General features: G+C 45.8%; 1 protein-coding gene across 1 annotated transcript; it reads left to right on the forward strand.

Moving 5' to 3' along the window:
- The first annotated feature begins 737 nt into the window (after window positions 1-737).
- Window positions 738-48131, forward strand: LOC130367325 (NXPE family member 3-like). The gene is made up of 6 exons (XM_056569734.1): window positions 738-830; window positions 1877-2392; window positions 12363-12583; window positions 17858-17928; window positions 41855-42070; window positions 47559-48131. Exons 1-6 carry the CDS (start codon window positions 738-740, stop codon window positions 48089-48091), a joined length of 1650 nt encoding a protein of 549 aa, XP_056425709.1. The 3' UTR covers window positions 48092-48131.
- The last annotated feature ends 23958 nt before the right edge of the window (window positions 48132-72089 follow it).

Genomic DNA, 72089 nt, shown 5'->3' on the forward strand with positions numbered 1-72089 from the left:
ACCAGGTCGTATCCACTAGCAACGGCTCAACCTTGCTGACTGCTGAGAAGGCGTGGGACAGAAGGACTAGGCAGAGTCAAGGTCAGACGTAGCAGAAGGTCGGGGCAGGCAGCAAGGTTCGTAGTCAAGATGGATAGCAGGAGATCAGGTAACACAGGCTTTGGACAACACTAAACGCTTTCACTGGCACAAGGCAACAAGATCCGGCAAGGAAGTGCAGGAGAAGTGATGTGATATAGCCAGGGAACAGGTGGAAGCTAATTAAGCTAATTGGGCCAGGCACCAATCATTGGTGCACTGGCCCTTTAAGTCTCAGAGAGTTGGCGCGCGCGTGCCCTAGAGAGCGGAGCCGCGCGCGCCAGCAGATGACAGCCGGGGACCGGGACGGGTAAGTGACTTGGGATGCGATTCGCGAGCGGGCGCGTCCCGCTATGCGAATCGCATCCCCGCCGGCAATGTCAGTGCAGCGCTCCCGGTCAGCGGGTCTGACCGGGGCGCTGCAGGGAGAGAGACGCCGTGAGCGCTCCGGGGAGGAGCAGGGACCCGGAGCGCTCGGCGTAACAGTAGCCTGGGGAATAAACGTATCCTTACTGTCTGTATCCCAATCTATCATCTCAGCAGTGCCTCCATCTGCAACAGATTTTTGGAGGTGTTCACCTGTATTTTTGGTGTCCCCTACATTTGGCAGGCTGGTCCTGAGCTCCCGCTTTTTAGGAGCTGGAGTATATTCTGCGGCAATGCGTCCACCCTGTGGAGCATCCGGGGTACAGATGCAGGGTCCTGCTAGGAACATCTTGGATATAATGAAACTGACACAACCTAACTTACATGTAAAAGAGACACAACCAGGCAAAAAATAACACAGAATCAAACAAGGCAATGTGGATATAGGTTTTCCTGAACCACCTACAAGCACGACTGCAGTCAGGGCTGGTGCAAGGATTTTTTGCCACCCTAGGCAAAAACTAATTTAGCCTCCCCTTGACCCTGCCCATTGGCTTTGCCCTTTGACATGCCCCACTTTACTACTGGGGTGACACACAAACCTCCTCCTCATGGGGTGGATGTATGGAGGCACGCACAATGTCAGGACCTGCCTTTCTGGTCTCTGAGGTAGCACTGCGCTCCTCCAGCAGGCTGAAGAATGCAGATTATTATGGTAATGGGGGGAAGGGGATTGTGCTGGCTAGGCGGGTGCTTCAGATGAGTTGCGCGTGCTTTGGATGCTGGCTGGCTACTAACTTTCTTGCAGCGGGCGGAGCAGTACCCCCATCAAGAGGGCGATCAAGAGGCAGAACTGGCCCTGCCTGCAGTCCACCGTAAACTTCACTGTAACAGCTGTTGGTTCACATAGAAGAGATGGGGCCCGTACAAATTCCTTCTCCGTAGTGTCACCTGGAGTAGGATGAACTCTTAGCCTGTCTGTCAGGGAAGAAGGGCTTAAGGCTTACCCTTACACCGACAGTTATCAGGTCAGTCCAGCTGCAGTTTCTCTTACTGCTCACACAAGCTGTAGTGGAATCAGTTCTGATATCATAAACTCGCCAGCAGATCTCTCAGCTGCTGCAGCACTCTTGAGGCAGATTCTGATAAACTGCTTCCTCTTAGGTTGCTGGATCTCTAATAAACTGTATAATCTCTGAAAATGGCTGCCATCATGTGATTACAAAAAGTCCACCTCCTTTTATTGTTACTGCTCAGTTTATCTGTTGGCGTAGTCCACCATCTACTGGGCACTTATTAAATAATAACAATCATAATAATAATCCCAGGCAAAAAAGTATTTCTTGTGCCTTATGTTCCAGTAAGATGTTGTTAATTATTTCTTTAGCTTGTTTGACATATTTTATTCATTTTTTAATTTTATTGTTTTCAGTTTATTTTAGGGTTCCTATATATAGATCCTTTTGAAAAATATAAACCACTGGTCCCTAAGAAGCAAACTCCTCCTGTGAGAAGCCCTCAAAATACAGCTGCCTCTTCAAGGACCATTAACCCCAATTTCAAAGACCTTTTAAAACTGCTTGACTGGCCTGGACCCCCAACTCCTATCAGACACTATAGATTTTCCACTAGTCCCACAAAATGTAACTACTATCTGCTGAATCCACGGAAAGTATATAGAATCGGGGAGAAGCTGGAAGTGATCATCATAGCTCGGGACCACAATGGTCAACCAAAGCAATATGGCGGAGATTTCTTCCAGGCCAAGCTTCACTCACCAGCAATTAAAGCTGGAGTGACCGGACAAGTGAAGGACTATAGAAATGGCAGCTACCTGGTCACGTTCCTTCTTCCATGGGAGGGGAAAGCCCAAGTACAGATCCGGCTCATTCATTCCAGTGAAGCTGTTGATGTTCTGAAGAGGAAAAGAGAAGATTATCCAGAAAAGGTAAAAGAGAGAAAACTGCAGCAGATACATAATCATAGGCAGTAAGATAGAAGTTGTGGGAGTCATTTAAATGGGTACTGTTACTTTAAAAAGTTTTAGCATCTTGTAGATACATGGCAAAAGTTTAGATCTGTCAAAGTCTGGGTGTTCAGACCCTAATTGATCGCTAGAATGAACAAGAAGAAGAGCGCACTAACCATGTCCTCTCCTGACTCTGCAACACGAGAATGTTCTACCAGTGGGCAGTGGCGTTGCGACCCGGGTGCGGGGGGTGCGGCCCGCACCGGGTGACACCAACCTAATGGGGTGACACCAAGACGCTCCGCAGCACCCACACCCCCTCCCCAGCTACACTGACACCCCCCTACTGTGCCCAACCGGCCTCCCATCCGTCGGCACCCCCCCCCCCCCCGTGCTGTGTGTGCGGTGCGCCCGTCCGTTAGCAACCCCCCCCCCTTTCAGTGCGCCCGTCCGTCGTCACGCCCCCCCCTACTGTACTGTGCCCGGCCTCCGCTCCCACGTCTGCGCCGGCCTGACGTCACACCGCATGGCCGCGCAGGGGGACGTCAGTTACGTCACTCGCATTGCGCCCGGTGAGAAGGATCGCTGCGCTGGATGGGTGAGTGTGTGTGTCTGTCTCTCTGTCTGTCGCTATCTATGTTTGTGTGTGTGACTCTGTGTGTGTGTGTGTGTGTGTGACTGTGTGTGTGTTTGTGGGACTCTCTGAGTGTGTGTGTGACTCTGTGTATTTGTGTGACTCTGTGTGTGACTGTGTGTGTGTGTGACTCTGTGTGTGACTCTGTGTGTGTGTGACTCTGACTGTGTGTGTGTGTTTGTGTGTGTGTCTCTCTGTGTTGTATGTGTTGTTTTTTTTTGTGTGTGTGTGTGTGTGTGTGTGGGGGGGGGGGGGGGGGAGACTTTGAAGCATTGTGGGGAACCTGCGGCCTAATGTGGGGAGTCTATGCTACCTAATGTGGGGAGTCTATGCTACCTAATGTGCGGAGTATATGCTACCTAATGTGCGGAGTCTATGATACCTAATGTGCGGAGTCTATGCTACCTAATGTGGGGAGTCTATGCTAGCTAATGTGGGGAATCTGTGCTACCGAATGTTGGGAAACTGCTACCTAATGTGGGGAATCTGTGCTACCTAATATGGGGAAATTGATACCTAATATGGGGTAACTGGTACCTACCTAATGTGGGGAAACTGGTACCAAATGTGGGGAATCTATGCTGCCTAATGTGGGGAAAAGATGCTACCTAATGTGGGGAAACTGCTACCTACCTAATGTGGGGGAACTGCTGCCTACCTAATGCTCCCCCCCCTGGCAGTAGCACCCTCATCATCCGCCAGCAACTACCCCCCCCCCCCCAGCAGCACCTCCATCAGCAGATCCTGATGGTGGATGATGGCGGTGCTCCTGCCAGGAGGATGATCCTGCCGATGGATGATGGGGGTGATACTGCCAGGGGGGATGGCCAGTAGCACCCTCATCATCCTTTAGCAACACCCCCCCCCCAGTAGTAGCACCCCGATCATCCACTAGCAACACCACCAATACCCCCCTCCCGTGGTAATAGCATCAGCTAACGGATGTTGAGGGGTGTTACTGCGGTTGTGGTATTATATTCAGAGGGTGCACTGTATGGCAACGTTATATTCAGAGGGCGCAGTTTGTGGTAGTGTTATATTCATAGGGCACAGTGGGTGGTAGTATTATATTCAGAGGGCGCAGTTTGTGGTAGTATTATATTCAGAGGGCGCAGTTTGTGGTAGTATTATATTCAGAGGGTGCAGTGGGTGGTAGTATTATATTCAGAGGGCGCAGTTTGTGGTAGTATTATTAGAGATGAGCGAACTTACAGTAAATTTGATTCGTCACGAACTTGTCGGCTCAGCAGTTGATGACTTATCCTGCGTAAATTAGTTCAGCCTTCAGGTGCTCCGGTGGGCTGGAAAAGGTGGATACATTCCTAGGAAAGAGTCTCCTAGGACAATATCCACCTTTTCCAGCCCACCGGAGCACCTGAAAGCTGAACTAATTTATGCAGGAAAAGCCATCAACTGCCGAGCCGAGAAGTTTGTGACGAGTTGAATTTACTGTAGTTTGCTCATCTCTAAGTATTATATTCAGAGGGCGCAGTGGGTGGTAGTAATATATTCAGAGTGTACAGTATGTGTTGGTATTATATTCAGAAGGTACAGTATGTGATAGTATTATATTCAGGGGTACAGTATGTGGCAGATTAATATTCAGAGGGTACAGTATATGGTAGTATTATATTCAGAGGGTACAGTATATGGTAGTATTATATTCAGAGGGTACAGTATGTGATAGTATTATATTCAGGGGTACAGTATGTGGCAGATTTATATTCAGAGTGTACAGTGTGTGGTATTATTATATTCAGTGGGTATGGTGTATGGAAGGTTTATAATCAAAGAGTATAGTGTATAGTAGTATTATATTTAGAGGATACAATGTCTGGCAGGTTTATAATAATAATTGTTTTCATATAGAGGATGAGAATGCGCTGACATAGTGAGGAGACGTCTGGGCGTCACATTCTACAGACAGAAGTTTTAGCTGGACCAGGCGGTATGTACCATCTGAATTAGATAAGGGAAGACTATAGAGAAGACGTCACTGATACCATTGTACATTCTCCTCTCTGTGTCCTATCAGAGCTGTAGTCGCTTGTCAGTTCTACAGTTATGGTAAGTGAAACTACAACTCCCAGCATAACCTCACCACTGCATAAAGGGGTACTCTACTGGAAAAAAAAAATTTTTAATCAACTGGTGCTACAAAGTTAAACAGATTTGTAAATTACTTCTATTTAAAAATCTTAATCCTTCCAGTACTTTTTAGCTGCTGTATAAGCGATTCACAGGAAGTTATTTTCTTTTTTAATTTCTTTTCTGTCTGACCACAGTGCTCTGTGCTGACACCTCTGTCCATGCCAAGAACTGTCCATAGTAGGAGCAAATCCCCATAGCAAACCTATCCTGCTCTGGACAGTTCCTGACATGGACAGAGGTGTCAGCAAATAGCAATGTGGTCAGATTGGAAAGAACTACGCAACTTCCTGTGGAGCATACACCAGCTTATAAGTACTGTAAGTATTAAGATTTTAAATAGAAGTAATTTAAAAATCTGTTTAACTTTCTGGCACCAGTTGATATAAAAGTAAATGTTTTCCAGTGGAGTACCCCTTTAAGTAATTCTGGGAGCTGTATATTTCAATGGTGAAAACTTCTTTAACACTTTCCTATTCTGTGGCAACTGGTATATCTGATTATTATACTGGAATTTCTCACAATGCGCTACAACAGTGGTGTCTGTCACAACAGGCTAAAAACTTACTGGGGGGAGGGGGGAGGTATGGGGGGTGACACCATTTTCTACCACACCGGGTGACACCAACCCTAGCAACGCCACTGGCAGTGGGTCAGGGTCTAAACACTCAGACCCCAATAAATAAAAACCATTGACAGTCTCTAGGACATGTCAGAAGTTTTTGTTTTCTTTTAAAGCGACAGGTACACATTAACCCCTTAAGGACCGGGGTTTTTTCCGTTTTTGCATTTTCGTTTTTTTCTCCTTGCCTTTAAAAAATCATAACTCTTTCAAATTTGCACCTAAAAATCCATATGATGGCTTATTTTGTGCGCCACCAATTCTATTTTGTAATGACATCAGTCATTTTACCCAAAAATCTATGGTGAAGCGGGAAAAAAAATCATTGTGCAACAAAATTGAAAAAAAAAACGCTGTTTTGTAACTTTTGGGGGCTTCCGTTTCTACGTAGTACCTTTTTCGGTAAAAATGACACCTGATATTTATTCTGTAGGTCCATACGATTAAAATGATACCCTACTTATATAGGTTTGATTTTGTCGGACTTCTGGAAAAAATCATAACTACATGCAGGAAAATTAATACGTTTAAAATTGTCATCTTCTGACCCCTATAACTTTTTATTTTTCCGTGTATGGGGCGGTATGAGGGCTCATTTTTTGCGCCGTGATCTGAAGTTTTTAACGGTACCATTTTTGCATTGATATGACTTATTGATCGCTTTTTATTCATTTTTAAATGATATAAAAAGTGACCAAAAATGCACTATTTTGGACTTTGGAATTTTTTTGCGCGCACGCCATTGACCGAGCAGTTTAATTAATGATATATTTTTATAATTCGGACATTTACGCACGCGGTGATACCATATATGTTTATTTTTATTTTTATTTACACTGTGTTTTTTTTATTATTGGAAAAGGGGGGTGATTCAAACTTTTAATAGGGGAGGAGTTAAATGATATTTATTCACTTTTTTTTTCCACTTTTTTTTTGCAGTGTTATAGCTCCCATAGGGACCTATAACACTGCACACACTGATCATTGTTATCCCATAGGGACCTATAACACTGCACACACTGATCATTGTTATCCCATAGGGACCTATAACACTGCACACACTGATCTTCTATGTTGATCACTGGTTTCTCATAAGAAACCAGTAAACCAGTGATCAACGATTCTGCCGCATGACTGCTCATGCCTGGATCTCAGGCACTGAGCAGTCATTCAGCGATCGGACAGCGAGGAGGCAGGAAGGGGCCCTCCCGCTGTCCTGTCAGCTGTTCGGGATGCCGCGATTAGCCGCGGCTATCCCGAACAGCCCGACTGAGCTAGCCGGGAACTTTCACTTTCACTTTTAGCTAAAGGGTTAATAGCGCGCGGCGCCGCGATCGGCGCTGCACGCTATTAGAGGCGGGTCCCGGCTTCACTATGACGCCGGGCCCGCCGTGATATGACGCGGGGTTACTGTGTAACCCCGCGTTATATCAGAAGAGCAGGACCAAGGACGTACCGGTACGTCCTTGGTCCTTAAGGGGTTAACCCCTTAAGGACCGGAGGTTTTTCCGTTTTTGCATTTTCGTTTTTTGCTCCTTGCCTTTAAAAAATCATAACTCTTTCAAATTTACACCTAAAAATCCATATGATGGCTTATTTTTTGCGCCACCAATTCTACTTTGTAATGACGTCAGTCATTTTGCCCAAAAATCTATGGTGAAGCGGGAAAAAAAATCATTGTGCGACAAAATTTTAAAAAAAACGCTGTTTTGTAACTTTTGGGGGCTTCCGTTTCTACGTAGTACATTTTTCGGTAAAAATGACACCTGATATGTATTCTGTAGGTCCATACGATTAAAATGATACCCTACTTATATAGGTTTGATTTTGTCGGACTTCTGGAAAAAATCATAACTACATGCAGGAAAATTAATACGTTTAAAATTGTCATCTTCTGACCCCTATAACTTTTTTATTTTTCCGTGTATGGGGCGGTATGAGGGCTCATTTTTTGCGCCGTGATCTGAAGTTTTTAACGGTACCATTTTTGCATTGATAGGACTTATTGATCGCTTTTTATTCATTTTTTCATGATATAAAAAGTGACCAAAAATGCACTATTTTGGACTTTGGAATTTTTTTGCGCGCACGCCATTGACCGTGCGGTTTAATTAACGATATATTTTTATAATTCGGACATTTCCGCACGCGACGATACCATTTATGTTTATTTTTATTTTTATTTACACTGTGTTTTTTCTTTTATGGGAAAAGGGGGGTGATTCAAACTTTTAATAGGGAAGGGGTTAAATGATGTTTATTCACTTTTTTTTTGCACTTTTTTTTTGCAGTGTTATAGGGACCTATAACACTGCACACTCTGATCTCTTATACTGATCATTGTTATCCCATAGGGACCTATAACACTGCACACACTGATCTTTTACATTGATCACTGGTTTCTCATAAGAAACCAGTGATCGATGATTCTGCCGCATGACTGCTCATGCCTGGATCTCAGGCACTGAGCAGTCATTCGGCGATCGGACAGCGAGGAGGCAGGTAGGGGCCCTCCCGCTGTCCTGTCAGCTGTTCGGGATGCCGCGATTTCACCGCGGCTATCCCGAACAGCCCACTGAGCTAGCCGGCATGCTTTCGGTTTCACTTTAGACGCGCCGTTCAACTTTGAACGCCGCGTCTAAAGGGTTAATAGCGCGCGGCACAGCGATCAATGCCGCGCGCTATTAGCCACGGGTCCCGGCCGTTGTTAGAGGCCGGGCCCGACCCGCTATGACGCGGGGCCACGCCGTGGCCCCGCGTTATAGATCGGGAGTGGACACATGACGTTCCAGTACGTCATGTGTCCTTAAGGGGTTAAAGGGGTATTCCAGGCAAAAACTTTTTTTTTTACATATCAACTGGCTCCGGAAAGTTAAACAGATTTGTAAATTACTTCTATTAAAAAATCTTAATCCTTCCAATAGTTATTAGCTTCTGAAGCTTTCTGTTTAACTGCTCAATGATGATGTCACGTCCCGGGAGCTGTGCATGATGGGAGAATATCCCCATAGGAACTGCACAGCTCCCGGGACGTGAGTCATCAGTAAGCAGTTAGACAGAAAAAAACAACTCAACTTCAGAAGCTAATAACTATTGCAAGGATTAAGATTTTTTTTATAAAAGTAATTTACAAATCTGTTTAACTTTCCGGAGCCAGTTGATATATATATATATATATATAAAAAAAAAAGTTTTGACCTGGAATACCCCTTTAAACTGCAATTCTTGATACAATTAAAAACTTAGAAAAACGTGGCAAAAATAGCGGCACTCACCAGCTCCTCCTAAAATGTTCCAGTCTTTATTTAGCCTTCATTAAAAGCACTTCACAGGTTAGTCCACACACTTCAAATGTCCCATTTACGGCCGCAAACCTCAGTACTCCAACTCCCATCAGAGGAACAGGTTCCTTACAGCCTTTCCCTGCAGACGGAGTCAGCTGTCTTCAGCACCTGTGTTGATTTGGGCCATACTGAAAACCTGGACATGCCTAGAAGGGAATGAAAGGACCCACTACCAACCAGACTTTACCAAAGGTTTCTTAGACTCTGTGGTCTACTAGGAATTTCACACTATCCAGAATTTTCCATATCTCAGCACGCTTTCCCTGGATGAAACCTGATTGCTACATATGACATGTACCATGGGAAATGGGGGGAACTATCAAAGGACTAAAAGCCAGTTCTATGAGATTGTGAACTAGCCTTACTGTAAGATTTGGTTTATTATGAAATGTACTGGAAAATTTTGCACTTTTTTGTTGAAAATAACTTGGTACATACCTTGTCTACATTATACCAGTTATTACCATAAACATGCAAAAAAAGAAGGCCATTTACAAAATTTGGTGGCCTGAGGTCTCTTTCCTTCCTGCCGCAGGTCTTCTTGAGTGGTCTGCGACAGGCAGGCTGTACAAGCAGAGCACCGATAGTACTGAACAGTACATGCAATTGAAAGATTGCTTATAAAACTAGACTTGATTTTAAAATTGTAAAATTAATCATAAAAAAGTTTGGAAAAAAAAATAAGCCCCTCTCCTTAAAAAAATATCACTCCCTATTTCCATAAAATAATAATAAAAAATAAAAAAATATATATATATGTGTGTGTGTGTGTATATATGTATTTTGTATATATAAAACAAACACAAAAAGAACATATTTGGTACCACTTCATGCAGAAATCTTCGAACTATTAGAAAAGATTTTTGGTCACATCATATAGGCCTGGTAAAAATGCAAAATTTCAGATCATGGCGCAAAAAGCGAGCCCTTATACATCCCAGTGTATGGAAAAATAAAAGTTTATAGGGGTCAGAATAGGACAAATTTAATGGGTACCTTTCATCAAAAAAACTTTTGATATATTATAGATTAATGTATGCAGAATAACTTTCCAATTGCATGTTATTAAAAAAATATGCTTCTTTCTTTCTATTTAATTTTCCACTATGACCACTAGGGGTCTCCCTACCAGTCCTTTTTTTTTTTATAGATTTCAGACTTACCGTATTTTTCGCCCTATAGGACGCACCGGCGTATAAGACGCACCGGCGTATAAGACGCACCCTATTTTTAGGTGCAAAATCTAAAAAATTTAAGCCGTTGGCTGTCCGGGCATGCTGGGAGTTGTAGTTTTGTAACATCTGGAGGTCCGCAGATTGAAGACCACTGCATAGGAGGTAATACTCACGTGTCCCCGCCACTCCAGACCCGTCACCGCTGCCTTGGATGTCGCTCCATCGCTGTCGCCGTGTCCCTGTCGCTCTGCTGCCGGCCTGCTGCTGAACGTCTCTGCTGCCGGCCGGGTATCCTCGCTATCCGTCGCCGTCATCACGTCGTTACGCAGACCGACGCACGTACGCGACGACGTAATGACGAGGAAGGAGAGCGCCGGCCATACAGGGGATCCCTGAACAGAGAAGACACAGAGGAGGCAGGTAAGGTACCTCCCGGTGTCCTGTAAGCACTAACCCGGCTATTCAGTCGGGCTGTTCGGGACCGGCGCGGTGAAATCGCGGCGGTCCCGGACAGCCCGACTGAACAGCTGGGTTAGTGTCACTTTCCCTTCAGACGCGGCGGTCAGCTTTGATCGCCGCGTCTGAAGGGTTAATACAGGGCATCATCGCGATCGGTGATGTCCTGTATTACCCGTGGGTCCCGGCCGTTGATGGCCGCAGGGACCGCCGCGATAGGGGTGTATTTGCCGTATAAGACGCACCGACTTTTTCCCCCCAGTTTTGGGGAAGAAAAAGTACGTCTTATACGGTGAAAAATACGGTATGCTGGAGTCCTAAATCTCAGACTGCAGCCGGGACACAGACAAGCTCTACACTGCTCCCTGGCAGTGAGCAGTGCTGAGTTTGTCTGTGTTCCGGCTGCAGTTTGAAATTTAGGACTCCTGCATGAGTCTGAAATCTATAAAAAAGGACTGGTAGGGAGAAATGAAAAGAGAGAGTTCTATATGACATGGGACATATTAGGGAAAGAGATAAGAGGTTAATTTTCTCCTTTACATTCAATCCTTTTGCTGATAACATGTGAACCATCATAAACAAATAGACATTCACACGTCAGAGAAGCCAATACTGATTTCCATGGGCTCGGCTACAGAAAAAAAAAAAAAAAAAAAAAAAAAAAAAGGAGAAATAAATCACTGAGTAATATCATGGTCCGCAGTGCGTTACCTACAGTACAGATTAGATATAAATACTGTCTGACTGGTTAATCTGTTCTTTTAGTAATAATCCGTAACAAGCAGGGGTGTAACAATTGTGTATGCAGGGGGTTGTGACTACGACTGGCCGACAGATTTAGGCTACATTCACACATTTTTTATCTGCTACATATAAAAGCTGATGCTGATTAATGAATATAAATAGTTAAAAGGGTTGTCCAGCGAATGAAACAACCTGAGTATGATAAAAACCACTTACTTATATAATGCTATTAGCCATACAGCACATATGAACTGAGCTGTCTGACTTATAGCTGTGATGTCCCGTCACACTTTCTGTCCCTTATCCTCCCTCCTGTCTGCTCAGGACCAGACCAATGATGTGAAGAAGGGGGGGGGGGGAGCTCATATTACTGTTCGTTAGATTTTAAGGCAGCAGGAAACTTTTCTCAGATAAGACAGCCTGTTCTGATGGAAACAACTGTGACTGAAAAAAGGCTTCCTGCTGCCTTATCTAATGAACAGTAATATGATCTTCCCTCTTCACATCACTGGTCTCGGCCTGAGCAGACAGAAGGGAAGGGGAGGGGGCAGATTGCTTTCAAAGAGTGTGAAGTAATGTCACATCTACAAGCCAGACAGCTCACATGATAATGGAAGATCTCGGCACTATGGCTAAAAACAATATATTAGTAAGTTTCATTAATATACTTTTTGGCGCCATACACAGGTTGTTTCTTTCGCTGGACAACTCCCTTAAACACAGGTTCAAATACGTAGCAGATACAGATGTGTTACTGTACCCATAGCAACAAATATTCTACTTTATTCTTCCTTGGTAAATCTTATCCCATGTTTCTGATTCACAGGTCTATTTTAAAGGGTATTTCCAGTTTAATGGCACCATTGAGGTGATGGAGTGTAACTTTGAGGTGTCAGGAAATAACAAGTGTACTTATAAGGACCCTGTCAGCGGAGACACCTGGCAGTGTTTGCGACCACAAAATCTGCCGTGCGACTCCCTGGTCTATCATTCCATGGGTGGATTCCGCAATGTAACAAACCAATTCGAGGACATTCTACTGAGGGGGTAAGTTTAGGATACAGTGGCCCAAAGTCAAAGTGCCTACAGATGTATTATATTCCTACTAATGTGTTATAGAATGTCCTTTTATGTTTTTTTTTTGGACAAAACAATGAAATTTTCACCTGAGAACAAATGGGGCTGCTGTATTAGTAGCTGGTCCAACGTAACTTTTAATATATATCCATGAAAGGTGTAAGAAAAACGTGTCAAGTGATATAAAACCGCCAAGGGTTCCCGACGCATTACTGTCCAAGAATATTGGAAAATACACAAGATTCATAAAGCTCATGATGTTGAGTTTTCAAATAATTTGCCCCAGGCTTTAAAGGGGTACTCCGGCCCCAAGACATCTTATCCCCTATCCAAAGGATAGGGGATAAGATGTCTAATCGCGGGGGTCCTGCCGCTGGGGACCCCCGCAATCTAGCATGCAGCACCCACCTGTAAGTACTGCCGGAAGCTCTGGAGGTTCTCAGTCTTTTGCCTCCCGACCCTGTGTGACGTCAAGCCCGGCCCCCTCAATGCAAGCCTATGGGAGGGGGCGTGACGGTCGTCACGCCCCCTCCCATAGGCTTGCATTGAGGGGGCGTGGCGTGACAAGGGATATACAGAACCTTTAGGAGTTGTTCCTGTATAAAAAAGATAAATAATGTCCCTCATCGCCTCTACTCAAGTCACAACCAATACAAAGAATGTTGTTGCTTGGTACCTGTGGAAAAAACACAAACTAAGACCCCAGTCACGTTTCCATCCCGTAAGAAAAAAGAGGAGGCAGACTAGGTGCCACTATTCAGAGTACTCACAGTCTCGTAGTCTGGCTTAAGATAGAGCGCAGGTGGAAAAAGTTTACTTGCAGGTTTCAGAGAAGTGACTTTAGATATTCACACAAGAGTTCATGTACTGCTCAGTAGTCCATGTACAACAGGAGTTCATGGTTCAGCCAACTCAGGGTCCACATCCTGAGAAGACTGGTATGCAGCTTAATGGGGTAGTCCAGTGGTGAAAAACGTATCCACGATCCTAAGGATAGGGGATAAGTTTCAGATTGTGGGGGGTTTGACTGCCGGGGCCCCCCGCGATCTCTCTGTACGGGGGCAAGGCTCTCCGGACAGATAGCGGGTGTCAACCACTGCACGAAGCGGCGGCCGACACGCCCCCTCAATAGATCGCCATTGCAGAGAGGGAGATTGCCGAAGGCAGCGCTCCGGCTCTGCCATAGAGTTGTATTGAGGGTGTGTGTCAGCCGCCGCTTCGTGCGGTGGTCAACATGCCCCCTTCCCGCGGGCTCCATACAGGAGATCGCGGGGGGCCCCAACGGTTGGACCCCCCGATCTGCAACTTATCCCCTATCCTTAGGATAGGGGATAAGTTGTTCACCACTGGATATCTCCTTTAATAGAATCTCCTACCTCAAGCAATCTCTTGGCTAATGCCGGGCACATGACTTACGAGATTGGTTGCAATTAGAAGAACTTTTCTTGACAAAGTCTTGTCAGGCACATATCTTGAACTGTTACTGGAAACCTGAAACAACAAAGTGTGCTACTGCCCAACAGTCAGTCTTAATGACCAAGTCTGGTATTTTGTTTTACTGTAAGTTAAACAGCTTTCTTTCTTTCTGGCAATCTTCTTTCCCAGTCTCGCCTACCAGGTGAGGTCCTAGGCAGCCTGGAATTGGAGATGGTGGGATTAACAGTGACCACCACCTGCACTGTAGCAGCTTGCGCCACAGAGGGATCAGTAGTTGGTGCCTGCTCTTTAGGCCACACCTCTGCCACTGCAGGAGTAGGCCTAGGCACTTTCGTGGGTACCCATTGGTTAGGCCAAACCTCCTTGACAGCTGGAGTAGGCCTGGGTACATGAGATGGTGCCCGGTGGTCAAGGCAAACCTCCTCGCTCCTAGGAGTAGGCCTGGGCACATCTGTACAGGAACCTTGACTTGAGTGACTTTGGTACTTGAGATCCATCGCTGGGAGATCACTTTGGTACTGGAGATCCATCACTGAGGGATCAGGTTGCTCCTCCTCGGTTACGGCTCCTTTAACACATGGAGGGAGGAGACCAACGGGTCCTGTTGACTAGGACAAGCAGGGAGGGGCCATAGTTGGCCCCTTGGATACGCCTCTGGAGGCCTGTAGACCCGGCCTCAGCTCTGTGGCTGCTAGAGTAGGCCGGGTCAGGTCCCCAGGCAATAAGTTCATCAGTTTGGATTTTGGTACATCAACATCATGGAGAGGATAGATACTCTGGCAGGCACTTTTAACAGTAGAGCCTATGATGCCTGGGATCAGTTTATTGACAACTTCCTTTAAGTCTTTTGTTTGCACCTCTTGGGTTAGAGCCTCTATCATCTTTGTGTGAATCTAACAGACATGTTGATGGGGGGCAGGAACAGTCTTTTTGCCCTGATTGTTGCAGGCTTTGAGGGATGCAGTACAACTGAGACAGAGGACATAGCCATCCGCCATCGGCACGGCAACATGTGTTTTCATTTTGGCCCACTGTTTTCTTCTGTGAGCTGTCACTTTTGTGGCTCGATAGGCTTCTAGCCTTTTTCGGGGACTGATGCATGGTTGCTGTGGCTGGAATTGCGGGAGCCTCTGCGGCCTGGGCAATACCTGTTGTGATCCCCTTTATAGTGTCTCCCCTTTGGTTGGAATTCTCTGGGGGTATCATTGGACACTACCAGACGGGCATAGGGGTCCCCCACTATCAGCGACTTACTTGACAGAAGTATCGGCAGAGTCTGCGCAGCAGTGAGTACTTGTCTGGAACCTCCGGAGCCGGGCGCCGTCACCAGTACTTGAGGCACAGTTTCTCCCGGGGATCTTCCTGCTTTAGACTCCTCGAGGGGGCAGGCTCTGGTTCCATCTTCGGACTCCCGTCGCTCGTCGACTGCTGGGCCTCCGCCATCTTTCTGCTCTCTGCCAGCACTTCCTGTAGACTGAAGAGGTCGGACTCCGCTTTGCCCTGTATATCCAAGAAGATGGCTGCCAGCTGGAAGGACATCATCAGCAGGGCCTGGGACCGGAAGCGGCTCAGCAGTGCATCCTCTTCATCCGCTGCCTGGCAATAAGGAGCAGACCTTTCAAGTTCCACTTCGCACTGGATACCACAACATTGTTTCCACGTCCGGGGGCAGGACGCTGGCTCTGGTGGGAATGTTTGGCGCACTTTTCCAGCAGATCTTTAACCCTTGCAGCTATAACAGACATTTTGGCGCGCAACATGACTTCTGTTCTAATCTTGCACATTGTAAATCCAACTTTTTCAGACTTTTTCACCACCGACAACACTGTAACAACACCGACAACACCCCCACTACTTCTTCAGCGCCAGCACATAAACTTATTTCAATGACAGAGTCCTATACACTTTGCTGGCACTCACTTTTTTTGCAAAGACATGCGACTTGGTATTAGACACAGTTCAGACTTGGGGGGTAGAACGTGGGGCAACTTGCCTTCGGCACACACCCGCATACTGTTGATGGGTGGCCTGACTTGATTGGGTAACTGAGTAGCTAAGGCACACACCTGTATCCTGTTGCGGGACACCAAAATCAAATGTGGTGACCCACCGGGTGTAATGGTGGGACCATGGGTGTGGCGGTGTGAATGGTGGGCTCTGATGTTATTAACCCCAGCGGTCGGATGGAATTAACCCTTATGTGTTCGTGACGCCAGTGGGGTTTTCGGGCTCCGGAACACCACACGCCCGGATTCTCCGCTATCCCAAGGGCTAGAAGTGAAAAGAGTCCACGACCAGTTGTGTTCAAACGGAGGCTTTACTGAGTAGAAGACAGGTGTAATTATCTTCACGGCTAAGGCCAGATTTCCCAGAGAGGTGGCCAAGACCCAGAGGACCTCGCAGCTTTCTGGCCCAATATACTTGTATCAAACTTGACTTGTAATTAGACTTGACTTGACTATGTGCAGGACTTGACTACTTGTAGTGACAGCAGACATAGACTTGAGACTTACTGGAGATACTGTAGCTTTGTGGCCTTCAAGATGCTGATCACTTGTCCTGAGTTCTCTGGTAGCTGAGCTCAGTGAGGTAGCTGGTGGTAAGTGCTAAGAGCAGATGGAATCTGAGAGAAATTGTAATGGCCGCCCCTTTATATAGTGGGGGGCTGGACTAAAGTCCATTGGTCAAGCTGCAGGTCATAGGTTAAGCTGGTGCTATCTCTGACAACAAATCATGTGACTGCCTAACATAACATGTGATAAATTACACACAGGTCCTTGAGACCTCCCACAGGTCCTCTATACTAATTATACATAGAGATCCTGTCTAGGCATTTAAAGTGATACACACACCTTTATAACTAACAGGGAGACAACAGGTGGAGACAACAAGGGGAGACCCTGTAGGGGAGCTCCCAGGTCACTGAGGGACTCAACTTGACAGGACCTATAGGTATCAGTACAATACTTAGACAGTGCATTGATCTGTGTGATCAGTGCTCTACTGGTACAGCCTGACAAATCAGGCACTGAGGTCTAGCAGAGGCTTTGCGCTAATGTGAGAACTGGTCGGCATCCCAAAGAAGTGCCAAACGGTCCACTACACCACAACAATGCTTCAAAATACTTTTTAAATGCAGCAATCACTATAGATTGTATATATACTATATGTCTACTCAGATAAATTGGCATTACTGCCAGGTACCAGCTGCAGATAGCAGAAGGCACCCAAGAGGTATGGCATGAGCTAAGCTACCAAGCCCATATCATGCTTACACTCCAGTTTACCTATGAATATCTACAGAGGCCCAATATAGTTGTAGGTCTCTATCTTGATAAAAGTCCTTGGGAAATCTTTAATCAGTTTCACCTGTACCAACCTGTCGGTACAGATGGGCAGTGCAGGTGACACTAATGATAACCAAACTTACCTGATCCCATTCCGGAGGAAGATAGCGGGAGAACTGGAGCATGGAACAGGATCAGGCTGGGTAGGCTCCACCAGTACCAGAGCTCCTTCCTTTAGACTGTGAGCATCAGGGCTCTCCACACACTAAGATGGCTGTTCCTCTGATTTTGCAGGAAACACAGGCAACCACTTTCCTTTGGCTTTTTAGAGGACCCTGTCCTTTAGTTACAGAGCCAATAGAGAAAGCACTGGAGTTATTAACAAACAGTTCTGGAGGTTAACTACATTGTGGTTTATCCAGATCATCATAACTCATGTTACAAGAAAGATTAAGATGTTGTTTCATTTCTATTTTCATTTCAACCATTGTATTTTACTGATTTTATTGTCCTCTTGCAGATCTATCACCAACAAGATTATCCGTGGCTCAGTACCGCCAATCAATGTCATATCCAACAAAAACTCACTAGGTAAGACCCTGTAGATCCTAAAGGAATACCATTACATATACTGTAGTCTACACCATAACTTTCCATGTGGAATTCATTTATTTCCCTTTCCTTCTCCCTACCCACCCCGTCTATGTACAAGAATATAACTACTATAATACTGCTTCTTATCTACAAGAGTATAACTACTATAATACTGCTCCTATATACAAGAATATAACTACTATAATACTGCTTCTTATATACAAGAATATAACTACTATAATACTGCTCCTATGTACAAGAATATAACTACTATAATACTCCTCCTATATACAAGAGTATAACTACTATAATACTGCTCCTATGTACAAGAATATAACTACTATAATACTGTCTCCTATATACAAGAAAATAACTACTATAATACTGCTCCTATATACAGGAATATAACTACTATAATATTGCCCTATATACAAGAATATAACTACTATAATACTGCCTCCTATATACAAGAATATAACTACTATAATACTGCTTCCTATATACAAGAATATAACTACTATAATACTGCTCCTATGTACAAGAATATAACTACTATAATACTGCTCCTATATACAAGAATATAACTATTATAATACTGCCCCTATATACAAGAATATAACTACTATAATACTGCTCTTATATACAAGAATATAACTACTATAATACTGCCCCCTATATACAAGAATATAACAACTATAATACTGCTCCTATATACAAGAATATAACTACTATAATACTGCTCCTATGTACAAGAATATAACTACTATAATACTGCTCCTATATACAAGAATATAACTACTATAATACTGCTCCTATATACAAGAATATAACTACTATAATACTGCTCCTATATACAAGAATATAACTACTATAATACTGCTCCTATATACAAGAATATAACTACTATTATACTGCCACCTATATACAAGAATATAACTACTATAATACTGCTCCTGTATACAAGAATATAACTACTATAATACTGCTCCTATATACAAGAATATAACTACTATAATACTGCTTCCTATATACAAGAATATAACTACTATAATACTGCTCCTATGTACAAGAATATAACTACTATAATACTGCTCCTATATACAAGAATATAATTACTATAACACTGCTCCTATATACAAGAATATAACTACTATAATACTGCTTCCTATATACAAGAATATAACTACTATAATACTGCTCCTATGTACAAGAATATAACTACTATAATACTGCTCCTATATACAAGAATATAACTACTATAATACTGCTCCTATATACAAGAATATAACTACTATAATACTGCTCCTATGTACAAGAATATAACTACTATAATACTTCTCCTATATACAAGAATATAACTACCATAATACTGCCTCCTATGTACAAGAATATAACTACTATAATACTGCTCCTATATACAAGAATATACCTACTATAATACTGCTCCTATATACAAGAATATAACTACTATAATACTGCTCCTATGTACAAGAATATAACTACTATAATACTGCTCCTATGTACAAGAATATATCTACTATAATACTGCCCCTATATACAAGAATATAACTACTATAATACTGCTCCTATGTACAAGAATATATCTACTATAATACTGCCCCTATATACAAGAATATAACTACTATAATACTGCCTCCTATATACAGGAATATAACTACTATAATACTGCCTCCTATATACAAGAATATAACTACTATAATACTGCCTCCTATATACAGGAATATAACTACTATAATACTGCTCCTATATACAAGAATATAACTTCTATAATACTGCTCCTATATACAAGAATATAACTACTATATTACTGATCCTATATACAAGAATATAACTACTATAATACTACTCCTATGTACAAGAATATAACTACTATAATACTGCTCCTATATACAAGAATATAACTACTATAATACTGCTCCTATGTACAAGAATATAACTACTATAATAATGCTCCTATATACAAGTATATAACTACTATAATAATTCTCCTATATACAAGTATATAACTACTATAATAATTCTCCTATATACAAGTATATAACTACTATAATACTGCTTGTCAGGAACTGGAAGGACAGGTAGTGGATCCTCTGGACCAGAGGCGATGGCGCGGGTTGTACTGGAGGGCCGGTTCTAAGCAGTTACTGGTCTTCACCAGAGCCCGCCGCAAAGCGGGATGGATTTGCTGCGGCGGTAACTACCAGGTCGTATCCCCCAGTAACAATTCGACCTCTCTGGCAGCTGATATAGCATGGTACACAGGGAGTAGGCAAGAGCGTAGTCAGACGTAGCAGAAGTCAGGGCAGGCGGCAAGGGTTCACAGGCGAGCATACGGTAGCAACGGGTTCGGCAACTGGCAAAGCACCTAACACAGGAGGGAACGCTTTCTCAGAAGCACAAGGCACAAAGATCCGGCAAGGGCTGGAAGGGGGAGGCAGCTTATATATGCAAGACACAGTAGGAGGTGAGGAACCAGCGCACCAATTACCGGTGCGCTGGCCCTTTAAATTTACTGAAGCCGGCGAGGACCAGGTGAGCCGGACAGGGACGCGGCGCGTGAGCGTGGTCCAACCGCCACGCTAGCCGCGTCTCTGACACTGTGGAACCCGTGCTCCCGGTCAGTGCGTCTGACCAAGAGACGCCAGGACCCCGGGGGAGAGAGCTGAGGCAGCGGGCGCTCTGGTCCGGAGGTGATTACCGGAGCGCTCGCTGTGACAGTACCCCCCCCCCAGGTCTCCCCCTCTTTTTGAAAGTTAAGGATGAGACTGTGGTCCAAGATGTTATTTTCAGGCTCCCAAGACCTCTCTTCAGGACTGCAGCCCTCCCAGTCAACCAAAAATTTTTTTCCCCCGAACGACCTTGGTAGCTAGGATTTCTTTGACTGAAAAAATATCTGAGGTACCAGTGACAAGGGTGGGAGAAAGAAATTTACTAGAGAAGCAATTAAAGATAGAGGTTTGAGAAGGGAGACATGGAAAGAGTTATGAATTCTGAGGGAGGGAGGAAGATGGAGCTGGTAGGACACTGGATTAATGCGGCTCTTGACTCTGAAGGGACCCAAGTAACGAGGGCCCAGCTTGTAACTTGGTACCTTAAATCTGAGGTACTTCGAGGAGATTAAACTTTATTCAATCTTAGAATCTAAAGCAAAAAAAAAAAAGGGTCCACTCAGACCAACAAAAATTGTATAAAATATGTGGTCCTGGTGCTTGAAAATATGGGCATACCAGGAACCACTGGTTATGATACCAATATCCAATTGCTCCCACCAATCAGGAGACTTACAATCAATGGTCCATATAGATGCTAAAGGATAGGATAGGGGATGAGGTAGAGTCAAGGGGGAAGGGCCTAAGGGGGGTGTAGGCCTATGGATGGTGGCCACTACCTGCTCGCCCTTATTCTAGGTCCCTTCCACTACCCCTAAACCTAGACGGAGTGAACGCCCTGAGAAGGACGGCCCCGTACAGGAACCTACCCCTCAATAAGCTCGCCTTACCCTGTGCTATAGACCACAGGGAGGCTCTCTGTCTCACTGTATAGAGCTATCTATCTCTTTGGATAGGAGAAGGATAGATAGGACCTATTGTCACCACAATCTAGGGGTCCCACCAATAGTGTGGGTACTATAGAGTGAACATATATATATATATATTGTCACGATGTTGGTAGTATATCACTCAACTGATCTCATATATATTGCTTGAAAACTTTGTATATAGGTATTCGAGTGTATCATTAACACTACTGTCATTCGAATGTACCACGTGTTTTTAAAATTATGATACACTTTATATATGTCACTCAACTGACCCCATAGATAAGAGAAACTCCATGCAAAAGGCATTCAGGTATATACACCTATATCATATAAATGCACAACTGATTTACAAAAGTATAAAGCTTTGACCATAATGCATCATATATATATAGCAATGGAGTCACAATTAAGCCAAATAAGCAAACTTGTAATGCATCAAGAGAGGAATAAAGGGGGTGACAATAAGATCATACAATATGAGTGAGGAGACAGAGTGAATTGACTTATCTGAATCAATGGATAAGTAAACGATAAAAAAGCTGTATCCCAGCCGTGTCCCAACGCGTTTCTTGCCCTAGTCATCAGGGGACAATAAAGGGCATTAGATGAGGTTAGGACCAAGATTGTCCATCATGATGATCAGTAGGAACGGAGATGAGGTGATCAGATGATCCCGCTACCATGCCATAATGTGGCGCCGGCCGTACTTATATATCGGATCCTATTCAGTGTCAACCTATCATCGGTCAAAGGGTGGTAGACTGACTGGTAACTCCGACCAACCAGTGTCTCACAATCCAATTACGACACTCCTGACACTTAGACGCTGCATTCACATCAGCAGCGCGTTCGGGCGCATGCGCGGGGCTAGGTCCATTTACTATCTGAGGGCATAGACTATTTCAAAGTGTCATCTTTACTCTAACGCGCATGCCCAGACACTTAGACTGTGCAACGATATTGGTAGCACGATCAGGCGCATGCGCGGAGTTAAGTCCATTATGTCTATATATACGCACCTGCGCGGCTTAGCCACATCTATTGCGAAGGCAGGACAGACTCTCGGAGGTTATACGTAAGCTGATTTCTGATACCCATGGTCATGTGATCCAAAATGATCACGTGGCCGGTACCCGGAAGGAATTAGACTATACACATGGACGCCGAAGATCACATAAACAAGGTAAAGATCTCCTCCTTGTAAGTAAAAGGCGGACCGTAATTGGATTGTGAGACACTGGTTGGTCGGAGTTACCAGTCAGTCTACCACCCTTTGACCGATGATAGGTTGACACTGAATAGGATCCGATATATAAGTACGGCCGGCGCCACATTATGGCATGGTAGCGGGATCATCTGATCACCTCATCTCCGTTCCTACTGACCATCATGATGGACAATCTTGGTCCTAACCTCATCTAATGCCCTTTATTGTCCCCTGATGACTAGGGCAAGAAACGCGTTGGGACACGGCTGGGATACAGCTTTTTTATCGTTTACTTATCTAATGGTTCAGATAAGTCAATTCACTCTGTCTCCTCACTCATATTGTATGATCTTATTGTCACCCCCTTTATTCCTCTCTTGATGCATTACAAGTTTGCTTATTTGGCTTAATTGTGACTCCATTGCATTACAAGTTTGCTTATTTGGCTCAATTGTGACTCCATTGCTATATATATGATGCATTATGGTCAAAGCTTTATACTTTTGTAAATCAGTTGTGCATTTATATGATATAGGTGTATATACCTGAATGCCTTTTGCATGGAGTTTCTCTTATCTATGGGGTCAGTTGAGTGACATATATAAAGTGTATCATAATTTTAAAAACACGTGGTGCATTCGAATGACAGTAGTGTTAATGATACACCTGAATACCTATATACAAAGTTTTCAAGCAATATATATGAGATCAGTTGAGTGATATACTACCAACATCGTGACAATATATATATATATATATATATATATATATGTGTTCACTCTATAGTACCCACACTATTGGTGGGACCCCTAGATTGTGGTGACAATAGGTCCTATCTATCCTTCTCCTATCCAAAGAGATAGATAGCTCTATACAGTGAGACAGAGAGCCTCCCTGTGGTCTATAGCACAGGGTAAGGCGAGCTTATTGAGGGGTAGGTTCCTGTACGGGGCCGTCCTTCTCAGGGCGTTCACTCCGTCTAGGTTTAGGGGTAGTGGAAGGGACCTAGAATAAGGACGAGCAGGTAGTGGCCACCATCCATAGGCCTACACCCCCCTTAGGCCCTTCCCCCTTGACTCTACCTCATCCCCTATCCTATCCTTTAGCATCTATATGGACCATTGATTGTAAGTCTCCTGATTGGTGGGAGCAATTGGATATTGGTATCATAACCAGTGGTTCCTGGTATGCCCATATTTTCAAGCACCAGGACCACATATTTCATACAATTGGAGTGGACCCTTTTTTTTTTTGCTTTAGATTCTAAGATTGAATAAAGTTTAATTTTTAGTGTTTGAATTTGTATTATAATTTTTTGACACTAACTGTATCCAAGACTCAGTGATATTGTACTTCGAGGAGAGCCACACCTTGTCACCGGGACTGAATTCTGGAGGAACTCTACGACTTTTGTCGGCCTGGAACTTCATACGGGCCGAGGCCTTGAGGAGGGCTGAGTGGGTCACTCGCCAAATAGAAGTGAAGTCCAGAAGGAGGTCCTCTACAGTTGGTACAGAAGAGGGGGCGGAGGTCCGAGGTAGAGGTGGCAGAGGACGACGACCATAAACCACAAAAAATGGAGACTTATTGGTGGCGGAAGATTGTTTGAAATTATAAGAGAACTCTGCCCAAAATGGCGTAGATAATCTTCCAGAATCTGGTTCACCCGTTCTACTTGGCCATTGGACTGAGGGTAATACGAGGAAGAAAAGTCCAGCTTGACTCCGAGTTGACCACAGAGAGCCCTCCAAAACCTGGAAACGAACTGCACCCCACGGTCAGAGACGATGTGTCTGGGAAGACTGTGGAGGCGGAAGATATGTAGAAAAAACTGGCCAACTGAGACCAGACAGGGACACAAAGTGAGCCATCTTCGAAAATCGGTCCACCACGACCCAAATGACTGTCATACCATGGGAGGAGGGAAGATCAGTGATAAAGTCCATGGCGATGTGCGACCAAGGGGTCTCCGGAACAGGAAGGGGCAAAAGAAGACCCGCAGGTTTCTGACGAGGAGTCTTGTCACGGGTGCAGATCGCACAAGATTGGACGAATTCTGTGACGTCTTGCTCCAGCGAGGGCCACCAATATCTTTGAGAAATTAATTGAAGAGACTTCTTAATCCCAGGATGACCGGAAAAGAGGGAAGCGTGACCCCACTTGAGAACTTGTAACCGCTGACGAGGAGGAACATAGGTCTTAACCCGGAGGAAGAAGCCACAAGTCCACAGGTGCAACCGAGATGAGACATTCTGGTGGGATAATGTGTTGAGGAGTGGGTACGTCGCCCATAACATCAGAAGAGCGAGAAAGGGCATCTGCCCTGATGTTCTTGGCAGCGGGGCGGAAGTGAATCTGGAAATTGAAGCGGGCGAAGAAGATGTACCAACGAGCTCAGCGGGGGTTTAGTCTCTGAGCAGACTGGAGGTAGACTAAGTTCTTATGGTCCGAGAAAATGGTCACAGGGTGAGGAGCACCCTTGAGAAGATGTCTCCACTCCTCCAAGGCTAATTTAATTGCCAACAGTTCTCTGTCCCCAATAGCGTAATTCTTCTCGGCGGAAGAAAAGGTTTTAGAGAAGAAGCCACAAGTTATGGTCTTGCCTCTGGAGGACTTCTGCGTTAACACAGCTCCAGCTCCCACCGAGGATGCATCCACTTCAAGATAGAATGGCTTAGAAGAATCTGGCCAGGAAAGAACAGGTGCAGAAGCAAAGGCGGCTTTCAGGGACTGGAAGGCCTCTTCAGTGTGAGGAGGCCAGGTCTTGGGATTAGCACCTTTTCTAGTCAAGGCCACAAGAGGAGCCACCAAGGTGGAATAATGAGGAATAAATTGTCTGTAGTAATTGGCAAAACCCAGGAACCTCTGCATGGCTCGGAGACCAGAGGGGCGTGGCCAGTCCAGAACTGCAGGAAGCTTGGCAGGATCCATTTGAAGTCCTTGGGCAGAGATGATATACCCCAGGAAGGGGAAGGAGGAACGCTCAAACAGACACTTCTCAATCTTGAAATAAAAAAGCACAAACGGATGCGCTCCGTAGTGTAACACCAAAGGTGAGTTGGTAACGCTAAGTGTGAATTGCGCTTACCACATGAAGTTGTACTCCAACCAAGTACAACAATGGAACAGGGCGTATCATCATAGGGTCTCTGCAGCTTCGTCCCGCTGAAATAGAATCACGATAAAAACAAGCAATCTCCAGGTAGCAGAATGGGATCAATGGAAGTGCTGAGACCAGATAAGAAATTAAAAGGATTTATTTCCCATAATGCAACGCGTTTCACGGTCACCCGCTTCCTCAGGCATGTTGGGTTTAGTATTACGTTTCGTCGGTCCCCGAACCTGAGAAATTTGGTGGCACCTAGTAGGTTCAAATCTGAATCTCTTCAACAAAACCATTCTGTTGGTTCCAAAGCCCCGGGCACTTTTCCTTGTGGGCGACCAAGGTGCCTTTGTTGTGCTATGATTGGCACTCCCTCTGTTTCATTTAACTCCACAGTATCAAAAAAAAGGTTCCAAATAAAAAATCATTATTCCTGTGACAGTTCGTTTGCTATCTATCTACTTACTTGCTCGTGTGGGCTTCAATACGTTGGCCGCACCGTACAGACAGTGCGGTCACGTATGAACAAACATAGATCTAACATTAAAAATGGTTTTGTTCTACATAGTGTCTCACGCCACTTACTTCTTAAACATGATAGATGCATTGATGTTCTAAAGCTGACTATACTAGAAACTATTCCAGTTTTTAGTCATAATTGTATACAGTGATTAAATAATAGGGAATCCTTTTGGATTTTTTCTTTGGTTACTTTATTTCCAGATGGTCTTAATGAGACACTGGAAAATGCCCGTTAAAATATCAAGAGAAGAGGAGAAAAAAAAAAAAAGGAAAAAAGAAAATATGTTTTTTTTTTATATAGTACTATAATATTTTTAATATTTTTTTGTTAAAATATAATATTTGTTTTTAATTGTATTGTATTTGTTTTATTGGGTACTTTGTTGTGATGTTATTATGTGCTTCTATCTTGTTGTGAGGGGCCTAAAGGGCTTGACCCCTCAAGGGGTTAGTTAAATTTTCCTCCTTGAAGGGGTTAACCCCTTTTCCCTATATATACCTTGTAATCTGCTCAACCCAAGATGCCTGAGGAACCGGACTTCTCAATCTTGGCGTAGAGGCGGTTGCTTCTGAGACGGGTGAGAACTTGTCGGACATGGACTCGATGTTGATCCAAATTAGAGGAAAAAATAAGGATATCATCCAGGTATACTACTACACAAGTGTAAAGAAGATCCCGGAAGATGTCGTTAACTAACTAATGGAAGACTGCAGGTGCGTTACAGAATCCAAAAGGCATCACTAAGTACTCAAAGTGACCGTCCCTGGTGTTAAAAGCGGTCTTCCACTCGTCTCCTCTTCGAATGCGGATCAAATTGTAGGCCCTGCAGAGATCCAACTTGGTGAAAATCTTGGCTCCTCTGAGACGGTCAAACAGCTCAGAGATAACAGGCAGAGAGTAATGGTTTTTAATGGTCATTTTATTGAGTCCTCTATAATCAATGCAGGGACGGAGGGAACCATCCTTTTTAGACATAAAGAAAAAAACGGCTCCAGCGGGAGAAGAAGACTTCCTAATAAAGCCTCTCTGTAAATTCTCACGTACATAGTCAGACATGGCCTGAGTCTCTAGAGGTGAGAGAGGATAAATTCTGCCCCGAGGAGGAGTAGAGCCAGGTGACAGGTCAATAGGACAATCATAAGGCCTGTTAGGAGGAAGGGTCTCCGCTTGTTTTTTACAGAAGACATCCGCAAAATGGTGGTAAGGCTTGGGAAGACCTGGTGGCGGAGGAACTGGGGGGACCCGTTTGATAGGAGCAGGCTTGAGGCACCGGTCAGAGCAGGAGGAACCCCAATGCAGAATCTCACCGGTGGACCAATTCAAGGCAGGACAATGGCGTTGCAACCACGGTAAACCCAGCAGGAGTTCGGAAGAGCAAAAGGGAAGAACCAGAAATTCCAGAGTCTCAGTATGAAACATCCCAATGTCCATCCGCAGGGGCTGGGTGCGGTATTGTACTGTAGCAGAGAGTCTCTCCCCGTTGACCGTAGAAATGAGGAACGGCTTGGGCAGACGGATTATAGGAATTTGATACTTGTCGACCAAGGAGGCGTGGATGAAGTTGCCGGTTGAACCGGAATCCAAGAAGGCAGCAGCAGAGAAGAAGGACTTGGACGAAAGGAACAACTGCACGGATATAATGAGATGTGGAGAGGAAGAATCCAAACCTAGTAATGCCTCTCCCACATCCACTAGGTGCGAGCGTTTCCTGAACGTGGAGGACGAAGAGGACAGTCCTTAAGGAAGTGCTCGGTGCTAGCACAGTACAAACACAGGTTCTCGTCTCTACGGTGGCTCCGTTCTTGCGGGGTCAGGCGAGACCAGTTCACCTGCATGGCCTCCACAGCGGAAGACCCAGAGACAGGTAGAGGTGGATGCTGGAACACAGGAGTCAGACGAGGGCAGCATTTAGGACGAGCTTTTTCCTTCTCAAGATGGAGTTCCCCTTGTCTCTCGGAGAAACGTTTATCGATTATTGTGGCTAGCAAGATGAGGTCACTCAGGGTAGTAGGCAGGTCACGTGCAGCAAGGATGTCCTTAATGTCACAATTAAGTCCCTTCTTAAAAGTGGCACAAAGAGCTTCATTGTTCCAGTTCAGCTCGGAGGCAAGGGTGCGGAACTGGATGGCATAGTCACCCACGGTAGAATTTCCTTGGGACAAGTTTAGCAAAGCAGTCTCTGCGGAGTTAACCCGGGCAGGTTCCTCGAACACACTACAAAACTCCTGACGAAAACTCTGGACAGATGCGGTGGCTGGATCAGCGCGGTCCCAAAGCGGTATAGCCCAGGCCAGGGCCCTCCCGGAGAGCAGACTGAGGATGAAGGCTCAGACGGAAACTGGTCAGACAGTAGCTCGAGGTGAAGAGAGCACTGAGACAGGAACCCTCGGCATAACTTAGGATCTCCGTCGTATTTGTCTGGTAGGGACAAACGGATTCTGGATCCAGTGGCAACTGCAGGCGGAGGTAATGCAGCAGGTGCAGACGGAGGAGCTGGCTGTTGCTAAGAAGGCAGGAGCTGTTGCATCATAGCGGTCAACTGGGCCAGCTGCTGACCTTGCTGGGCCACAATGGAGGTGAGGTCCGCTAGACTTGGCAGGGGAACATCAGCGGGATCCATGGCCGGATCTTACTGTCAGGAACCGGCAGGACAGGTAGTGGATCCTCTGGACCAGAGAGGCGATGGCGTGGGTTGTACTGGAGGACCGGTTCTAAGCAGTTACTGGTCTTCACCAGAGCCCGCCGCAAAGCGGGATGGATTTGCTGCGGCGGTAACTACCAGGTCGTATCCCCCAGTAACAACTCGACCTCTCTGGCAGCTGATATAGCGTGGTACACAGGGAGTAGGCAAGAGCGTAGTCGGACGTAGCAGAAGTCAGGGCAGGCGGCAAGGGTTCACAGGCGAGTATACGGTAGCAACGGGTTCGGGAACTGGCAAGGTAACTAACACAGGAGGGAACGCTTTCTCAGAGGCACAAGGCACAAAGATCCGGCAAGGGAAGGAAGGGGAAGGCAGCTTATATATGCAAGACACAGTAGGAGGTGAGGAACCAGCGCACTAATTACCAGTGCGCTGGCCCTTTAAATTTAATGAAGCCGGCGCGCGCGCCCTAGAGAGCGGGGCCGCGCGCGCCGGGAAGCAGGAGTGTATGGAGCCGCACACCGAGGACCAGGTGAGCCGGACAGGGACGCGGCGCGTGAGTGAGGACCAGCCGCCACGTTAGCCGCATCTCTGACACTGTGGAACCCGTGCTCCCGGTCAGTGCGTCTGACCGAGAGACGTCGGGACCCCGGGGGAGAGAGCTGAGGCAGCGGGCGCTCTGGTCCGGAGGTGATGACCGGAGCGCTCGCTGTGACACTGCTCCTATGTACAAGAAAATAACTAAGTCCAAAGTGTTAGGCACAGCTCACTCGTACGCCCTTTCTGCGTCTCGGACGAGACTGAACCACAACTCGTATGATTATGAAAAATGAAGAGATGTCCAGCGCAGGTTCCAAGCAATACAAAATAATTTATTCAGCAGTAACACGACATGATGACAGGTAGGTGACGCGTTTCAGCCACAATCTGCGGCCTTAGTCATACAACAATACATTACAAATGAATCTCTTTTATAAGGGAGAGAGGCAGGGTTCTATCCAGCAGGAAGGGTGTGCCCGGTGAGTGAAATCACCCTCAGGGTTAACCCGTTGCTGGAAGTTGACTCCCTCATCCCCCGTACAATTGTGATATAAAAACGCATGGTTTGTGTGAACACATGCTAAAAATTACAAATAGTACAAACAAACCCATATTGAATGGGATTCACAATTATAAAAAGTTCTTATGTACGGATTGGATAATGGTGTCTGTAAATTAGTCATAAACCAATATTTGATGGTCACTATATAACTTATAAAAATAGCAATTTCATATGAAAATATTTATCAAATGTATATAATGTAATAATTTGCTAAATTTTATACGACAAACACCATGTCTTAGAGAAGTGGGAAGATCAATGTGAAAATACGAAATATTGAAACGGACTCATATATGTTAGTGTTGCGAATTTATCTGGATTTTCTTCATATGAGCAAAGTCACATGTTGATGACGATAATTTGATCCTAAATAATTAGATAATATTCATTATATTGCACAAAGGGCATAAAGCGATATAAATTCAATTTGATTATCTGTGTATTTTAAACATTAAATATTTTAACTACTAAATTCGTAATATATATAAAGAGTCATAATTTCAATAATGCAATATTACATCTTGTCTTTGATTCAGGCCTTGGGAGTACCTGGTTTGTAATGTTATTATCCAATAAACTTCCCTATCCAGTAGTTTTTGTTTAATATTTCCACCCCTAATTGTGTGGACAACTTTTTCTATTCCCTGAAGGCTAAGACCGGAGAAATCCCCCTCATGGTTTTCTGCACAATGTCTGCTGACCATGGATAAATGTCTAGTTTGGAAATGAGGAATATCAGACAGGTGTTTTCTGATCCTCGCCTTCAGGGGATTCGTGGTGCACCCAACATATTGAACTTGGCATAGTTCACATGTCATTAGATACACCACGTTATTAGTGTTACAATTTATGTATCCAGACATGTTAAATGTTTCTTTTGTAGTGGTGGAGAGAAAAGTTTTACTGTTTTTCATAATTGTACAACAAATACATTTCAGGTGTCCACATTTATAATTTCCTTTCACTTTTAACCAGGTAGAATTTTTCTTTTCTGTTGAACTATAAAGACTGGGAGAAATATACTGCCCAATGGTTTTTGCTTTTTTCGAAATATATTTATATCCATTTTCAAATGTTTTTGTATAATGACTATCATTCGCTACCATTGGCAGATATTTTTCCACTATATGACAGATTTGTCTAAAATTTTGGCTGTAATTAGTAGAAAAAATGAGTGTTTTTTTATGATTCTGTGATGTATGTCGCTTAAGTTTTTTGTTATCTCCATATATTAGATCGCTTCTATTTCTTTTACTGGCAATATTTTTTGCTCTTTCTAATGACCATTTTTGATATCCTCTCTGGCTTAATCTTTGCGATATATCATTCACTTCACGATCAAAGATCTCTGGAGTGGAACAATTACGTCTGGCCCTTATCATCTCCCCCACTGGGAGATTTTTAATTACGTGGGGGGGATGACAAGATCCTGCCTGCAATATAGAGTTTGCTGAGAGTTCCTTACGGTATGTGGAGGTCTCAATCTTGGCATTTATTACATCACCTCTTAATGTTAAATCCCAAAAATTTATTTCATTTTCGTGACTATGTAATGTAAATTTGAGATTGCAAGGATTATGATTTAGATATTCACCAAAGTGCTGTGTAGTCGGCATAGACGACCTCCCGATAAACAGGAGGTCGTCTATATACCGACCATACCACAAAATATGTTGACCACAACTATTGTTGTGGGAAAACAAAAACTCCTTTTCCCACCAACTCATAAAGATATTGCATTATTGAAATTATGACTCTTTATATATATATTACGAATTTAGTAGTTAAAATATTTAATGTTTAAAATACACAGATAATCAAATTGAATTTATATCGCTTTATGCCCTTTGTGCAATATAATGAATATTATCTAATTATTTAGGATCAAATTATCGTCATCAACATGTGACTTTGCTCATATGAAGAAAATCCAGATAAATTCGCAACACTAACATATATGAGTCCGTTTCAATATTTCGTATTTTCACATTGATCTTCCCACTTCTCTAAGACATGGTGTTTGTCGTATAAAATTTAGCAAATTATTACATTATATACATTTGATAAATATTTTCATATGAAATTGCTATTTTTATAAGTTATATAGTGACCATCAAATATTGGTTTATGACTAATTTACAGACACCATTATCCAATCCGTACATAAGAACTTTTTATAATTGTGAATCCCATTCAATATGGGTTTGTTTGTACTATTTGTAATTTTTAGCATGTGTTCACACAAACCATGCGTTTTTATATCACAATTGTACGGGGGATGAGCGAGTCAACTTCCAGCAACGGGTTAACGCTGAGGGTGATTTTACTCACCGGGCACACCCTTCCTGCTGGACAGAACCCTGCCTCTCTCCCTTATAAAAGAGATTCATTTGTAATGTATTGTTGTATGACTAAGGCCGCAGATTGTGGCTGAAACGCGTCACCTACCTGTCATCATGTCGTGTTACTGCTGAATAAATTATTTCGTATTGCTTGGAACCTGCGCTGGACATCTCTTCATTTTTCATAAGAATATAACTACTATAATACTGCTCCAATATACAAGAATATAACTACTATAATACTGCTCCTATGTACAAGAATATAACTACTATAATTCTGCTCCAATGTACAAGAATATAACTACTATAATACTGCTCCTATATACAAGAATATAACAACTATAATACTGCCTTCTATGTACAAGAATATAACTACTATAAAACTGCTCCTATGTACAAGAATATAACTACTATAATACTGCCTCCTATGTACAAGAATATAACTACTATAATACTGCCTCCTATATATACAAGAATATAACTACTATAATACTGCTCCTATGTACAAGAATATAACTACTATAATACTGCCTCCTATGTACAAGAATATAACTACTATAAAACTGCTCCTATATTCAAGAATATAACTACTATAATACTGCCTCCTATATACAAGAATATAACTACTATAATACTGCCTCCTATATATACAAGAATAAAACTACTATAATACTGCTCCTATGTACAAGAATATAACTACTATAATACTGCCTCCTATATACAAGAATATAACTACTATAATACTGCTCCTATATACAAGACTATAACTACTATAATACTGCTCCTATATACAAGAATATAACTACTATAATACTGCTCCTATATACAAGAATGTAACTACTATAATACTGCTCCTATATACAAGAATATAACTACTACTAGTTTACAGGGATCCTCACCCAGAGCATCAGTTTGTTGTGATTGGATAATGTTCATTCCGCAGAGGAGAGTTTGGTCCGTCATCGGTGTCCAGATCTCTTCTGGTTGTGAATGGAGAAGTTGGCAATGTTCCCCATCTCTACCCTGTACCCCCGGATCAGATAAGGAGGACGCCTCTTTTATTTTCTGTGAATCTTGCAGGTCTGAGTTTTCGGGTTTTACCTCGGTGATTTCAGGTGGCAGATTTAGCAGATTGGGGTTTTGGGGTTGATGTTTCTGGGATGCCTGTAAATCAGAGTTTGGGTCTGCAGGGTGGACTGAGACATTTCTGTCTATAGAAGGGTCACTGATCAGCATTTCAGAGGCGTCCCCTGACTCACAACCAGTTTGATTTATTTCATCTTTTATACCCTCCATGACCATGAGGGGGAAGTCTAAGGTTCCGCTCATTATATGAACTTCATTCACTTGCTCACTGACGTCTGTGGTCTCCATTATGCTGGTGGATGGCATGACTGTCTCATGAGGGCATCTCTCTCTGATGTCTGTGGTCTCTTTTATACTAGTGGCTGACATGACTGTCTCATAAGGACATCTCTTACTTACGTCTGTGGTCTCTTTTATACTAGTGGCTGAAATGACTGTCTCATGAGGGCATCTCTCACTGATGTCTGTGGTCTCTGTTACACTCGTGGCCTCCTATATACAGGAATATAACTACTATAATACTGTTCCTATATACAAGAATATAACTACTATAAAAATCTAAGTGGAGAGAGATGAGTGGCACCAGTGACTGGACTCCCTAAGTAACAGCCTATTCGTGGAGGTGTTGTCTTGGAGCTTCAGGTATACGTAATCTCTGGGGGTGCAGGTATAAATTCGGTAGTCCATAAATATGAAAAAGAGGAGAAAAGATGAAGATACCGCACTCACCCACTGTATGTACTTGAAGATGTAGATTTATTCAGATCCTTGGAGATGGATCCGTAAGGTGGAGGACATGTCCTCCACCTTACGGATCCATCTCCAAGGATCTGAATAAATCTACATCTTCAAGTACATACAGTGGGTGAGTGCGGTATCTTCATGTTTTCTCCTCTTTTTCATATAACTACTATAATACTGCTCCTATATACAAGAATATAACTACTATAATACTGCCTTCTATGTACAAGAATATAACAACTATAATACTGCCTCCTATATACAGGAATATAACTACTATAATACTGCTCCAATATACAAGAATATAACTACTATAATACTGCCTTCTATGTACAAGAATATAACTACTATAAAACTGCTCCTATGTACAAGAATATAACTACTATAATACTGCCTCCTATGTACAAGAATATAACTACTATAATACTGCCTCCTATATATACAAGAATATAACTACTATAATACTGCTCCTATGTACAAGAATATAACTACTATAATACTGCCTCCTATGTACAAGAATATAACTACTATAAAACTGCTCCTATATTCAAGAATATAACTACTATAATACTGCCTCCTATATATACAAGAATAAAACTACTATAATACTGCTCCTATGTACAAGAATATAACTACTATAATACTGCCTCCTATATACAAGAATATAACTACTATAATACTGCTCCTATATACAAGACTATAACTACTATAATACTGCTCCTATATACAAGAATATAACTACTATAATACTGCTCCTATATACAAGAATGTAACTACTATAATACTGCTCCTATATACAAGAATATAACTACTATAATACTGCCTTCTATGTACAAGAATATAACAACTATAATACTGCCTCCTATATACAGGAATATAACTACTATAATACTGCTCCTATATACAAGAATATAACTACTATAATACTGCCTTCTATGTACAAGAATATAACTACTATAAAACTGCTCCTATGTACAAGAATATAACTACTATAATACTGCCTCCTATGTACAAGAATATAACTACTATAATACTGCCTCCTATATATACAAGAATATAACTACTATAATATTGCTCCTATGTACAAGAATATAACTACTATAATACTGCCTCCTATGTACAAGAATATAACTACTATAAAACTGCTCCTATATTCAAGAATATAACTACTATAATACTGCCTCCTATATACAAGAATATAACTACTATAATACTGCCTCCTATATATACAAGAATAAAACTACTATAATACTGCTCCTATGTACAAGAATATAACTACTATAATACTGCCTCCTTTATACAAGAATATAACTACTATAATACTGCTCCTATATACAAGACTATAACTACTATAATACTGCTCCTATATACAAGAATATAACTACTATAATACTGCTCCTATGTACAAGAATATAACTACTATAATATTGCCCCTTGTGTACAAGAATATAACTACTATAATACTGCTCCTTTATACAAGAATATAACTACTATAATACTGCCTCCTATATACAAGAATATACCTATTATAATACTGCCTCCTATATACAAGAATATAACTACTATAATACTGCTCTTATATACAACAATATAACTACTATAATACTGCTCCTATATACAAGAATATAACTACTATAATAATTCTCCTATATACAAGAATACAACTACTATAATACTGCTCCTATGTACAAGAGTATAATTACTATAATACTGCTCCTATATACAAGTGTTACGCCGAGTGCTCCGGATTCCCGTTCCTCCCCGGAGCGCTCACAGCGTTCTCCTGTTCGCAGCGCCCCGGTCAGACCCGCCGAACGGGTGCGCTGCGATAATGTCCCTAGCCGGGATGCGATTTGCGATGCGGGACGCGCCCGCTCGCGGTGCGCATCCCGACCCGCCTACCAGACTCGCTCCCCGTCTGTGCTGTCCCGGCGCGCGCGGCCCCGCTCTCTAGGATGCGCGCGCGCCGGTTCTTTGCGATTTAAAGGGCCGGTGCGCCACTGATTGGCGCATGGTTTTTAATTAGTGTGTTCTCCTGTGCACTTCCCTATATTACCTCACTTCCCCTGCACTTCCTTGCCGGATATTGTTGCCATTGTGCCAGTGAAAGCGTTCCTTGTCTATCCCTAGCCAGTGTTCCAGACCTCTTGCCGTTGCCCCTGACTACGATCCTTGCTGCCTGCCCTGACCTTCTGCTACCTCCGACCTTGCTCTTGTCTCATCCCTTGTACCGCGCCTATCTCAGCAGTGAGAGAGGTTGAGCCGTTGCCGGTGGATACGACCTGGTTGCTACTGCCGCTGCAAGACCATCCCGCTTTGCGGCGGGCTCTGGTGAAAACCAGTAGCAACTTAGAACCGGTCCACCGACACGGTCCACGCCAACCCCTCTCTGACACAGAGGATCCACCTCCAGCCTGCCGAATCCTGACAGTAGATCCGGCCATGGATCCCGCTGAGGTCCCGCTGCCAGTTGTCACTGACCTTACCACGGTGGTCGCCCAGCAGTCGCAACAGATAGCGCAACAAGGCCACCAGCTGTCTCAACTGACTGTGATGCTACAGCAGCTTCTACCACAGCTTCAGCAACCATCTCCTCCGCCAGCTCCTGCACCTCCTTCGCAGCGAGTGGCCGCATCCAGCCTCCGTTTATCATTGCCGGACAAGTTTGATGGGGACTCTAAACTTTGCCGTGGTTTTCTCTCGCAATGTTCCCTGCATTTGGAGATAATGTCGGACCAATTTCCAACTGAAAGGTCAAAGGTGGCTTTCGTGGTCAGTCTTCTCCCTGGGAAAGCCCTGTCATGGGCCACACCGCTCTGGGACCGCAATGATCCTGTCACTGCCTCTGTACATTCTTTCTTCGCGGAGATTCGAAGTGTCTTCGAGGAACCAGCCCGAGCCTCTTCTGCCGAGACTGCCCTGCTGAACCTGGTCCAGGGTAATTCTTCAGTAGGCGAGTACGCCATCCAATTCCGTACTCTCGCCGCCGAATTGTCCTGGAATAATGAGGCCCTCTGCGCGACCTTCAAAAAAGGCCTATCCAGTAACATCAAAGATGTGCTGGCCGCACGAGAAATCCCTGCTAACCTGCATGAACTTATTCATCTTGCCACCCGCATTGACATGCGTTTTTCCGAAAGACGTCAGGAGCTCCGCCAGGATATGGACTTTGTTCGCACGAGGCGGTTTCTCTCCCCGCCTCCTCTCTTCTCTGGTCCGCTGCAATCTGTTCCTGTGCCTTCCGCCGTGGAGGCTATGCAAGTAGACCGGTCTCACCTGACACCTCAAGAGAGGACACGCCGCCGCAATGAGAACCTATGCCTGTACTGTGCCAGTACCGAACACTTCTTGAAGGATTGTCCTATCCGTCCTCCACGTCAGGAAAGACGCACTCCGATTCCGCACAAAGGTGAGACAACTCTAGGTGTGAACTCTGCTTCTCCACGTCTTACTGTGCCAGTGCGGATTTCTTCTACTAACTTCTCCTTCTCAGCTGTGGCCTTCTTGGATTCCGGATCTGCAGGAAATTTTATTTTGGCCTCTTTCGTTAACAGGTTCAACATCCCAGTGACTAGTCTCTCCAGACCCCTCTACATCACCTCTGTTAATGGTGAAAGATTGGACTGTACTGTGCGTTACCGCACAGAACCCCTCTTAATGTGCATTGGACCCCATCACGAAAAAATTGCATTTCTGTTACTTTCTAACTGCACCTCTGAAATTCTTCTTGGACTACCTTTGCTGCAACGCCATTCCCCTACCCTTGACTGGACCACTGGGGAAATCAAGAACTGGGGTACTTCTTGCCATAAAAAAATGCCTTATGTCTGTTCCCAGTCCTGCCAGTCAAAACCCTATGGCTCCTCCGATACCAGGTCTCCCCAAGGCCTATCTGGACTACATTGATGTTTTTTGCAAAAAACAAGCAGAGACTTTGCCTCCTCACAGGCCTTATGACTGTCCTATTGATCTCCTCCCTGGTACTACTCCACCCCGGGGCAGAATCTATCCTCTGTCTGCTCCGGAAACACAAGCCATGACGGAGTACATCCAAGAAAATTTAAAAAGGGGATTTATCCGCAAGTCTTCCTCCCCTGCCGGAGCAGGGTTCTTCTTTGTCTCCAAAAAAGACGGTTCCTTACGACCATGCATTGGTTACCGTGGTCTTAATAAAATCACTATAAAAAAACGCTATCCCCTACCTCTTATCTCGGAACTCTTTGACCGCCTACGTGGCGCAAACATCTTTACCAAATTGGATTTAAGAGGTTCATATAATCTCATCCGCATCAGGGAAGGGGACGAGGGGAAGACCGAGTTTAACACCAGAGATGGACACTTTGAATATCTGGTTATGCCCTTTGGGCTTTGCAACGCCCCTGCCGTCTTCCAGGACTTTGTAAATGAAATTTTTCGTGATTTATTATATACCTGTGTTGTGGTCTACCTGGACGATATTTTGATTTTTTCTTCTAACCTAGAAGAACACCGCCGGCATGGTTCTTCAGAGACTCCGGGACAATCAGTTATATCCCAAGATGGAGAAATTCCAATCTCTTCCCTTCCAAGGATATTTAGTCTCTGGCCAGGGACTCCAAATGGACCCGGACAAACTATCAGCCGTGTTGGATTGGCCACGCCCCTCCGGACTCCGAGCTATCCAACGTTTCTTGGGGTTTGCCAATTACTACAGACAATTTATTCCACATTTTCCACCATTGTGGCTCCAATTGTGGCCCTAACCAAGAAAAACGCCAACCCTAAGTCCTGGCCTCCTCAAGCGGAAGAGGCGTTCAACCGTCTCAAAACTGCTTTTTCTTCTGCTCCCGTACTCTCCAGACCTGATCCATCTAAACCCTTCTAACTGGAGGTAGATGCCTCCTCGGTAGGAGCTGGAGCTGTACTCCTACAGAAAAATTCTTCCGGACATGGTGTTACTTGTGGTTTCTTTTCTAGGACCTTCTCTCCGGCGGAGAAAAACTACTCAATTGGTGATCGAGAACTACTGGCCATAAAACTGGCCCTCGAGGAATGGAGGCACCTGCTGGAGGGGTCCAAATACCCAGTTATGATATACACTGATCACAAGAATCTCTCTTATCTTCAGTCTGCCCAACGGCTGAACCCTCGCCAGGCTAGGTGGTCGTTGTTCTTTGCCCGTTTTAACTTTGAGATTCATTTTCTCCCCGCTGACAAGAACATTAGGGCTGACGCCCTCTCTCGTTCCTCGGATGCCTCTGAAATGGAAGCCTCCCTGCAACACATTATTCCTCCTGACTGTCTGATCTCTGCTTCCCCAGCTTCCATCAGACAAACTCCTCCTGGAAAGACCTTCGTCCCTCCACGCTCAGGATTCTCAGGTGGGGACACTCCTCACATCTCGCCGGCCATGCTGGCATCAAAAAATCCGTCCAGCTCATCTCTCGTTTTTATTGGTGGCCTACCCTGGAAGCAGATGTTGCTGATTTTGTTCGGGCTTGTACAGTCTGTGCCCGGGACAAGACTCCTCGCCAGAAGCCTGCCAGTCTCCTTCATCCTCTGCCTGTTCCTGAGCTACCATGGTCTCAGATTGCTATGGACTTTATTACAGACTTACCTTTATCCCGTGGCAACACAGTTATTTGGGTGGTCGTTGATCATTTCTCCAAGATGGCACATTTTATTCCTCTTCCAGGTCTTCCTTCTGCGCTACAGTTGGCGAAACAATTTTTTGTGCACATTTTTCACCTTCATGGGCTTCCTACGCATATCGTCTCGGATAGAGGCGTTCAATTTGTGTTGAAATTCTGGAGGGCCCTCTGTAATCAGCTTAAAATCAAATTAAACTTCTCGTCTTCCTATCATCCCCAATCCAATGGGCAAGTGGAGAGAGTTAATCAGGTTCTTGGGGACTATTTGCAACTTTTTTTTCCTCCCGCCAGGATGACTGGGCCGATCTCCTACCATGGGCCGAATTCTCGTACAATTTCAAAGTCTCTGAGTCCTCCGCTAAATCCCCATTCTTTGTGGTGTACGGCCGTCACCCTCTTCCCCCCCTCCCCACTCCCACGCCTTCTGGTTTGCCCGCTGTTGATGAGGTGACGCGGGACTTCTCCACCATCTGGAAAGAGACTCAAAAATCTCTCATACATGCCTCATCCCGGATGAAGAAACATGCCGACAAAAAAAGAAGGACTCCTCCTGTCTTTTCTCCCGGAGACAAAGTGTGGCTATCCACCAAGTATATCCGCTTCCGTGTCCCCAGTTATAAACTGGGACCACGTTATCTTGGACCTTTTAAAATCAAATGCCAAATCAACCCTGTCTCCTACAAACTCCTTCTTCCTCCTTCTCTCCGTAATCCCAATGCTTTTCATGTCTCTCTCCTTAAACCACTTATCCTTAACCGCTTCTCTCCTAAGGTTGTTGCTCCTACTCCTGTCTCCGGGTCCTCTGACATCTTCTCGGTTAAAGAAATTCTGGCATCCAAGATGGTCAGAGGTAATAAATTCTTGTAGATTGGGAGAATTGCGGTCCGGAGGAGAGGTCATGGGAATCCGAGGACAACATCCTTGACAAGGACCTTATCTACAAATTTTCAGGTTCTAAAAAGAGGGGGAGACCCAAGGGGGGGGGGGGTACTGTTACGCCGAGCGCTCCGGGTCCCCGCTCTTCCCCAGAGCGCTCACAGCGTTCTCCCATTTGCAGCGCCCCGGTCAGACCCGCTGACCGGGTGCGCTGAGATAATGTTCCCAGCCGGGATGCGATTCGCGATGCGGGACACGCTCGCTTGCGGTGCGCATCCCGACCCGCCTACCAGACTCGCTCCCGGTCTGTGCTGTCCCGGCGCGCGCGGCCCCGCTCTCTAGGGCGCGCGCGCCGGTTCTTTGCGATTTAAAGGGCCGGTGCGCCACTGATTGGCGCATGGTTTTTAATTAGTGTGTTCTCCTGTGCACTTCCCTCTATTACCTCACTTCCCCTGCACTTCCTTGCCGGATATTGTTGCCATTGTGCCAGTGAAAGCGTTCCTTGTCTATCCCTAGCCAGTGTTCCAGACCTCTTGCTGTTGCCCCTGACTACGATCCTTGCTGCCTGCCCTGACCTTCTGCTACCTCCGACCTTGCTCTTGTCTCATCCCTTGTACTGCACCTATCTCAGCAGTCAGAAGTTGAGCCGTTGCCGGTGGATACGACCTGGTTGCTACTGCCGCTGCAAGACCATCCCGCTTTGCGGCGGGCTCTGGTGAAAACCAGTAGCAACTTAGAACCGGTCCAACGACACGGTCCACGCCAACCCCTCTCTGACACAGAGGATCCACCTCCAGCCTGCCGAATCCTGACAACAAAAATATAACTACTATAATACTGCTCCTATATACAAGAATATAACTACTATAATATTGCTCCTATATACAAGAATATAACTACTATAATACTGCCTCCTATATACAAGAATATAACTACTATAATACTGCTCCCATATACAACAATATAACTACTATAATACTGCCTCCTATATACAAGAATATAACTACTATAATACTGCCTCCTATATATATAAGAATAAAACTACTATAATACTGCTCCTATGTATAACTACTATAATATTTAACTCTTCACTTATCACTTCTCTTGTAGGACTCACCTCCAACCTCTCAGTCTGCAGACGTGGCCAAGAACCTCGGCAGCCTTCTGGGTTTTATTATGGTGATCGTTGGACATCACTTACATGCTTGGGTCGCCATTTTCCTCAACCTGCGGATGCTCTCTCCTGCTTGAAAGGGAAAAACATCTACATGATTGGTGACTCAACGCTACGCCAGTGGTATGAATACCTGGAGCATTTTATTTCCAGTAAGAAGTTTACTTTACTATTCAGACATCTTCAGTCATGAGGCTTTGTCAGAGACTCTATGCGGAGCTGCAGGATCCATGGCTTCTCTCTTCCTAACCCTCCCTGTCTGTAATGATTTGTGTAAAGAGCTCATTCTCCAGCACTGAGTCTTGGTGCACATCAATCAGATCAGCCAAGGTAAGTAAGGGTGGGGGAGAGAGAAGGCATGCATCCCATGGCCCAGCACAGCCTCTTTGACACACTGAGCATGATCTAGAGCTGACAGATTCTCTTTAAATCTGTTGCTCCCAACATTTGAATATACTCAAAAATGAATAAATATGCATCTACATAATTATGTGTACATGCAGAGTCAGATTGGACTACCATAATACCAGAGGGGACACTGATAAAGTGTCTTTGGGCTCCTCTTCCTGTGTAGATTGCTCATCCTGGACCATCAAGGCATTGGATGGCGCATGCGCGCTGAGGAACATGATGCTCACAGATGGTGCCTGGACTACACAGGACAAAACAGCGAATAAAAAGCAATTAAAAACAAACAAATAACACATTGGGGGAGATTTATCATTGTTGCCTTTGGAAAGTGAGTGTTAACCACTTATGGACCCAGGGCGTACCTGTACGCCCTGAGTCCGCTCCCTTTCTATAACGTGGGGCTAATACCGTGCAGCACTGATCACAGTGCCGCGCGCTATTAACCCTTTAGACGCGGTGTTTAAAGTTGATCACCACGTCTAAAGTGAAAGTAAATGTCACGATGCCGGCTGGCAGGTAGTGGATCCTCTGTGCCAGAGAGGGATGGCGAGGACCGCGCTAGTGGACCGGTTCTAAGCCACTACAGGTTTTCACCAGAGCCCGCCGCAAAGCGGGATGGTCTTGCTGCGGCGGTAGTGACCAGGTCGTATCCACTAGCAACGGCTCACCTCTCTGGCTGCTGAAGATGCTGAAGATAGGCGAGGTACAAGGGAGTAGGCAGAAGCAAGGTCGGACGTAGCAGAAGGTCGAGGCATGCAGCAAGGATCGTAGTCAGGGGCAACGGCAGGAGGTCAGAAACACGGGCTAGGAACAGACAAGGGAACGCTTTCACTAGGCACTAAGGCAACAAGATCCGGCAAGGGAGTGCAGGGGAAGTGAGGTGATATAGGGAAGTGCACAGGTGAACACACTAATTGGGACCACTGCGCCAATCAGCGGCGCAGTGGCCCTTTAAATCGCAGAGACCCGGCGCGCGCGCGCCCTAGGGAGCGGGGCCGCGCGCGCCGGGACAGAACAGACGGAGAGCGAGTCAGGTAGGGGAGCCGGGGTGCGCATCGCGAGCGGGCGCTACCCGCATCGCGAATCGCATCCCGGCTGGCAGCGGAATCGCAGCGCCCCGGGTCAGAGGACGTGACCGGAGCGCTGCCGCGGGGAGAGTGAAGCGAGCGCTCCGGGGAGGAGCGGGGACCCGGAGCGCTCGGCGTAACAGTACCCCCCCCCTTGGGTCTCCCCCTCTTCTTGGGGCCAAAGAACCTGAGGAAAAAAAAGTCAATTTTTCCGTGATGAGGTCCGATGCACATTAGGAGGGGTTCTGTGCAGAAACGCATGAGACAGTCCAATCTTTCATTGTTAATACAATAGATGTAGAGGGGTCTGGCGAGACTGGTCACGGGGACGTAGAACCTGTTGATGAGAGAGGCCAAAAAAAATTTTCCTGCAGATCCGGAATCCAAGAAGACCATAGTAGAGAAGGAGAAGGTAGAGGCAGATATCCGCACAGGCACAGTAAGGCGTGGAGAAGCAGAGTTGACATCAAGAACTGTGTCACCTTTGTGCGGAGTCAGCGTACGTCTTTCCAGGCGGGGAGGACGGATAGGACAATCCTTCAGGAAGTGTTCGGTACCGGCATAGTACAGGCAAAGATTCTCCATGCGGCGTCGTGTCCTCTCTTGAGGTGTCAAGCGAGACCGGTCAACTTGCATAGCCTCCGTGGCGGGAAGCACAGGAACGGATTGCAGAGGACCAGAGGAGAGAGGAGCCGGGGAGAAAAAACGCTTCGTGCGAACAAAGTCCATATCCAGGCGGAGCTCCAGACGCCATCCGGAAGAACGCATGTCAATGCGAGTGGCAAGATGAATGAGTTCATGTAGGTCAGCAGGAGTCTCTCGTGCGGCCAGAACATCTTTAATGTTGCTGGATAGGCCTTTTTTAAAGGTCGCGCAGAGAACCTCACTATTCCAGGACAATTCGTAAGCAAGAGCACGGAACTGAATGGCGTACTCGCCAACGGAAGAAACACCCTGTTCCAGGTTCAGCAGGGCAATCTCGGCAGAAGAAGCTCGGGCAGGCTCCTCGAAGACACCACGGACCTCAGCGAAGAAGGACTGGACTGTGGCTGTGGCAGAATCATTGCGGTCCCCATCAAACTTGTCCGGCAGGGACAAGCAGGGGTTAAGAACGGCCGGTTGCTGCGGAGGAGTTGCAGGAGCCGGCGGAGGAGATGGTTGTTGCAGCTGTAGCTGTGACTGAAGTTGCTGTATCTGCGGCAGCAGCTGCTGTGACTGAAGTTGCTGTATCTGCGGCAGCAGCTGCTGTAACTGTGACTGAAGACGCTGTGTCTCGGAGATCAAGTATGCCAGCTGTTGAACTCGTTGGGCGATCTTTACGCCAAATTTGTCCGGCAGGGACAAGCAGGGGTTAGGAACGGCCGGTTGCTGCGGAGGAGTTGCAGGAGCCGGCGGAGGAGATGGTAGTTGCAGCTGTAGCTGTTGCTGTATCTGCGGCTGCAGCTGCTGTATCTGTGACTGAATACGCAGTGCCTCGGAGGTCAAGTATGCCAGCTGTTGATCTCGTTGGGCGATCTTTAGGGCTAGCTGGGCGACCAGTGTAGGATCTTCAGCGGGATCCATGGCCGGATCTACTGTCACGATGCCGGCTGGCAGGTAGTGGATCCTCTGTGCCAGAGAGGGATGGCGAGGACCGCGCTAGTGGACCGGTTCTAAGCCACTACAGGTTTTCACCAGAGCCCGCCGCAAAGCGGGATGGTCTTGCTGCGGCGGTAGTGACCAGGTCGTATCCACTAGCAACGGCTCACCTCTCTGGCTGCTGAAGATGCTGAAGATAGGCGAGGTACAAGGGAGTAGGCAGAAGCAAGGTCGGACGTAGCAGAAGGTCGAGGCAGGCAGCAAGGATCGTAGTCAGGGGCAACGGCAGGAGGTCAGAAACACGGGCTAGGAACAGACAAGGGAACGCTTTCACTAGGCACTAAGGCAACAAGATCCGGCAAGGGAGTGCAGGGGAAGTGAGGTGATATAGGGAAGTGCACAGGTGAACACACTAATTGGGACCACTGCGCCAATCAGCGGCGCAGTGGCCCTTTAAATCGCAGAGACCCGGCGCGCGCGCGCCCTAGGGAGCGGGGCCGCGCGCGCCGGGACAGAACAGACGGAGAGCGAGTCAGGTAGGGGAGCCGGGGTGCGCATCGCGAGCGGGCGCTACCCGCATCGCGAATCGCATCCCGGCTGGCAGCGGAATCGCAGCGCCCCGGGTCAGAGGACGTGACCGGAGCGCTGCCGCGGGGAGAGTGAAGCGAGCGCTCCGGGGAGGAGCGGGGACCCGGAGCGCTCGGCGTAACAGTAAACCACTAGCTCAGTGGGCTGTTCGGGACCGCCGTGGTGAAATTGCAGCATCACGAACAGCTGGAACACACAAGGAGGGTCTCCTACCTTCCACTTCGCTGTCCGATCGCCTAATGACTGCTCAGTGCCTGAGATCCAGACATGAGCAGTCAAGAGGCAGAATCATTGATCAATGGTTTCCTATGGGATAACAATGATCAATGTAAAAGATCAGTGTGTGCAGTGTTATAGCCCCCTATGAATAAAGATCATTTAACCCCTTCTTTAATAAAAGTTTGAATCACGCCCCTTTTCCCATTTAAAATAAACAAAAAACTGTGTGAATAATAATAAAAACAAACATGTGGTATCGCCACATGTGGAAATGTTGGAATTATAAAAATATATAATTAATTAAACCGCACGGTCAATGGTGTATGCGCAAAAAAATTCCAAAGTCCCAAATAGCGTATTTTTGGTCACTTTTTATATCATGAAAAAATAAGTTTAAAAAAGCGATCAAAAAGTCCAATCGATACAAAAATGGTACCGCTAAAAAACTTCAGATCACGGTGCAAAAAATGAGCCCTCATACCGCCCCGTATGCAGAAAAATAAAAAATGTATAGGGGGTCAGAAGATGACAATTTTAAACATAAATTTTCGCACATGTAGTTATGATTTTTCCAAGAAGTACGACAAAATCAAACCTATATAAGTAGGGGATCATTTTAATTGTATGGACCAACAGAATAAAGATAAGGTGTAATTTTTACCTAAAAATGTACTTCGTAGAAACGGAAGCCCCCAAAATTTACAAAATGGCTTTTTTCTTCAATTTTGTCGCACAATGCTTTTTTCCCCATTTTGCCATCGATTTTTGGGTAAAATGACTGATGTCATTACAAAGTAGAAATGGTGACGCAAAAAATAATCCCTCATGGATTTTTTGGTGCAAAATTGAAAGAATTGTGATTTTTTAAAGGTAAAGAGGAAAAAACGAAAGTGCAAAAATGGAAAAACCCCAGTTCCTTAAGGGGTTAAGTCATTTTTTTTTACTTTGGTTTTGCCTATGTGTGACATATTTATCATACTATCAATGGGGTTAAAAATTTTGGCGCACATAGGCAAAAAAACAATAAATCTCTTCAGAACACCACTTTGTATGTTTCCTCCTTTGTATGTCGCAGTTGTGACTTTTTGTGACCCTTTTTGAAAGTGTTCTCGAAAGGCAGTTTTGTAAGCCAGGCCTGACCCAACTTTGACTTGCCACGTTTTGTGACTTTTTTCTATGCCTACGTGCGACATTCGCACTTTAGAAATTTGCGAACACTGCAAAGGGATAACTGAAAATTGCGTAAGTAAGGCTGTTTGCTACTTTGCTACAATGCGTATCTACAAAAGTCATACAAAAAAAGTGCTTAGGCGCACGTGCAACATTTTGTGTATCCGGAGTAAGCAAAAAAAAGCTCTAAATGCAATGATAAATTTCCCCCATGATAATTTTCCCCATCTCCACACATTTCCTGGGTAAATAGTGCAAAACATATAAACAAAAGCACCAAACGCCAACATTACAAAGGTCAGGCAATTTTGCACAGTGCACCATGTAGCCAAAGGCTAGCCCCATTAATATGATAAAAATCCATAAGGGAGGATTAAGAAAAGGAATCCTAGCAGAAGTAGAATCCTTCCATCTACCTACATTTAAATTGGGGTAGTCTTTGACCCCATTGCGGTACCCCAAGTCTGAAGATAAAATGCACCGTTATATAAAAAATTATTTTGCATTAAAATGACGACAAAACATTCCTTGAAATATCTCTGAAATATATATTCAAATGTGGACAGAATATCTATTCAATACTTTTATATATACTGTTCTTTTGAAGGTCTCAAGAGTATAGACTTGCATGTTGACTACAAGTCAGGACCTTTGATGGCTGTAGATGCCAATGCTGGTCTGGTTATGCAATGGCGTGCCCATGGACGGCCCCTGAGAGGACGCAAGATGATGGTAGCTGACCTCCACTATGAAGCAGCTGCCTTTGCTGGGATTGGTGGAGGGCCTCACACTGTGATCCTCCTAACTCTATGGGCTCATTTTACCACCTACCCTATAAGGTTTTACTTAGAACGGCTGGAGAGAGTCCATCAAGCAATTTCATCTCTGCTTTTTCGAAGCCCTGGGACGACAGTGATCATCAAATCAGCCAACACAGGTTATAAGTCAGTATATGGCAGTGACTGGTTGTCTCTTCAGCTGGACATGTTACTGAGGGCAGCCTTCAAGGGAACAGGGGTCATAATCCTGGATGCTTGGGACATGACATCCTGCCACTATCTTCCTGACAATATCCACCCAGGACCTCCAGTCATCAAGAACGAGGTGGACCTTATGCTGTCTTATATATGTCCAAAATGATCCAAGAACTATCTGTAGTCAAAAATTCTACAATCCTATGTTACAGTGTAATTGATGTATATGTGTATACTTATATATACCTAAAATGTGTATACCTAAAATGTCCATTTTGGGACGGGGACTCCATGCTTCTCTACTACTTGCTCCCCCATCTGCTCTTTCCTGTTTGGCCCCCACCATCGAATAGATGAACTTGCTGGCCAACACCTAAAAGGACTTGAAGCCCCCTGAAGTTTAACAATGTGCAAAGCCCATCCCCCTTTCTACTCTCTGCTATTTGCTCCCCCCCTTCCAACGAGTAGCGGTTACTGGAAGAACCCTAGTGAGGGTGGGAACTTATGTTAATTACAAAGGTGATATAAGGTTGAACGGTTTGAAATAAAGCTCAGATGAGCACGCAGAACTTTGAAGTATCAAACAAACTGACAATGGCTCCGTTTGATTTACTTTGGTATACTTCTGTATGTAAATTCTGTATACGGATTTGGCCAGGAGTAAAATAGTTACAAGGTCTCTGATAAAATCCATATCAACAGTATGAACACTTATGGAAACTTAGGAACATATTATGAGTGTTTAGCATGTTCATGGCATTGTGCAATTTCTGTATTTTCTATTTTAATTATGATTAAATATATAGTAATTATATAGATATATGTTACTTATATAATATACACATTGTACATTGTAGTCTCATTCATTAGTAAATATGATGTGAGAGAGAAGATCTTTTGTGAGTAATGTCTCTGAACCTCTATTCTCAGGAATATTGCCAGAGGTTCTGGAGAAGGCATCAGGGAGCTGTTAGTTATGGTAAAACCACAATGTCACAGCGGTGGACAAAATAGTCAACTTATCGGAATGAGAACCTTGCACTCATGTGTTTACCTTCATATCACACCTTTATTTTTTTTAAAGCATTACTGTCAAGTTGGGCAGGGAAAAGTGCAGCCCTAAACTTGCCCACACCGTCTGTCTCTGCCTACTTGCGTACCCATCTTAAATAACAGGTCAACAACCACGAAGATGGTACCTTCCTAAAATAAGTGAGGGACAGTCAAAAGTCGAAACAATAAAATACAATACGGTAGGTGTCAGGGAACAGCTGGAAGCACACAAAACTAACAGAAAACAAACTAAACACACACAGAAAAGCGTGGTCAGACAGGCCGGATCAACACACGCACATACGGCCTTCCTCAGCATGGTTCAGCTATTTCCACCTCTTTGTTTTAAACTCCAGACGGAATTTTTTTCCTCCCCACAGATTGCCCCCTCCGTGGCTTTGCCAGCTGCACAGACACACACACACACCGAGGCTGTTCTTTTTGTCCTGTGTGTCTGTGCTGTGCCCAGTGGTGAGAGCCCCTCCAGCAAGCAGCGGCGGCTCCATCTACGGAGAGCTCTGACTCGGCACCACAGCAGCCACTCCACAGCCACAATTGCAGCAGACACCAAAGAGAATGCAATGGATATCTCATTAATGCTACTACTGTAATGGAATGCTTACATACCTTTTGTAGAACTTGCATGGTGAAATATCTGGAAGAAAATAACAAATGTCCTACATGTAGAATTGTCATCCAACAAAGTCACCCTCTATAGTATATAGGTCATGAACAAACAATGCAAGATATAATTTACAAATTGGTGCCAGGTCTCCAAGAAGCTGAAATCCATAAGCAGAGAGAGTTCTATCACAAACTCTGAATGGAAGTGCCTGGTGACATTAAAGGAGAGCCGAATGCAGTTAAGCAACACGTAGAAGCTATTCGAAACGGTGAAACAAAACCTGAAGAGAATGCAACTAAAGATACAATTGAAGAAAAACACAGTGATTCAGCCAGAGGCTGCTGCAAAACTGGCTTTAAAACACTCTAAGATGTTACATCAGTTTGAACAATAGATGGAACAATGCCCCCCCAGATGAACCTTGCCAGGCGTAGTTCTCTGAGAGGCATAACATACCTGTGCGCCTAAGTGGCCTCCATGATTACCACTTGGACGCTTGACACAGGACCTGATGAAATGTATGTCCTCTCCACAATAAAAACACAGGCCGTAGAGTTGGCGAGATCTCCTGTGCTCCTCCGGGGTATGGATGGACCCTATCTGCATGGGTTCCTCCTCAGGCACAGGTTGATGATTAAGACATGAAAGGAGTAAGGGAGAGGTAGAGGAAGAAGAACACTCCCGTCTGCGTTCATAGCTTGGTCAAGGATGTCCTTTAAGGTGTCAGATAATTCCAGTTTAAACTGACAAATCAAAGCTGGGGTGTTCCGTTTGGAGGTCACACACCACTTTCTAAGGTCTGCGAAGTATTCCTCAACTGGTCTACTTCCTTGCTTTAATGTACGCAGCTGAGACTCAGCATACGCAGCTCGGTCAGGTTTTGCGTACAAGAGACCCAATCCCAAAAACAACTAATCTACCGAGGACATAGTAAAATAGTTCATAAGGTTCAAAGAAGACCAGAGTCCATCAAGTATAACCTATAACCCTAATGAGTTCCTACTGAGTTGATCCAGAGGAAGGCAAAAAACCCTCATACTAGAGGTAAAAATTCCTTCCCGACTCCAAATATGGCATCAGAATAAATCCCTGGATCAACGTTCTGTCCCTATAAATCTAGTATACATAACCAGCAATGTTCTTATTCTCCAAAAATACATCCAGACCCCTTTTTCAACTCTTTTACAGAGTTCACCATGAAAACCTCCCCAGGCAGAGAATTCCACAGTCTCACTGCTCTTACAGTAAAGAACCCCCATCTGTGCTGGTGTAGAAACTGTTACGCCGAGCTCTTCGGGTCCCTGCTCCTCCCCGGAGCGCTCGTGGTGTTCTCCTCTCTGCAGCGCCCTGGTCGGACCCGCTGATCGGGAGCGCTGCACTGTCACTTCCGGCAGGGATGCGATCCGCGTAGCGGGATGCGCCCGCTCGCGGGTCGCATCCCAATCTACTCACCTGTCCCGTTCCCCGGCTGTCACGGCCTGGCGTGTGCGGCTCCGCTCTCTAGGGCGCACGCGCGCCGGCTCTCTAAGATTTAAAGGGCCAGTGAACCACTAATTGGTGCCTGGCCCAATCAGTGTTAATTAACTCCATCTGCTCCAGGCTTATTTAAACCCACTTCCCCTTCCTGTCCTGGCCGGATCTTGTTGCCTCAGTGCCTAGTGAAAGCGTTTTGTGTATGCCCTTACCAGTGTTACCAGACCTTCTGCCGTTACTGACTACGAACCTTGCCGCCTGCCCTGACCTTCTGCTACGTCTGACCTCGCCTCTGTCTAGTCCTCCTGTCCCACACCACTCTCAGCAGTGAGGTTGAGCCGTTACCGGTGGACACGACCTGGTTGCTACCGCCGCAGCAAGACCATCCCACTTTGCGGCGGGCTCTGGTGAAAACCAGTAGCAACTTAGAACCGCTCCACCAGTACGGTCCACGCCAATCCCTCTCTGATACAGAGGATCCACCTCCAGCCTGCCAAATCCTGACAGAAACCTTCTTTCCTTGAAATGTAGAGGATGCCTGTCACGATTCGGCTGGCTGGAGGTGGATCCTCTGTGCCAGAGAGGGATTGGCATGGACCGTGTTGGTGGACCGGTTCTAAGTCACTACTGGTATTCACCAGAGCCCGCCGCAAAGCGGGATGGTCTTGCTGCGGCGGTAGTAACCAGGTCGTATCCACCAGCAACGGCTCAACCTCTCTGACTGCTGAAGATAGGCGCGGTATCAGGGAGTAGACAAAAGCAAGGTCGGACGTAGCAGAAGGTCGGGGCAGGCAGCAAGGATCGTAGTCAGGGGCAACGGCAGGAGGTCTGGAACACAGGCTAGGAACACACAAGGGAACGCTTTCACTAGGCACAAGGGCAACAAGATCCAGCGAGGGAGTGCAGGGGAAGTGAGGTATACATAGGGAGTGCACAGGTGAACACACTAATTAGAACCACTGCGCCAATCAGCGGCGCAGTGGCCCTTTAAATCGCAGAGACCCGGCGCGCGCGCGCCCTAGGGAGCGGGGCCGCGCGCGCCGGGACAGGACCGATGGAGAGCGAGTCAGGTACGGGAGCAGGGCTGCGCATCGCGAGCGGGCGCCACCCGCATCGCGAATCGCATCCCGGATGGAGGCGGTATCGCAGCGCACCCGGTCAGTGGATCTGACCGGGGCGCTGCAGTAGCGAGAGTGTAGCGAGCGCTCCGGGGAGGAGCGGGGACCCGGAGCGCTCGGCGTAACAGTACCCCCCCCTTGGGTCTCCCCCTCTTCTTAGAGCCTGAGAACCTGAGGACCAGACTTTTATCTAGGATATTGTCCTCAGGTTCCCAGGATCTCTCTTCAGGACCACAGCCCTCCCAGTCAACTAAAAAAAAAGTTTTTCCTCTGACCTTTTTGGAGGCCAGTATCTCCTTTACAGAGAAGATGTCCGAAGAACCGGAGACAGGAGTGGGAGAAATAAGTTTGGGAGAGAAACGGTTGATGATGAGTGGTTTAAGAAGAGAGACATGAAAGGCATTAGGGATACGAAGAGAAGGAGGAAGAAGAAGTTTGTAAGAGACAGGATTAATTTGGCACAAGATTTTGAAAGGACCAAGATAGCGTGGTCCCAATTTGTAGCTGGGAACACGGAAGCGGACATATTTAGCGGAGAGCCATACCTTGTCTCCGGGAGAAAAAATGGGGGGAGCTCTTCTTTTCTTATCGGCAAACTTTTTCATGCGCGATGAAGCCTGTAAGAGATAATTTTGGGTCTCTTTCCATATGGTGGAAAGATCACGAGTTATTTCATCCACAGCGGGCAAACCAGAGGGCAAAGGAGTAGGGAGGGGGGGAAGAGGGTGACGGCCGTACACCACGAAAAATGGGGATTTGGAAGAAGATTCAGAGACTCTGAAGTTGTACGAGAATTCGGCCCATGGTAGAAGATCTGCCCAGTCATCCTGGCGGGAGGAAACAAAATGCCGTAAATAATCACCCAGGACCTGGTTAATTCTTTCTACTTGCCCATTGGATTGAGGATGATAAGCAGAAGAAAAGTTTAATTTAATCTTGAGTTGTTTACAGAGAGCCCTCCAGAATTTTGACACGAATTGGACGCCTCTATCCGAGACGATCTGCGTGGGCAACCCGTGAAGACGAAAAATGTGTACAAAAAATTGTTTTGCCAACTGAGGCGCTGAAGGAAGACCAGGAAGAGGAATAAAATGTGCCATCTTGGAAAATCGATCAACGACTACCCAAACAACGGTGTTGCCACGGGATGGGGGTAAGTCTGTAATAAAGTCCATACCAATCAGAGACCAAGGCTGTTCGGGGACAGGCAGAGGATGAAGTAGACCAGCAGGCTTCTGGCGAGGAGTGTACAGAGGCAGTGACGGGGTCATTGCGGTCCCAGAGCGGTGTGGCCCATGACAGAGCTTTCCCAGAGAGCAGGCTGACTACGAAAGCCACCTTAGACCTTTCAGTAGGAAACTGGTCCGACATCATCTCCAAGTGCAGGGAACATTGTGAAAGAAAGCCACGGCAAAACTTAGAGTCCCCATCAAATTTATCCGGCAAGGATAGTCGTAGGCTGGAAGCGGCCACTCGCTGCGGAGGAGGTGCAGGAGCTGGCGGAGGAGATGATTGCTGAAGCTGTGGTAGTAGCTGCTGTAGCATCACGGTCAGTTGAGACAGCTGGTGGCCTTGTTGCGCTATCTGTTGCGACTGCTGGGCGACCACCGTTGTCACGATTCGGCTGGCAGAAGGTGGATCCTCTGTGCCAGAGAGGGATAGGCGTGGACCGTGCTAGTGGACCGGTTCTAAGCTGCTACTGGTTTTCACCAGAGCCCGCCGCAAAGCGGGATGGTCTTGCAGCGGCGGTAGCAACCAGGTCGTATCCACTAGCAACGGCTCAACCTCTCTGACTGCTGAAGATAGGCGCGGTACAAGGGAGTAGACAGGAGCAAGGTCGGACGTAGCAGAAGGTCGGGGCAGGCAGCAAGGATCGTAGTCAATATGGCAATAGCAGGAGGTCAAGTACACAGTAAGGACAAACACAGTAAACGCTTTCTCAAGGCTCTAAGGCAACAAGATCCGGCAGGGGAGTGCAGGGGCAGAGATCAGATATAGTCTGGGAGCAGGTGGAAGCCAATTAAGCTAATTGGGCCAGGCACCAATCATTGGTGCACTGGCCCTTTAAGTCTCAGGGAGCTGGCGCGCGCGCGCCCTAGAGAGCGGAGCCGCGCGCGCCAGCACATGACAGCGGGGGACCGGGACGGGTAAGTGACCTGGGATGCGATTCGCGAGCGGGCGCGTCCCGCTGTGCGAATCGCATCCCCGACGGCCAAGACAGTGCAGCGCTCCCGGTCAGCGGGACCGACCGGGGCGCTGCGGAGAGAGAGACGCCGTAAGCGCTCCGGGGAGGAGTGGGGACCCGGAGCGCTAGGCGTAACAACCGTGGTGAGGTCGGCGACAACTGGCAGAGGAACTTCAGCGGGATCCATGGCCGGATCTACTGTCACGATGCCGGCTGGCAGGAGGTGGATCCTCTGTGCCAGAGAGGGATTGGCGTGGACCGTGCTAGTGGACCGGTTCTAAGTCACTACTGGTATTCACCAGAGCCCGCCGCAAAGCGGGATGGTCTTGCTGCGGCGGTAGTAACCAGGTCGTATCCACCAGCAACGGCTCAACCTCTCTGACTGCTGAAGATAGGCGCGGTATCAGGGAGTAGACAAAAGCAAGGTCGGACGTAGCAGAAGGTCGGGGCAGGCAGCAAGAATCGTAGTCAGGGGCAACGGCAGGAGGTCTGGAACACAGGCTAGGAACACACAAGGGAACGCTTTCACTAGGCACAAGGGCAACAAGATCTGGCGAGGGAGTGCAGGGGAAGTGAGGTATACATAGGGAGTGCACAGGTGAACACACTAATTAGAACCACTGCGCCAATCAGCGGCGCAGTGGCCCTTTAAATCGCAGAGACCCGGCGCGCGCGCGCCCTAGGGAGCGGGGCCGCGCGCGCCGGGACAGGACCGACGGAGAGCGAGTCAGGTACGGGAGCCGGGGTGCGCATCGCGAGCGGGCGCCACCCGCATCGCGAATCGCATCCCGGCTGGAGGCGGTATCGCAGCGCACCCGGTCAGTGGATCTGACCGGGGCGCTGCAGTAGCGAGAGTGTAGCGAGCGCTCCGGGGAGGAGCGGGGACCCGGAGCGCTCGGCGTAACATACACATTGCACTGTCTTCTATAGTGTTTACCACTTTACAGAGTTTAGTATCATCTGCAAAGATTGCTACTTTACTATTCAACTCCTCTACAAGGTCATTAATAAATATATTAAATATAATAGGACCCAAGACTGACCCCTGTGGTACCCCCCTAGTAACAGTCACCCAATCAGAATAAGTACCATTAATAACCACCCTTTGTTTCCTATTACTGAGCCAGTTATTTACCCACTTGCACACATTCTCCCTCAGCCCAATCCTTCTCATTTTATGCACCAATCTTTTATGTGGCACCTTATCAAATGTTTTGGAAAAATCCAGATATACGACATCCAGTGATTCCCCCTGGTCCAGTCTAGAGCTCACCTCCTCATAAAAGCTGATCAGGTTAGTTTGACAGGACCGATCCCTCATAAATCCATGCTGATACGGAATCATACATTTATTTTTATTAAGAACTTCCAAAATAGCATCTCTTAGAAAACCCTCAAACAATTTACATACAACAGAGGTTAAACTAACAGATGTATAATTCCTGGGGTCACCTTTTGACCCCTTTTTAAATATTGGCACCACATTTGCCATGCGCCAGTCCTGGGGAACAGTCCCTGTCACTATAGAGTCCCTGAATATTAAAAATAGGGGTCATTCTATTACATTACTTAATTCCTTTAGAAAACGGGGTGAATGCCATCTGGGCCTGATGATTTGTCTATTTTGATTTTTTGTAGGCGACACTGTACTTCTTCCTGGGTTAGACAGATGACCACTGTCAGGATCCGGACTGGAATGCAGAGAGGACACTGGAGGTGGATCCTCTGTTTCAGTGAGGTGATGGCGTGGGCCGTACCAGGGGAACGGAATCTAAGGGATTACTGGTTTTCACCAGAGCCCGCAGCAAAGGGGGATGGACTTGCAGCGGCAGGTAACCCCCAGGTCGTTCCACCCGATAGCGACTCAACCCCACTGACAGCTGAGACAGGCGTGGTACACAGGGACAAGGCAAGAGCAAGGTAGGACATAGCAGAAGGTCTGGGCAGGCAGCAATGGTTCGTAGTCAGGGGCAACGGCAAGGGTCTGGGTACACAGGCTTGGGATACACAAAACACTTTCTCAGGGCACTAGGGCAACAAGATCCGGCAAGGGCAGGAAGGGGAAGTGGGTTTTTATATGTTAGCAGGTGTAGGTACTGATTGGGCCAGGCACCAATTAATGGTGCACTGGCCCTTTAAATTTCAGAGAGCCGGCGTGCGCGCCCTAGGGAGCAGGGCCGCGCGCGCCGGGACAGAACTGCAGGAGGACGGGCAGGTGAGGTGATTGGGATGCGACCCGCCGGTGATAACAGTGCAGCGCTCCCGGTCAGCGGGTCTGACCGGTGCGCTGCACGCAGAAGAACGCCGCGAGCGCTCCGGGGAGGAGCAGGGACCCTGAGCGCTCGGCGTAACAGTACCCCCCCCTTGGGTCTCCCCCTCTTTTTGGAGCCCAGGTATCTGCGGACAAGCTCCTTGTCCAAAATGTTGACCTCAGGTTCCCAGGACCTCTCTTCAGGGCCACAATTCTCCCAATCAATTAAAAAAAATCTTTTACCTCGGACGATCTTGGAGGCAAGAATCTCTTTGACAGTGAAGACATCAGAGGAGCCAGAAACAGGAGCAGGAAGAGTAACCTTGGGAGAAAAAGCGGTTAAGCACAAGAGGTTTGAGAAGAGACACATGAAAAGAGTTAGAAATGCGAAGAGAAGAGGGAAGATGAAGCTTGTAAGAGACAGAATTAATTTGATTCTTGATTTTAAAAGGGCCGAGGTAGCGAGGACCCAACTTGTAGCTAGGGACACGAAAGCGTATGTATTTGGCAGAGAGCCACACTTTGTCCCCAGGGAGAAAGACAGGAGGAATTCTTCTCTTTTTATCTGCATGTCTCTTCATTCGAGACGAGGCCAGTAGGAGCGACTTTTGAGTCTCCTTCCAGATAGCGGAGAAGTCCCGGGTTACTTCATCCACGGCAGGAACTCCAGAAGAAGTGGGAATGGGGAGGGGGGGCGATGCGGGGCAGAGGGTGAAGGCCGTACACCACAAAAAATGGGGATTTGGCGTAAGACTGAAATTGTACGAGAATTCAGCCCAGGGCAGAAGGTCGACCCAATCATCTTGCCGGGAGGAGACAAAATGTAGCAAGTAGTCACCAAGAATCTGGTTTACTCTCTCCACTTGTCCATTGGATTGGAGGTGATAGGAGGACGAGATATTTAATTTGATCTTTAATTGATTACAGAGAGCTCTCCAATATTTAGACACAATTTGAACGCCTCTATCCGAGACGATATGCGTGGGAAGCCCGCGAAGACGAAAAATCTGCAGAAAAAATTTCTTCGCCAACTGTGGCGCAGAAGGAAGGCCTGGAAGCGGAATAAAGTGAGCCATTTTGGAAAAACGATCAACAACCACCCAGATGACAGTGTTGCCATGGGATACAGGAATATCAGTGATTAAGTCCATGGCTATGTGAGACCAAGGCTGTTCAGGCACCGGCAGCGGATGGAGAAGACCTGAAGGCTTCTGACGAGGGGTCTTATCATGTGCACATACTGTACAGGCTCGTACGAAATCGGTCACATCCTTTTCCAAGGAGGACCACCAATAGTGTCTGGCAATCAATTGTAAGGTCTTTTTTATTCCAGCATGACCAGCCAGAAGGGAGGAATGGCCCCATTTGAGGATCCGGAGGCGAAGACGGGGAGGAACATAAGTCTTTCCTGGAGGGACAGGTACCAGAGAAGCAGGAGCAGAAGAGATCAGGCACTCAGGGGAATGATGTGCTGAGGAAGGGTCTCGACTTCAGAGGCATCGGTGGTACGAGATAGAGCATCGGCTCTGACATTCTTGTCTGCAGGACGAAAATGGATCAGACAGTTGAAACGGGCAAAAAACAACGACCACCTAGCCTGGCGAGGATTTAGCCGCTGGGCGGATTGGAGATAAGACAAATTTTTGTGATCTGTATAAATGGTGATGGGGTGAAGGGATCCTTCCAAAAGATGTCTCCACTCCTCAAGGGCCATCTTAATAGCCAACAGTTCACAGTCTCCGATGGAATAATTTTTCTCTGGAGGTGAAAAGGTTTTTGAGAAAAATCCGCAAGTGACATTTTTTCCTTTAGCGGATTTTTGTAGGAGAACAGCTCCGGCTACAACGGAGGAGGCATCAACCTCAAGGAAGAAGGGCTTCTGAGGATCAGGTCTGGACAAGACTGGAGCAGAGGAGAAGGCGGCTTTGAGGTGGTTAAAGGCTTCCTCTGCCTGAGGCGGCCAGGATTTCGGATTAGCATTTTTCTCAGTCAGTGCTACAATAGGAGCAACGATGGTGGAGAAGTGAGGAATGAATTGACGGTAGTAATTTGCGAATCCGAGAAATCTTTGGATTGCTCGCAGGCCAATGGGATGAGGCCAATCCATTACCGCAGAAAGATCCGGCAAGGACAGGAAGGGGAAGTGGGTTTTTATATGTTAGCAGGTGTAGGTACTGATTGGGCCAGGCACCAATTAATGGTGCACTGGCCCTTTAAATTTCAGAGAGCCGGCGTGCGCGCGCCCTAGAGAGCGGGGCCGCGCACGCCGGGACAGAACAGCAGGAGGACGGGGCAGGTGAGATGATTGCGATGCGACCCGTGGGCGGGTGCGTCCCGCTACGCGGATCGCATCCCCGCCGGTGATAACAGTGCAGCGCTCCCGGTCAGCGGGTCTGACCGGGGCACTGCACACAGAAGAATGCCGCGAGCGCTCCAGGGAGGAGCAGGGACCCGCAGCGCTCGGCGTAACAACCTCTACTTCTTCCTGGGTTAGACAGGTGACCTTTACTGGGGAGTTTACCTTTTCTCGCTGTATTTCACCTGTCATTTTCTTTGGTGAATACAGTGGAGAAGAATTTGTTTAATATATTTGCTTTTTCCTGATCCCCGTTTATAATTTTTTCCTCAGGAACAAACTGTCCGAGAGCTTGTGACGTCATATCCCCGCCTCCTATTGACGTCACGCCCCACCCCCTCAATGCAAGTCAATGGGAGGGGGCATGACAGCTGTCATGCCCCCTCTCATAGATTTTCATTGAGGGGGCGGGGCGTGACATCATGAGGGGGCGGGGCTATGACATCACAAGCTCCCGGCGCCAGCTCCAGGGTTCGGAAAAGTTTGAGCATATAAAAGAATTTAAGCATATAAAAGCATAAAAACTTAGTAGTGCAAACAATATGAGAGTCCTTGTGGCAAAGGTACGTAAATGTCAATGACAAGCTTTCAATGAGTTTAGATAAAGAATAGAGGGGTCCATAAATGTGTCACTATCCGTACAAGCTCTGGTAGACACACTTGTAGGCAGTCTGCAGTACTAGAATGGAGGTGGGGAAAGTTAAATTGGTTGTAAATTTTGACTGTCTGTTTTTGCCTATACATTTGTGAAATCCCCATAACTAGATGGCCTCCATGTTGGAAAATGCAGTCCAATGTACATCCTGTTCAATGTATGCAATCCTTGAACACAGTTTGAGGGTGCATATTGTTGTGCGAGATGTGTGCTAGTTGTCCATTTGGAAGCCCAGATCCTGCATCTAGAGGGGTGACTGGCAACAATGAGAAGCATTAACAACATGGAGAGGAGTCTCGTGCTCACTGAGCAGGCACTCTTGGGAGTAGAGGTGGGGGAGGACAGTGGGACGGAGTTGCAGGACAGTCAGGCAGTTAGCTGGGTTACAGTTAGAAAGCAGGGTAGGGGAAAAAGTGTCAGGGAGGCTAGTCCTGAACTGGCACACCCCAACAAGTTTGCCCACTTGGCAGATGAGGGGGATGCCATTACAGAGCTAGCAGAACTGCAGCAGGATACCGCCTCTGACCGCCAGGGGGGTGTCTGCTCCAGTAAGGAGGGAGGGAGGAGTACAGGGCAGGCCAGACAGGTACTAGTGGTGGGGGACTCAATTATTAGGGGGACAGACAGGGCGATCTGTCACAAAGACCGGGATCGCCGAACAGTGTGTTGTCTGCCTGGCGCACAAGTTCGGCACATCGCGGATCGGGTTGACAGGTTGCTGGGCGGGGCTGGAGAGGACCCAGCAGTCATGATACATATTGGCACCAATGACAAAGTAAGAGGCAGGTGGAGTGTCCTTAAAAATGATTTCAGGGACTTAGGCCACAAGCTTAAGGCAAGGACCTCTAAGGTAGTATTTTCTGATATACTACCAGTACCAAGAGCCGCACCAGAGAGGCAGCGGGAGATCAGGGAGGTAAACAAGTGGCTCAGAAGCTGGTGTAGGAAGGAAGGGTTCATGGAGAACTGGGCTGACTTCGCAGTCGGTTACCGGCTCTACCGTAGGGACGGGCTACACCTCAATGGGGAGGGTGCAGCTTTGCTTGGGGAGAAGATGGCTAGAAGGGTGGAGGAGTGTTTAAACTAGGGACTTGGGGGGAGGGAACCTACAGCAAAGAGGGGGAAGATAGTATAGATAGAGAGGTGGGAATTATAAATGTACCTGGGGGTGGAGCGGAGGGAGGGGTTAGAATAGTTAATAGGAATAGGCTTCATAGGAAAATAAAACTTACACCCTTGAATCCCATTAACCCCAATAACATAAAGGATGGAAATGTAAAGTGTATGTTCACAAATGCCAGAAGCCTAGCAAATAAAATGGGGGAGCTTGAGGCCTTGATACTGGAGGAACATATTGATATAGTTGGGGTCACTGAGACATGGCTGGACTCCTCACATGACTGGGCTGTTAATCTGCAGGGGTTTACATTGTTTCGCAAGGATAGAATGAACAGAAAAGGTGGTGGAGTCTGTCTGTATGTAAGAAGTGGTATGAAAGTCAGTGTGAACGATGCCATAGTGTGTGATGATTCTGAGGAGGTGGAATCACTGTGGGTAGAATTACAAAAGGAGGGAAATACTGAAAAAATAATATTTGGGGTAATCTACAGACCCCCTAATATCACTGAAGAGATAGAAGGTCGGCTGTATAAACAAATAGAGAGGGCCGCCCGGGCAGGTAAAGTGGTAATAATGGGAGATTTTAACTATCCAGATATAGATTGGGGTCCGGGGTTGGCTAAAACTACAAAGGGGCGACAATTCCTTAATTTATTGCAGACGGGGAAGGCAAAAACATATAACTTTAAAAAGGCAAATTTCCCTGGGCTGAGAGCTGCACTACAGGACATAGACTGGGGGGAGGTGTTCTCAAATACTGATACAGAAGGTAAATGGGACATCTTTAAATCAACTCTAAATAACTATACAGCTAAATATATACCAAAGGGGAACAACTATAAACGATTAAAACTAAATCCTACATGGCTGACAAATGATGTTAAAAGAGTAATAAACAACAAAAAAATAGCCTTCAAAAAATTCAAATCTGATGGGTCAGCGATAACATTTAAACAATACAAAGAGCTTAATAAAATCTGTAAAAATGTTATAAAAACAGCAAAAATTCGAAATGAGAGACAGGTGGCCAAAGAAAGCAAAACTAATCCTAAAAAATTTTTTAGATACATAAATGCAAAAAAACCAAGGACAGAGCATGTAGGACCCCTTAATAATGATAATGGGGAGTCACGGGCGATCAGGAGAAGGCGGAGCTACTGAATGGGTTCTTTAGTTCTGTATATACAAGGGAAGAAGGAGCTGACATTGGCCAGGTCAGTGCTGGTAACACATCATGTAATGTACTGAACTGGCTTAATGTAGAGATGGTACAAGGTAAGTTAAGTAATATAAATGTAAGCAAATCCCCAGGGCCAGGTGGATTGCACCCAAGAGTTCTTAGAGAGGTAAGTTCAGTAATATCTGTACCCTTGTTCATGATATTTAGAGATTCTCTGGTGTCTGGTATTGTGCCAAGGGACTGGCGCAAGGCGAATGTGGTGCCAATCTTCAAAAAGGGCTCTAGGTCTTCCCCAGGAAACTATAGACCGGTAAGTTTAACGTGCATTGTGGGTAAATTGTTTGAAGGACTTATAAGGGATTACATACAGGAATACATAGGGGATAATTGTATTATAAGTGATAACCAGCATGGGTTTACTAAGGATAGAAGTTGTCAAACCAATCTAATTTGCTTTTATGAAGAGGTGAGTAGAAGCCTTGACAGAGGAATGGCTGTAGATATAGAGGGGGGCTGTGGATATAGAGGGGGGCTGTGTATATAGAGGGGGGACTGTGTATATAGAGGGGGGCTGTGTATACAGAGCAATGGCTGTGGATATAGTGTTTCTGGATTTTGCTAAAGCATTTGATACTGTCCCTCATAGACGTCTGACAGGTAAGTTAAGGTCTTTGGGTTTGGAAACTTTAGTTTGTAACTGGATTGAACACTGGCTCATGGATCGTACCCAGAGAGTGGTGGTCAATGATTCATACTCTGATTGGTCCCCGGTTATTAGTGGTGTACCCCAAGGTTCAGTACTGGGACCGCTGTTGTTTAATTTATTTATCAATGATATAGAGGATGGTATTAACAGCTCTGTTTCTATCTTTGCAGATGACACCAAGCTTTTTAGCACGGTACAGTCTATAGAGGATGTGTATAAGTTACAAGATGACTTGGATAGACTAAGTGTCTGGGCATCCACTTGGCAAATGAGGTTCAATGTGGATAAATGTAAAGTTATGCATCTGGGTACTAATAACCTGCATGCGTCGTATGTCTTAGGGGGGATTAAACTGTCAGAGTCACTGGTAGAGAAGGATCTGGGTGTACTTGTAGATCACAGACTACAGAATAGCATGCAATGTCAGGCTACTGCTTCCAAAGCCGGCAGGATATAGTCATGTATCAAAAGAGGCATGGACTCAAGGGACAGGGACATAATACTCCCCCTTTATAAAGCATTGGTACGGCCTCACCTGGAATATGCTGTTCAGCTTTGGTCGCCTGTTCATAAAAGGGACACTGTGGAGCTGGAAAGGGTGCAGAAACGCGCGACTAAACTAATATGGGGCATGGAACATCTTAGCTATGAGGAGCGATTAAAGGAGTTACAATTGTTTAGTCTTGAGAAGAGACGTTTAAAAGGGGATATGATAAACGTATATAAGTATATTAATGGCCCATACAAAAAATATGGAGAAAAACTGTTCCAGGTTAAACCCCCCAAAAGGACGAGGGGGCACTCCCTCCGTCTGGAGAAGAAAAAGTTTAGTCTCAAGGGGCGACACGCCTTCTTTACCATGAGAACTGTGAATTTATGGAACAGTCTACCTCAGAAACTGGTCACAGCAGGAACAATTAACAGCTTTAAAACAGGATTAGACACATTCATGGAACAAAATAACATTAATGCTTATGAAGAAATATAAAATCCCATCCCTTCCACAATATCGCGCCGCGCCACACCCCTACCCTTCAATTCCCTGGTTGAACTTGATGGACATATGTCTTTTTTCGACCGTACTAGCTATGTAACTATGTAACCCGTGGAGTGCTATATGGTCTACTTGAATCTCTGTCTTACACCAGAAGTGGTGTCTTCTCCCTGAGGAAAGTACTGACCCCGTTTAACTAGTCACAGGCCTCTCACCTCAGCCAAGCGAGATAACCCTGCTCTGTACTGACGAGAGGCAAACCCCCCCGAAACAGCTGTCTGCAGATGGGTCCTCTTTCCTTCTGGAGAGAGTTCTGGCTTGGCATAAATCCCAATCAGTTCTGAGATTTCTTACATGAAGCCTGAGCTGTTTGCAGAACACACTACCTGTGGTGTGATGAGCTGATTTGCATATTTTTTTACCCAGGAGCCCGTGGAGTGCTATTTGGCCTACTTGAATCTCCGTCTTACACCAGAAGTGGTGTCCTCTCCCTGAGGAAAGTACTGACCCCGTTGTAACCATAGAAAGACAAATTTAGTGCTCTTTTTTGAAGAAAGTTACGACAATGTCCATAGTACGTACTGGCACAATAAATATGAAACTGACAATACATTTTCTGATAATAGTAGTGCACAAACAAACTAGGAGGTGCAACTCCTGTGGTACACCTAATGCACCATAGAGGACTTAGACTTTGACTTTTCTGACTAAAGTTATTTTTTTCTGACTGACTACTGTCATTTGTGTACATACTGTATGTGCTAAACTCAAGGCATTAAAGACATCTCCCTATACCTTGTACACACTTTGTTTTTCAAAACCCTGACTTGGAAGGAGAAACACGCAGGGGATAATTTACTTGTAAGCAGAAACACACAGGTGATGAAACGGCAAACAAAAAGTCACAATTTCTTGAAAAAAATAAAAATAAATAAATAGGGCCATTGAGCCATAAGGAAAAAAAAAAAAAATATATATATATATATATATATATATATATATATATATATATATATATATTGTAGGAATAAATACTAAACAGACTGACAGGTAGTATATACAAAATGCTCGAGGTTTTGTTCGTAATGGTAGGGCCCAAACCGCCTGTCCTAATCCCTCCCCAGGACGACGGTGTCCTGCTGCCGCTGTCATCTCCATGATCCAAGTGAGTTTGGACATCTAGGGTTGTGATGGATGGACCTCCAACTCATGGCGTGGGCGTGGTGACATGGTATGCTGAGTATATTTCAGGAATGCCAGGGTAATAATTGCACCTGGACAGGCTGTGCATGTTGCTCTCTGGTCAGGTAAGAGTTAGAGGCTCGGGTCAATTCACTCTGTGTCTGTTCACACTTTGTATAGCCATGGCTTTTTAATCATGATCTCTTTGTTTGGCTTTTTGCCTTGTTATGATTGTCTAGTTTTTCTTGACTTGTATTCATACCTGTTTGTGTTTTTAAAGGGGAACTGTGGCGCAAAACTTTTAACTTCCCCTGTGCCCGGACTGCAAAAACTAAAAAAATCTAACTTTAACTCACTTTCCTACATCCCCTTGTTGCGTTGATATCGGCATCCTGTTCCTCCGGTGTTCCTCTGCTTCCTGTTCTTAGGCTTGGAACGTCACACTGCAATCAGCGTATCGCCGGCCGCAGCGACGTCCCGCCTTAGCCAGTGATATGCTGAGCGTACTGTCATGTAAGGAGCCCGAGCAGCATGGAGAAGGTGGGGTCTGAGCTCCTCACATGACAGGTCACTCAGCCTATCCCCTGGAAAACAAGGGGGCGGTCCTTTTTGTTGCAACATAGTCTTAGTTCTTCTGCCAGGAGGGGGTGCAGCTTTTCGCACACTTTGGAGACTTTCTAGTTAACTTCTCCTGGGACGACACAGGATACAGCACAGCAAAAGTTCCCCACATTGTTCACACATAGCTGCTGTGCTACAGATGTGACAATTTCTGTAGAAATCAGGTTAGGCCTCGTTCACATTGCTGATGTGCAAGCACAATTTTTATTTCCTCCGCTAAATTCCTGTAAAATTACCGGATCACCGATGGACCCCATACAAGTGAATGGAAGCCTTCGGGACCCGATAGTAGCAGTTTACATCTGACCTGTTTTAGGGTCGGATGTAAACGGAGCCCCGCAGACCCCTGCAATCTCCCTGCTACACCCTGCATTCATTTAGAGCATCGGGCGCAGCGCCGGAGGCTCGTGATGTCACGGCCATGCCACCTCAATGCACGTCTATGTGAGGGGGCATGATGTCATGAGCGGGGCGTGACAGTGACATCATGAGCTTCTGCCCTGCATCGCCAGTCATCCGTCACAGTGCGAGGTTCTCTCTGTGCAACGGATGTCTGGGGTGCCGCAGCCGAGATCGCCCCCTTTGGATAGGGGATAAGCTGTCTAGAGGCGGAGTACCCCTTAACTTTACTGAGTCACAGGTCCAGGAATAAAGCGAACAGTACTGGAGATGCAGATTAAGGATGCAGACACTTGATTGACACTTTAATAAACTCAGCCGGTGAAATGTCCCTGTCGCAGTCTTTAGGAATAATGTGACTTGTTGTAGTTCTTTAAATTTAGACTTGACACTAACGTGAGAAAGATTTTACTGGTGACTGATTAGTAGGTACTGACTGGACTTGTGCTTGATTGAGGACAAACTTAAATGGGCAATGTCAGAATCAAAATCTTTTTATATGTTGGACATCTTGGGGACGTATTAACCTAATTTGTGGTCAAGGCTTCCCATAATGGATATGAACTTACCTAACCTTGTACTAACAGCGGTCTGAGGTGTGCCATAACCGCATGAGATGAGGGCCCGCCTATAGAGGGCATACCCTGTTGTGAAATATGATAAATGATGGAGGGTTGGGTGGGAATAACGCCGCACCCGCCCCGAGGTACAGGAGCCCGGGGTTTATGTAGTGTCCACCCCCTCCCACAAATACAGCCCATTGGGCTTTAATACTTGTGGTCAAGGCTTCCCATAATGGATATGAACTTACCTAACCTTATACTAACAGCGGTCTGAGGTGTGCCATAACCGCATGAGATGAGGGCCCGCCTATAGAGGGCAAAAAGACAAGCCAGAATAGATAAATATAATGACCTTTATTAATTCACAAAACTAACAACTTAAACACATCTGACATTTCTTTCTCGGGGTTTGGAATGTATCGAGCGTAACAAGACGACTTCCATCTACCCAACCTCTTTATGACATGGGCGGGCACCTTGTGTTTTGACGCGGCCGATGCCGCACCTATCCTGAAGGAATGGCCAGAAAATTTCTGCGGATCTAGGCCTAGCATGGTGAGTAGAGAGCGAATAGAACTAGTGAAAAGACTAGTTGACAGAGGCAAACCACCTACTGCCAGCAAAGGCACCTCGGGTCCCACCCCGCATGTGATAGTCATGAAATGATCCAAGACCCTTACTGGGCACCACTTGTTGCCCGAGGAAAAATAGGTAATCAAAACCTCTGATTTGGATGTCTTGGTACTTAGCAGAGATAAAACATATCTGTCTCCAACTCGCGACAACTGTTGCCTCAAAACTGGCCTGCCCTTAGCTGAATTAGCTGTGACTTCTCCAGGCCTGAGAAAACCATAAAAAATTAAGTACATGGCCGATTTAATCAAAATACTACGTAAAAAACCCAGAGGTGCTGTGTCCAATAAATCCGATAGGTTACGGAATATCTCACCTGAAATGGGCCACCTAACCCCTGCCCTGACAGTTGGGGTGCTGCGAATACCGCGCAGCACCGACTTTATCGCCTGTACAGAAAAAAGTGAAGGCCTGCTTGGATATTCCATGGACAGGAAGTGCTGAATACCCGCCAAGTATACTTTGATAGTATTAAACGAAAACTTCTTGGTATAATGACAAAATGTAATAAAACAAACTAAATTAGAAACATAATCTTCAGCAGAATTAGAAAACTCTGCTATAAATTTGGTATACATGTCCCACGCAAGATTGTACACTCGAGCAGTGCTAGGAGCTAACGAGCTCATCATTAGCTTCCGAGCCAGTTGTTTATAAATACCTAATCCATGCTGAGAAGTTGAAATTGTGGTACTGGACACCCTCGCGTATCTGCCCCCGGCATTACCTCAAAGAAAACATCAAATTTTAGCCTAGATAACGCATCAGCTGCTATGTTTCTACTACCTTCAATATGTTCAGCCAAAAAATGGAAATTAAATTGTAAAGCGATCCAAACTAAACGTCTTAAAAACCTCATCACTTCTGCCGACTTAGATCTCCCTTTGTTGACGATGTCCACAGTGGCCGAGTTGTGGCAAACAAAAATCACCGACCTATTGCACCAGTACTCCCCCAAACCTGAGCTGCCGCCACTATGGGGACGATTTCAAATGTAGCGGAGCTGTCCGTAAAACCAGGAATAACATAAACCTGCCCTGGCCAGCCGCTAGCTATCCATCGTGAACCCCATATAGCAGCAAAGCCCACGCTGGATGAGGTGTCTGTGAATATGCGGGGAGAATCGGAACCGACAACTGGCACAAAGAGAGACACCCCCTTTCCAGTTTGCCAAAAACTGCTGCCACATGAGCAGATCCGACATGGCTGAATGACCCAGGTGAACTATGCTGTCCTGAAGCGGAGCAGCGGCCACCAATTCTAACAACCTAGAAATGAAGGACCTGCCCTGAGGAATTACCTTCATGGCGAAAGCCAACATACCTAAAAGACTCTGCAACTCTGCTTTGTTCGTGACACGGGACCTGACGAACTTATTAACCATGTCTCGGATACGTGACAGTTTATCTGAAGGCAACCAGGGCTCCATTTTGTTAGAATCTAAAATTATCCCTAGGAAAGTCAGAACCTTGGTCGGACCTTCCACCTTAGCGGGAGAAACTGGAACTCCTATCTGACTGAAAACCTCAAGTGTCTTTCCCAACTGCCACAGAACTTGCTGAGGTGGCTCTAACAACAGAAAATCATCAAGATAATGAATAACGTTGCTACAGCCGACAGCGTGCTGTAAAATCCACTGCAAAGCGCAAGCTAACTGATCGAAGAGCCATGGACTGGATTTAGAACCAAATGTAAGTTTTACTGCAAAATAATACAGTTGTTGCCACTTCACCCCATACCACTGCCAAAGATCCTTTTTTACTGGCAACAGCTTAAAAGCATCCATTATATCTACCTTGGACAACCATGCCCCTGTACCCAACGTTAGCAACATCTGGATTGCTTGGTCAACGGAAGAATATTTCATAGTAAACTCATCTGAGGGGATCAAAGAATTAATGCTGGGTATGACAGAGCCGTGAGGTGCTGACAGATCGAAGATCAACCGTTTTTTGTTACTGAACTTTCCTGAGACAATACCAATGGGGCTAACCCGCCAAGCTTGAAATGGAGGTACTGGAAAAGGACCAATCATGTAACCTTTATCTACTTTCCTATCCAGCAACTCTGATACTGACATAGGGTCATTTGCCGCTGATAATAAATTATTACATTCATATGTGGATTGCGGTAGAGCTACTAATCCCGTGTGGAAACCGCTGCTGAAACCATCCAAGAGCCAATTTACCCATTCTGTGTTGGGATGAAGTTCAAGATACCCCCTCAAGACATGCATCTGTATGACACCTAAATATGATGAACCACCTTTTATTGAGCACAGTGAACGGGGGTGAGCCCGAAAACACTTAAGACAAACATGTAACAGTCTACACTGATTGTAATTGCATGTAGCTAAATTGTAATTATTACAAATTTGGTTTTTACCCAAAAACCTTACTGGTTTGCCCAACTTGTCAACTGATTCTGTGGCCCTGTTACCAGCATGTGAAGTGCCTGGTTTACTTGCTGAAGCCTCCTCCTGCGCTAAATTGCACCATGCCGTGGCATGTGATATAGATTGACATAGAGCGCATGACGGGGCCCTAAGCCCCGCAAAATGCCGGCAAAACAGCTCCGTGTCCAGTTTGGACCAGTCATACGAGTAACCATGTTGCGCAAATGCCGCCGCTGCCTTTGCCGAAAACGACTTGTGATAATCGTAAAAGTAGGCCCCTCCATATTTGTTACATAGGTCTGCCATGTTAAATAGGTAAATATCCAATTCCTCCCTCCTAAGAGGTTTTGCCGAGCAGATTACATCCCTGAACATGCTAAACGCCACAATAAATTCAGGAAAAGATAATTTCCTATTCAACCTGGCAATGAGCAAAGATGCCAAATTGACATCCCTTCCCTCCAAAATGTCCTTACGCACATTGGAAGGAACGAAATACGCTGGCGCCACCCTAGGTGGCAAAAACCCCCTACCTGAATCCGAACTGCACCCTGGTACAGGCACTGCCACCTGCATGCTGGTAGCAGCTAGATCAGGGACTACGGCAGGCACCAGGACACCTGCTGCTGGCCTTTGGGCATTGTTGCTCTCGAGACTGTCCAACCTAGCCTGCACAGTTGATAAAGAGTCCACCATAGTCGCCATTAAGGCATGCAACTGTCCCAGGGAAGCTGTTACAGGATCCTGCTGTTGACTCGTTCCTGGCAATGGGTCAGCCATCAGTAGCTTATATAATTCGGCTTTTCGTGCCGGAAGCCGGAAAAGGAACCCCACGTTTCTTGAGTTCCTCCATCAGTTTTGGGATGGTCCATGTTCGATACGAGGGAGCGTCGCCCCCCTCAGATGCCCTGGATGGGGTATCCAAGACGGACAAAGACTCCTCGATATCTGACCCATGAGACATGCTTGAGTAGGTACCTGTCCGGGCCAATGACACTGGACCTTCAATTACTAAGGAGAAAACTTGACCGTAAATGGAAATATGCGTGAACGAAATGCAAATAAATAAAGAGATTGAAAATCGATCTGAAAAACGTGTCAGATTGCCAACCAGAACATGCCGCAATGAGGTTGCTCTGAAGATGAGTCAGTAACAACAAACCAAGTAAAAACAACCCTCGAGCTGAAGGAACGAGTCAGGCAACAGGGTAATGAGAAATTTTGACTATATAACTACATAACGTGCGTAGCTAGAAATGACATATCACTCGTGGCAATTACTAAGGATAACTGCTGGTATATAAGCATGACTACACCAAACAAGATTTCCGTCAGACCCAACAACGTGTCATGTCATTGTCAAGATATAACCAATTTACGTAAAACGAGACAGAAAAAAAAAAAAACAACGTATCGAAAACCTGAAGAAGAGTCAGGTGACCGAGTAGTTATAAACATCTGCATCCGCATACACATATATAGTGTGCTCTACTACTCACATGAACATGTACATATACATATATACATATATATTTTCCACCTGCATATATACATACCGATACAAACACATACGCACATATATTTGCATATACATGTACACACCCACATGCCTATACCTAGACCATACGCATATACCTGTCTGACCCATACCCATACATATACACACACCTATGTAAAACCATAACTATAAACCCACACGAGCATAAATAATATAATATATATATACACATATCCATACCTTTTTTTTTTTTTAATCTACATATATATATATATATATATATATACTTTTTTTTTTTTATCTCTATTGCTTGCTCTGAAGACGTGTCAGCAACAACAATACGTAAGCCCGACAGATATCAAATGTAACCTAAAACCATATAAACCTACCCGAGGTAACCTGTAGCTGAACCAACAAGGATGAACCACTTCAACGAAGCACCTGAATCCAGTACCAACCGACTCTATATGTATACACACAAACTGAATTATCAAACAGAAATAACATATATGCTTGCTCTGAAGAAACGTGTCAGTCACAATGCAGAGTAACGTTGTCCCCACTTTAAGTAATCCATAATCCTCCAGCAACCCCTACAACAGTGTACTAATTTTATCTGCAGAATCCAACACAGATCTGGTAAAACCGACCTGGTGGATGTTCGTAAGTAGATTAACCCCTGTTTGACCCAACGTAAAACTGTATCAAAGGCTGCCTTTGATGTGACATAACAACAGTCTAACTATGTGAGCCCGGCTGCGGGAGCCAAAGCCATCTCTCATATGGCAGTAGCGCCAAAAACCCCTAAATAGACCCACCTACATTGGGGCGCGCAAATGAATCGCAGCTATGCGGTGGCAAACAATAAATAAACACAAACCGAACATAAAAACAATGCCTTCCTATAAACTGTCTTTTAATGAAATAACCCCCCGATCTACCATGCACCGCACCTCATGAACGGACAACACCGAGTAAGATGACGAAAAAACGTGGTATACCTGGTCAGATAGTGGAGCGGGACACGGATCCCGGTGCCTACCTAACAAGGCCCGTAAAACAACTACAAGATGCCGGCAAGCCGGCACTTACCCTCCACGCGCTGCCTCGCACCTGACGTGGAAATCACAGAAGCCGAACGCCGGAGCAGGAAACAGG

This window comes from Hyla sarda, chromosome 4 (genome assembly GCF_029499605.1).
Source record: "Hyla sarda isolate aHylSar1 chromosome 4, aHylSar1.hap1, whole genome shotgun sequence".
In the NCBI taxonomy this organism is placed as follows: Eukaryota; Metazoa; Chordata; class Amphibia; order Anura; family Hylidae; genus Hyla; species Hyla sarda.

Excerpts from the sequence above, each read along its gene's own strand:
- LOC130367325 (XM_056569734.1), top strand. The coding sequence starts at position 738 with ATGCGTCCACCCTGTGGAGCATCCGGGGTACAGATGCAGGGTCCTGCT. Across the intron at positions 2,393-12,362 it reads GAGAAGATTATCCAGAAAAG|GTCTATTTTAAAGGGTATTT; the intron begins GTAAAAGAGAGA and ends TCTGATTCACAG. Across the intron at positions 42,071-47,558 it reads CCTGGAGCATTTTATTTCCA|GTCTCAAGAGTATAGACTTG; the intron begins GTAAGAAGTTTA and ends GTTCTTTTGAAG.